Source organism: Triticum urartu, chromosome 6A, assembly GCF_056163025.1.
Source record: "Triticum urartu cultivar PI428250 chromosome 6A, HENAU_Tu73, whole genome shotgun sequence".
Classification (NCBI taxonomy): domain Eukaryota; kingdom Viridiplantae; phylum Streptophyta; class Magnoliopsida; order Poales; family Poaceae; genus Triticum; species Triticum urartu.
Genome location: NC_141878.1, coordinates 202,094,434 through 202,166,522, shown reverse-complemented (window position 1 = coordinate 202,166,522; position 72,089 = coordinate 202,094,434).

Here is a 72,089-nt window from a genome sequence, read left to right as displayed (position 1 = left end):
TGGTTACTCGCCCACGTATTTCATCCATATGATTGAGCTTTGTCATCTCTATTGGTGTTCTGCTACTGTTTAGATACTATCATAAGAAAGTTGTATTGTCCTTGAGAAGTGCTTCATCTGTGCTGTTTTAAATATTTCCTTTCCTTTTTTTGAGCAAACAGGGATGCTAGCATTTAGTTGTCCTCTTGTCTTTGCACAACAAGATCATCCTCCTTTGAAGAAGAATATGGAGTACGTGAAGTGACTAGTTCTGATTATGCCAGGATGAAGAAGCCATGTCTATCTTCTCATCAGAAGGAGCAGTTGAAGGATGGTTACATTACTCCCCACAACACCAAACTAACTTCAGCTCAGAAGGACTGATAGATCTCCATCTTTTTTGCTGTGATGCGCAAGTACAATGTTGTTCTAGGATTCTTTCTAGTGAGTTCCCGTTTTTTAAAGTGTGCTCTACATGGACCACATAGGTGCCTGTTTAAACTGTCAATTCATAGTATAGTTTGCTTTATACTAATCACTTATTTTGTATTTGTGCAAACAGGGGTGCTCAGCTTGATTTCAATGGGAACTGCACAAAATGTTCATGAATATAGCGAATCATTCATTTCCACCACAAGAAAGTAGGTGCCGATATGTTCAAGGCGTTGCAACATATAAAGGCGAAATCATACAAGCTACGCGTGAATTTGGTTGATTTTTGTGGAACTGCACAAAAAGAACAGCTAGTTTATTTAGCACGAGGTGCCATGTCAATGTACGAACTGATGGCAAACCCTGCCCATTCCACAAGCGTAGGCATTTGATATTTTGGAATGGGAAAACCTTGTCAAAGTTTCCTCATTGATGTATGCAAAATAACACGAATTTTACATTTTGGAATGGGACAACCTTCTCAAATTTTGCTCAATGATTTTAGCAAGAAGACATGCGTTTGATATTTTCAAATGGGACGCCCTTTGCTGTCAGCAGCATCAATTGATTTTTCTTTATTGTTTAGTTGTGAAGTAAATATTGGCTCTGACATGTGAATCATTGAGCCGCATAATCATCGATTGTTTTGAATGTTCTCTATGAATTGCCAGGCCTGTGTGTTTGATTGCAATGTACATGAACGCTAAAAAGCAGCTCAAACTCTTTGTACTCCCTTTATTCCTTTTTACTTTTTATATTAGATTTATTTCAAGTCAGTTGATTTTACATTGTGAATGTTCATACTTTTTTCTAAAATATTGGTCAAAGTAGAGATACTTTGACTGCAGACAAAACTTGTATGCAGACTAAAAAGGACCGGATGGAGTACATGTAAAACTGCTGCAAACAAGGTGATCACCTTGGGAATAATCCTAGTACGTATTATTTTGCATGTTCATCCAATGCCAGTGATACAAGAATTCAAACTAATCGAACTAAATTCATTCATACACGGTCGTATTTCATATAAACATGCCGGATTTCATTACATTTCATACATTCTTCACCTAAAAGGGGTGCACTGGAGGTATAATTAATTAACCAAATCTACCCACCTGTGTCCACTAAGCTGAATAGAAGCTTATTCTCCAGCGAATTGAGCTTCAGTGACTTAACTGCAGGTGCAGTTGCGTAGCTGACATGTGGCCCAAATGCATGTTGGGCCCACGTGTTAGTGACCCAACTGCACCAGCAGTTAAGTAATTGAAGCAGCGTCCTTCTCCAACATAGCTCTCCGACTCCACGTCGCCACCAAGAAGCTAATCGGCCGTCAATGGTCAACCCGCCTAGCTTGACTTCAACTGGAGGGTAGCAGCGGTGGCCTTACTTGGACTCGAGTGGTGGCGACCTACCATGTTCTACTCTTCCTCCTTTTCTGTGTGGCACGGCCTGTTGGCCGTGGGGCGGGGCCTCGACGGAGCCGGTAATGTCCTCTATCTCATTGCCGGTGGGGCGGCGCCTCGGCGGAGCGGGGGAAATCCTCCCCCTCGTTGCCGGAAAGGTGGGGCCTCGGCTGAGCCAGCGATGTCCTCTGCCTCAGTCTTGGCGGGGCGGGGCCTCGGCGGGGTAGGGCCTCGCTGAAGCCGGCGAGGTCCTCCGCCTCAGTGCTAGCGGAGCGGGGCCTCGGGAGAGCTGGCGGTGTCCTCTGCGTCGTTGTTGGCACCGTGGGGCCTCATCGACACCAGCGGAGCGGGGACTCGTCGGAACCGGCATTGTCCTCTGCCTCGTCCCCGGTCTCACCAAACAATGCCTCGCCCGCTTCATCACCCTCTTTGTAGGCAGCCGCAGCCTCTGCCACCCGCGTGTGGTACCGCCAGCACTCGAGCTGGCCGTCGTGAGTGGAGCGGTACGAGTCGAGCAACGCCTCCTGCTCCATCCACTCCGCGGTGATCTGGTCCTCCGCCTACAGGTGCTCCTGGAGGAGATGGTGGTTGTAGGCGGCATCGGCCTCCGCCTCCCGGAACTGCTCCTGACACTTCTGCCTCACTGTGTCCATGTATTGGGCACGGGCCTCACCGATGGTCACGATGCAATGCACCGATGAGGATGGCGCGGAGGAGAGGGTTGGCACCAGATCATCGACTACCATGTTATCCATTGGGACATCGTCGTCCTCCAGCTGCCTGCCGGCCAGCTAGTCGGCAGCAATGGCTGCCATCTCCTTGTGGTATGTCGTCCGCCCGTCCCGAAGAGCACTAGAGCGCGAGTAAGCCATGGTGGGCAGTAGTGGTGTGGACAGGAGAAAGGGTATGCAGGCGGATGATTGCGGCTATGGCCGGCGCAGCAGTTTATATAGCAATGGTGGACGGCGGAGGGACGGACGTGTGGCGCCAGAGTAGCCGCCTCGGCAACCGTGTATCATTAGTGTGGGCGGCAGACGGACGGACGGACGACACTTGTGTTTTTTGAAGGTGGAGCAATCGCCAGCACCGAGAAGCGGGGCGGGCGGCACTGACCATTTCAGGCGGAAAGCGTGCGCGGGCTAGGGTGGCTGGCTTGGGTGGCTGGAGCAAGAAGACCAAAGGTTGAAGAAGGACTACATCCATTGGATGGACATCGTACGGTCATTAGAGCTAGAATCGTGCATATTGACTAAGTTGACAAAGCTCTCCGCCCCCGTCAACTTAGTAGGCCCACAAGTCAACCTCCCACTATACTAGGTCCCAGCTAGCAGGGGGTATTCATTTTTTTTGTGCGTAATAAGGAGGCACTTCCTTGCATGCGAAGATATAGCTAGTGGGTCCGAGCTGTCAGCAGCAGTAACGTTTTTTCGCAAAATACAAAGGCCCTTTAGGTGGGTTCCAGATGTTAGGTGGAGGAATCATTATTTTGCGCGTAATAAGGAGGCATTTCCTTGCATGTGGCCGTGGACCCAACTGTTAGCCTCTCCATGTACAGTCCACTTCAGATGCATGTCGGTCGTTGACCACATTGACCAGGACGCCCCGAGAGCACAAGGGCGGTAGACGACGACGAGGCCTAGGAAGGGAACGACATGGAGCCAGGGAAGACTCGGCAGTTGTTTCACATGCGGAGGGGAGTACAACTATATGAGGGTTTACTGGTTCGTCTGTCATCGCCGGAGAATAACAGCAGGTGTGGGTGAGTAGAGGGATGGCTAGGCACGTGATGGGAGTACGGTGGGGCGGTGAGGCCTGCACGGAAGCACAGCCGGCCGCGGGGAGGAGAGAGCAGGCAGTCCCGCCGACGCTTGTTTGAGCGGCTGGAGCAGGAAGAGCAGAGATTGAAGAAGCACGATGGCCGTTGGATGGACATCCAACAGTCACTGCTTCTGCGTGAACCTTTTTTCAGGAAAGCCTCAAATCTATGGATGTCAGGACCCCGATTCCAAGTCACATCGATCTAGCCGGTAACACCTCATATCACATCGCGGCCTCATGCACGGTATCCCACGGGTGTCGCCTTACCATGGCCTGGAACCGTTTGCGCCTTTTGGCTCACGTATATGATAGTGTCGCTAGCATCCATATGACAGAGAACCCGGGCCGACATGGCTAGTCGTGAACCCAAAGCGGGACAGACCTATGGAGACAGGCATACGTGAATCACATCGAGCATGTCGGTCATCAGCGAGTGAATCCGGGCCGTAGCACTGGGCTAACAGGACTCCGGAGAACCCGGGCTGTAGCAGGCTAGGCAGGACTCCGGATGTCACCACGTGACATTTCCCCGTAGGGACAGACATAGGAACAAAGTGAAACACATGCCGGCCAGTCAAGTGTCCTGAGCAGTAGTGCTGGGCTAGCAGGACTCCGGTGAACTGGGCTGTAGCGGACTACTGTGGCTCGAGGAACACTAGACTACATTTCCCCATAAGAAAGGCTGCCAAGGATAAACAACTAGATTGTCGGATGCCACTCATACCAAGCATTTCAATCATACATACAATATGCCCGATATGAGTACATACAACATGGCATCACAACAAAACTCTACAACTCAAATACTTTATTTAAAGGCTCCAGAGAGCCATACATAACATGTTCATATAGGTAGGGGTCACATGACCCGACACTCAAGTCATACAAGCATACAAGCACAAGCGTAAGTAAATAGTCTGAGTACAGACACTAGAAAGCAAGAAGGCTTCCGAAGCCTGTCTATCGACATAGGGCCCTCCATGGCCAGGATCACCACCTGGGTGGCTAGTCACTCGTCGACATCAAGGTCTACATAAAACCCATCGGAGGGGGCGGTGTTGTCATCTGAAAACAATAAATAAGCAAACATGAGTACAAGGTACTCAGCAAGTCTTACATCAGAACCTAATATACATGCTCATTCTCAAGAAGGTGGTGGGGTTATTGTAGCAAGCTAGCTTTGACTCTTGGCTAGGCTATCCTACGGAACTCCACTAATAAAATAGTTTTCGCACACGAGTCCACTACTCACCAACACAATACTCCACCGGGGATCCTCCCTCGTCATCCTACGAGAGGGCCATCCTCGGTACTCACACTTATCTACAGTCTTTTAGTAGTAACCATTAACTTGTGTATGAACTGTATAGGCAACCAAGTAGTCCTTTACCACGGACGCGGCTATTCGAATAGATGATGTTAACCCTGCAGGGGTATACTTCTTCATACACGCTTTCACCACTTACCGCCGCTTACACGACATGTACTCGGCAACCTTAGAGCGGAAGCCCAACGAGGGTGTCAGCCACGTCCTACCTAAACACTTAAGTCCCTAGTCCAGGTTTATCGCCTATCCAGGTTCCATCCACAGGGAGTCCGGCCGAGGTTTCCCCATACGGCGCCGAACGATGTGAATAGGGTCCCGAGACGCCAAACGGGCGCCCGGCATACCCAGCCACGGTGTATCTACCGCAACATAGCCCACCCCTAGGGTCAGCGCTATGCACGGCCGCCAACACATAACCTACAAACACCAGAAACTATTTGCAACTCCTGGACAGAGTACTAGGGTGACTAAGAAGCCGAGAGGGTCCATTGGTTTCGGGCCCAACGTATGGTAGTAACTGCATCTTAAATCACACATATAGATCTCAGTTCTTATGGACGGCCTCAATGAAACAACCCACCATGTACTCCTACATGGCCTCTAATCGATACCTTTACCAAATCATGATCATCACATCCCTCACATTACCGATATAATCATTTCACTCTAGCCCATCACCCAAATGGACCAGACCTGACACAACTCTAAGCATAGCAGGCATAGCAAGGTAGGAAACACATACATGGCTCAATCAACTCCTACACATGCTAGTGGGTTTCATCTAGTTACTATGGCAATGACAGGTCATGCAGAGGAAAAGGGTTCAACTAGCGTAGCACACAGCAGTTTGAATCGCGTTGTCTTAATGCAGTAAACAAGAGCAGAAGTGAGAACATGGGTTTGTATCGGAATGATCAATGGTTGCTTGCCTGTTGTAGTGGTAGTAGGGTACTGCCCTTCAGACGGATACTTGGGGTTATCCTCGAAGGCAGAACCTACCACCAAAGATACACCGAACATAATCAACACATGACAATATGCAACAGTATGATGCATGCTATGACATGGCAAAATGAATGTGTCTTGGCCTAATGCAAGCTAAAACAGGATGGAATGAACTCATTTGAATCAAAGATTCAAATGTTAGCTCATTTAACATGGCCTTATTAGTGCATTTTTTATTCTGCTTAAACAGCAAGGTTAACTTGTTTTGTCATGCATGAAACCATTACAGATGGATAGATTGAATTTTTCTAATCATTTTTCATATATAACTTGTTTGATTTGGAGCTATGGTTGATTTTCTATGATTTTTAGAAGTTTTGGCTATTTTCTGGAATTTCCTATTAAAGAATAAATCCAGTAATTGAATTAATGCGTCAGCATGACATAGGTGTGACGTCAGCGGGTCAACTGGGTCGGTCAGGTCAAACCTGACTGGTGGGCCCTGTCTGTCAGTGTCACAACTAATTAACAGAATTAAATTAACACTAATTAGCTGTCAGTGGGGCCTGGGCCCACATGTCAGTGACTAAACTAATTAAATTTAGTAAAAACTAATCCTAAACTAATTAGCAGACCGGCCCCACCTATCATAGACTCAGGGGGTCAACCTGGGCCCACACAAGGGTCAAACAGAGTCAAACTCGCCGGCATCTAGCCGCCGGCGAGGCCAGACGCGGCGGAGCAGTGCGGGATTTGCACTCCGGCGACCAAATGGGCAGCGAAGACTATCTACGTGATGCGGGGAGGAAGCCGCGTCGAGTGGTGGTAGTGGGTGGAGCTGGGGAGGTCGGAAACGTCGCCGGCGACGAGTTTGGCGGCGGCCAAAGCTCGGGTGAGGTCGAGCTAGTCGCTAGGGGGCACGGCGAGGGGCGTGCGGGGGTGCTACGGGCTCCTGTGAGTGCGTGGAAGAAGAAGGCATGCTCGGTGGCGTCCCAACGTGGCTATGGCCACAACGGCGACGTGCGGTGGTGGCGGCGAACTTCGGCTTCGATGGCAGAAGTGGTTAGAGGACGCGGACAAGCGCGGGCAGAGGGGGAAACGGTGGCGGAGCTCACAGCGGTTGCAGGGGAGCGAACGGCGAGCTCGGGGAAGGGCTGGAGCGAGTAGGGCGGCGAAGAGGATCTCTGGTGGCCGGAGTTGAGAACGATCTCGGTGCAGCGTCTCCGGGGCGAGCGAGCGCTCGGGGCTCGGCCTACTTGATGTAGTCGACTACGGCGGTGCTTCTTGGCATGTCGGGGCAACGAATGGACGGCGGTGGCTACGGTGAAGCTTGTCGGCGGCGACGGCTGCGCTCGGCAGGAAGATGGGGAGAGAGACAGAGAGGGGGAGAGGTCACGGGGAGAGTGGGAAGAAAGAGAGGGAGACGTGGGGGTCGGCGTGGCACTCGTAGACGCCTCCAGGGCGTCGGCAGGAGCAGGAGGTGGCCGGCGTGTGGCGCAGGCGCCGGCCACGCGCTCCTCGTCCTCCTGGCGAGAGGAGGAGGACGACTAGCATAAGCCAGTGGACTGGGCCGAGCCGGGTGGGCTGGTGGGCTGCGCCAGGTAAGTCCCTGTTCTTTCTCTCCTTTTCTGTTTATTTATTTATTTATTATTTCTGTAACTTCAGGGCTTTATTAAAAATGCCAGGGCATTACCATAAATCATAAAATTAATCATGGCCACTGCTTAGAATATATCCAGCAGCAAACATTTTAGTTTATGATTATTTGAGCATTTAAAATATTTTATAGCATTTAAATGCCCAAATGCAAATACCATAAGGATTAATCCAATGACCTTAGATGTCCTAGAAAAAAATGTGCACCATTTTTTTCAAAGGTTTTAACCCAAAGCAAAAAGGGTGGGCTTTTTAGAAGGGTATTCCAGGTTCATTGAAAAAGTTTTTAGTAAACCCTAGTTGTTCCAGGAGGGGTGCTGGGGGTTCTGTCATCCCCATTTAAAATTTAAAAGGAATTTAAACATGATGCACACTCTAATGCTTGAACTAGTTAGCGTGTGACAACTCACCCCCACTCAAAAGAATCTCGTCCTGAGATTTAGGATCCTCCGGAAAGAAGGTGGGGTACTCGAGTCGAAGACGATCCTCCCTTTCCCAAGTGGCTTCTTTCTCAGAATGGTGTGACCATTGAACCTTGAGAAACTTGATATTATGACGTCGAGTGGTACGCTCGGCTTGATCAAGGATACGAACGGGATATTCCCGATATGAGAGGTTATCTTGTAGATCAAGCGTTTCGTGGTCCACTCCACGGATAGGATCCGCGAAGCAACGCCTGAGTTGAGAAACGTGGAAGAAATCATGAACTCTGGAAAGATGCGAAGGTAGTTCCAATTGGTAGGCAACTTCTCCTCGTTTAGCAAGAATGCGAAAGGCTCCGATGTAACGAGGAGCCAATTTGCCTTTGATACCGATACGATGGGTTCCCTTTAACGGAGTAACCCGAAGGTAAGCCTTCTCGCCGACTTCATAAGTCATAAGCTTATGTTTACGATCATATTGACTCTTTTGACGAGATTGGGCGGTTTTCAATTTCTCACGAATAACGCGAACCTGTTCTTCTGCTTCCTGAATCATATACGAGCCAAAGAGTTGTCTTTCCCCGGTTTCTGACCAGTTAAGAGGCGTTCGACATTTTCGTCCATAGAAAACTTTGAAAGGAGCCTTTCCCAAGCTAGCTTGATAACTATTGTTATAAGCAAACTCCGCGAATGGAAGGCAATTCTCCCAACCCATTCCGAACGAGATGACAGAAGCTCGGAGCATATCTTCCAGAATTTGATTGACTCTCTCTACTTGACCACTTGATTGAGGATGGAAGGCGGTGCTAAAAGAGAGACGAGTTCCCATAGAATTTTGGAAACGTTCCCAAAATCGAGAGGTGAAAAGATTCCCACAGTCTGAGTTAATTTCCAATGGAACACCATGAAGAGACACTATTCGGGAGATGTATAAGTCGGCTAGCTGGCTATCGGTGATACTCTCACGAACAGGTAGAAAGTGGGCTACTTTGGAAAGTCGGTCGATCACGACGAAGATGGCATTATTCCCTCTCTTGGTCCTGGGAAACCCAGTGATGAAATCCATACTGATTTTTATCCCATTTCCACTCAGGAATAGCCAAAGGTTGAAGGGTGCCAGCAGGCCGTTGATGCTCTGCCTTAACACGACGACAAACGTCACAATTAGCAATGTATTGAGCGATTTCTCTCTTCATCCTAGTCCACCAAAACCTCTGGCGTAGGTCTTGATACATTTTAGTACTACCAGGATGAATGGTGAGAGGGGATTCATGAGCTTCCTTAAGGATCAGCCGCCTCAGGTTTCGTGCCTTTGGAACCACTAGGCGATTTCCAAAGTATACGACACCTTGATCATCAATGGAGAAACAATTCGCGACTGCTTTCTTAATTCTTCTCTTAATACGGGAGGTTCCCGGATCTACCTTCTGTACCTTGATGATCTGATCCGTAAGGGTAGGTTTCGCCACCAGTGTGGATAGGAATCCTCGAGGAACAATGTGAAGATTGAGCTTAGGAAATTCCTCGTGGAGAAGTGGTTGACTTTGTTGTAACATCATGTTGTTACAATAGGATTTACGACTTAGTGCATCAGCCATGACATTGGCTTTGCCCGGGGTGTAAGTTATTCCTAAGTCGTAATCCGAGATCAACTCGACCCAACGTCTTTGCCTGAGATTCAAATCCGGTTGGGTGAAGATATATTTCAAACTTTGGTGATCGGTGAAGATCTCGCAACGATTACCAAGGAGGTAATGTCGCCAAGTTTTGAGTGCATGGACTACAGCTGCAAGCTCTAGATCATGTGTGGGATAGTTTTCCTCATGTGGGTGTAATTGCCATGAAGCATAGGCAATTACCTGACGATCCTGCATGAGTATGCAACCTAGTCCTTGTCGCGAGGCATCGCAATAGGTAATGAAGTCCTTGGAGAAATTTGGTGGTACCAGTACGGGAGCAGATGTCAGGCGTCTTTTCAGTTCCTAAAAGCTGAACTCGCACTGTGGAGTCCACCGAACCTTTTATCTTTCTTGAGGAGTTCAGTTAGAGGTTTAGCAACCTTGGAGAAATTCTCGACGAAGCGGCGGCAATAGCTCGCTAAGCCAAGGAAGCTCCGGACTTGCTTGACCGTCTCAGGTGGAGTCCAATCAAGGACAGCTTGAACTCGCTTGGGATTGATAGCAATACCCTTACCAGAGATTACATGGCCTAGATAGGTCACTTCTGGCAACCAAAATTCACACTTGGAGAATTTGGCATAAAGGCGATGCTCTCGAAGTTTCATCAATACCAGCCTTAGATGTTCGGCATGCTCCTCTTCATTCTTGGAGTAGATGAGTATGTCATCGAGATAAACTATGATGAATTTATCCAAATACTCCATGAAGACCGAGTTCATTAACCGGGAGAAGGTGGCTAGGGCATTGGTTAAACCGAAGGACATAACGGTGTACTCGTATTGGCCATAACGGGTAACAAAGGCCGTTTTGGGAATGTCCTCATTTCTGATTTTGATTTGATGGTAGCCCAACCTCAAATCCATCTTGGAAAAGACTGAGGATCTAGCGAGCTGATCATACAGATCGTTGATCCTGGGAAGCGGATACTTGTTCTTGATAGTGACCAAATTGACAGGTCGGTAATCTACAACAATTCGATCCGTTCCATCCTTCTTCTTGACGAAGAGGACGGGGCAAGCCCAAGGAGAGGAACTAGGACGGATGAAACCCTTTTTCAAGGACTCATCGAGTTGGTTCTTAAGTTCGGATAGTTCTAAGGGTGCCATCTTGTAGGGTCTCCTAGAAATTGGAACGGTTCCTGGAACAAGGTCTATCACAAACTCGACATCCCTATCAGGTGGAACACCTGGCAGTTCTTCTGGAAAGACATCCGGAAAGTCTCGGACTACTGGAACATCTTCAAGGTCTGGAAGGGGGTTGGCATTTAGGGAGTAAAGCTGGCGCTTGGCCACTCGAGTTAAGACATTGACTGTCTTGCCCGATGGGTGAGTAAGTTGAACGGTTCTAGTGGCACAATCAATCTTAGCATAATGAGCTGACATCCAGTCCATACCCAAAATGATGTTTATGTCCGAGGACTTGAGAGCTATTAAGGATGCAAGGAAGACAAGTCTATCAACAAGAATTTCGTTCCCATGGCTTACTCTAGAAGTCTGCCATCTAGAGCCAGGGGTTTGAATTTCCATGGTAGAGGCCATGTCACAGAATGTTGTGTTATGCAATCGAGCATAGTTCTCGGATATGAATGAATGAGATGCTCAAGTATCAAAAAGAACAGATGCCGGATGGCAATTAACAAGGAGCGTTCCAAGGACGACGTTAGGATCCTCATGAGCCTCCTCGGCTGAAACATAGTTGACATGGCCACGTGTAGTAGTGACTGGCTTGGTGTAGAATGACTTTCCCGCTGGCTTACCACGGCCAACGGACTTTCTAGTCTGATTGGGGTTGTTGTTTTGAGGACACTCTCAGCTATAGTGACCCGGCTCTCCACACTTGAAACAAGTCACAACATTGGGGCATGGAGCAGCATTAGCAGCGGGGCCGCCATAGGGCTTGGGCGGTGCAAACTGCTGGTTGGGACGAGGCGCCTCAAAGGGTGGCCTCGGAATGAACCTGGGTGGCAGTGCCGTGCTTGGGATCCACACCCGGCGCTTCTGAGCTCCAGAGCCGGATGAAGAGCCAAAATCACGGGAGTGCTTGCGTGAAGCGTCATAATCAGTCTAGCCTGTCTTAGCGCTGATGGCTTTATTGACCAACTTCTGAAAGGAGGTTCACTCGTGCAGACGAAGATCACGGCGAAGCTCAGGGCTAAGGCCCTTGCGGAACCTTGCCTGCTTCTTAGCGTCGGTGGATACCTCTTCAGGAGCATAACATGCCAGATTCCCAAATTCAGGACTATAAGCATCCACAGTCAGTCTTCCTTGGGTGAAATTGCAGAACTCCTCCCTCTTGCGATCTATGAGACCTTCCGGAATGTGATGCTCACGGAAAGCCTCACTGAATTCAGCCCAAGTAGTGATTTGGCCGACCGGGCGCATAGCTTCAAAATTTTCCCACCAAACGCTAGCAGGACTTTCGAGATGATAGGCAGCATAAGTAACCTTGTCGGCTTCGGCTATGTTGGCAGAACATAGCTTGTGGGTGATGCTGCGAAGCCAGTCATCCGCGTCGAGGGGCTCGACGGAATGGTTAAACTTTGGTGGGTACAGCTTGATAAAGTCATTGATTGACACCAAGTCATTTCGCGGATGGCGTGCAGTGTTCTGCTCAATCCGCTCCAGTAAGCGGTTAGTCTCATGCTTGTTTCTTTCCGCCTCCAGCATCACTTCGGCCAGAGAAGGTGGGTGAGGCAGATTTTCACCCCTAGCTGCACTGGCTCCCCCCTGCTCCGGGGCAGCAGGGTTGTTGCGGGTGTTGACCATCCTAGGAGAAAACAAGACAACGGTTGAGGTAAAGGATGGCTCAAACTTAGCAAGGAAGTGCAGAATGTAATGGGTAACACGGAATGGAGAGATGTTCATCCGTATGTCATGGTAATATAAAACTGCCATATATATACCAACGGTCATACACACCATACATAGTTTATTACAAGCCCAGGCTACAGTACAACTATGATGAAAGATGTTACATCTCATCGGAGGCATTCCAAGCTCCTATACATTATTTGTCTACACCTCCGGAATTGATTACACACAGTCATATTCCACAAGTCTCGTAGGACAGTGGAGATACAACTATTACAATACTAGTGATACTACTACTAACTCAGACAGCTCTGTAGTAGTCCTCATAGAAGTCACCTCCATAGCCTGGAAGTTCAACGTGATCATCCGGGAACAGACGGTCCTGAGGAGCTTGTGGACCAAAGGGGCTAGGATGAGGTCTTGGACCAACAAACGGTGGCCTGCGGGGACCATGGGGTGGGGTGATGCCTCCCACATCACGCCAATCCACCATGTCTGGCAGAGCAGATCTAACAGGATACAGATCCCTTGTATCCATACATCCAGCTTGCACTGCAGGTGCAAACCGAGTCAATGTGGCCCAATGATCAGCACGGGTGTTGAAAAGCTCCAGCCTCAAGGCCTGATTCTCTCGGTCTTTATCCTCGAGCATTTCGGCAGTGGTACGAGTTAGTGAGTCCTCCTGAGTGGAGTCAGCATAGATAGCCTGGAGATACCCTTGCGCTCTCGGAAGTGAAGCTGGCATGTAACGGAAGTCGGTGTTCCGAAGTAGGCCAGTCCGGACTCGCATGATGGTCATCATGGAATAGGAAGCATCCTGCACAGCCATCTCAACAGTAACCCCGAGTCCATAGGAACAATGGAGGGGCTCGGTAGATCCAGGATAAGAAGGAAATATCCTGACGGTGCAGAAATATTGGCTTTGGTTAAAGTCTCGGAATTGCTCTTCGACGGTGTATTCGGGATACCAACGGTAACCCGTCTCGATCATTACCCGGACTAACATAGCAGTATGACCGGGCACGTCGAGGTACCGGGTCAGGCGAACCACTTGGTTTTGAGCACGAGTGGCCATTTGAAAGTACAATCACAATGCAAAGACATTAGAATTTCTAGGGAAAATTGGACAACATAACGGCTGTAAATGCTCAGAAAAAGATTTGAGACATCCACAACAATTTGCAATACCACTCAACAACATCATATCAAGGTTCTGATTCAACTAACAACATACTAGAAATAGTAGAAACTGAACTGGGGCTGGTAACAACAATCCTATAAGCTACTACGGATTAGTAACACGTGAACCTGACAGAAGAAGAGAGCCTAGTCCTTAACCCACGTTGAATGAGAAGAGAATGACTCAGATCAGAGGGCATAAGGTAAAGGAGTAAAAGAGCCTTACGTTCCCTCCCACAATCAATTCCCCTACATATAACTAAAGCATTTCTAGACTCAACATCGACCAGTTTGGCTCAACGAACCTACAGGCAGTCCGGCTCTGATGCCAACGTTGTCAGGACCCCGATTCCAAGTCACATCGATCTAGCCGGTAACACCTAATATCACATTGCGGCCTCACGCACGGTATCCCACGGGTGTCGCCTTACCATGGCCCAGAACCGTTTGTGTCTTTTGGCTCACGTATATGACAGAGAACCCGGGCCGACATGGCTAGTTGTGAACCCAAAGCGGCACAGACCTATGGAGACAGGCATACGTGAATCACATTGAGCATGTCGGTCATCAACGAGTAAATCCGGGCTGTACCACTGGGCTAACAGGACTCCGGGGAACCCGGGCTATAGCAGGCTAGGCAGGACTCGTGACATTTCCCCGAAGGGACAGACATAGGAACGAAGTGAAACCCATGCCGGCCAGTCAAGTGTCCTGAGCAGTAGTGCTGGGCTAGCAGGACTCCGGTGAACCGGGCTGTAGCAGACTACTGTGGCTCGAGGAACACTAGACTACATTTCCCCATAAGAAAGGCTGCCAAGGATAAACAACTAGATTGTCGGATCCCACTCATACCAAGCATTTCAATCATACATACAATATGCCCGATATGAGTACATACAACATGGCATCACAACAAAACTCTACAACTCAAATACTTTATTTAAAGGCTCCAGAGAGCCATACATAACATGTTCATACAGGTAGGGGTCACATGACTCGACACTCAAGTCATACAAGCATACAAGCAAAAGCGGAAGTAAATAGTCTGAGTACAGACACTAGAAAGCAAGAAGGCTTCCGAAGCCTGTCTATCTACATAGGGCCCTCCATGGCCAGGATCACCACCTGGGTGGCTAGTCACTCGTCGACATCAAGGTCTACATAAAACCCATCGGAGGGGGCGGTGTTGTCATCTGAAAACAATAAATAAACAAACATGAGTACAAGGTACTCAGAAAGTCTTACATCAGAACCTAATATCCATGCTGTTGGAAATATGCCCTAGAGGCAATAATAAAAGCATTATTATTATATTTCCTTATTCATGATAATTGTCTTTATTCATGCTATAATTGTGTTATCCGGAAATTGTAATACATGTGTGAATAATAGACACTAACATGTCCCTAGTAAGCCTCTAGGTAACTAGCTCGTTGATCAACAAATGGTCATGGTTTCCTGACTATGGACATTGGATGTCATTGATAATGAGATCACATCATTAGGAGAATGATGTGATGAACAAGACCCAATCCTAAACATAGCATAAGATCGTATAGTTCGTTTGCTAGAGTTTTTCCAATGTCAAGTATCTTTTCCTTAGACCATGAGATCGTGTAACTCCCGGATACCGTAAGAGTGCTTTGGCTGTACCAAACGTCACAACGTAACTGGTTGACTATAAAGGTATACTACGGGTATCTCCGAAAGTGTCTGTTGGGTTGACACGGATCAAGACTGGGATTTTTCACTCCGTGTGACGGAGAGGTATCACTGGGCCCACTCGGTAATGCATCATCATAATGAGCTCAAATTGACCAAGTGTCTGGTCACGGGATCATGCATTACGGTATGAGTAAAGTGACTTGCCGGTAACGAGATTGAACGAGGTATTGGGATACCGATGATCGAATCTCGGGCAAGTAACATACCGATTGACGAAGGGTATTGTATACGGGGTTGCTTGAATCCTCAACATCGTGGTTCATCCGATGAGATCATCGAGGAGCATGTGGGAGCCAACATGGGTATCCAGATCCCGCTGTTGGTTATTGACCGGAGAGCGATCTCGGTCATGTCTACATGTCTCCCGAACCCGTAGGGTCTACACACTTAAGGTTCGGTGACGCTAGGGTTGTAGGGATATGTATATGCAGTAATCCGAATGTTGTTCAGATTCCCAGATGAGATCCCGGACGTCACGAGGAGTTCTAGAATGGTCCGGAGGTAAAGAATTATATATAGGAAGTACTATTTCGAACATCGGGACAAGTTTCGGGGTCACCGGTATTGTACCGGGACCACCGGAAGGGTCCCGGGGGTCCACCGGGTGGGGCCACCTGCCCCGGGGGGGCACATGGGCTGTAGGGGGTGCGCCTTGGCCTATATGGGCGAAGGGCACCAGCCCCAAGAGGCCCATGCGCCTAGGGTTCAAGAAGGGAAGAGTCCCAAAGGGGGAAGGCACCTCCTAGGTGCCTTGGGGAGGAGGGATTCCTCCCCTTGGCCGCACCCCCCTAGGAGATTGGATCTCCTAGGGCCGGCGCCCCCCCCCTTGGCCCTCCTATATATAGTGGGGAGATGGAGGACTTCTTACCCCACGCCTTTGGTGCCTCCCTCTCCCTCTCCAATACCTCCTCCTCCTCCATAGAGCTTGGCGAAGCCCTGCCGGAGTACTGCAGATCCACCACCACCACGCCATCGTGCTGCTGCTGGAGCCATCTTCCTCAACCTCTCCTTCCCCTTTCTGGATCAAGAAGGAGGAGACGTTACGCTGACCGTACGTGTGTTGAACGCGGAGGTGCCGTCCGTTCGGCGCTAGGATCTCTGGTGATTTGGATCACATCGAGTACGCCTTCCTCATCCCCGTTCTTTGAACTCTTCCGCGCATGATCTACAAAGGTATGTAGATGCAATCCAATCACTCGTTGCTAGATGAACTCCTAGATGGATCTTGGTGAAACCGTAGGAAATTTTTTGTTTTCTGCAACGTTCCCCTACAGTGGCATCATGAGCTAGGTCTATGCGTAGTTCTCTTGCACGAGTAGAACACAATTTGTTGTGGGCGTTGATGTTGTCAACTTTCTTGCCGCTACTAGTCTTATCTTGCTTCAACGGTATTGTGGGATGAAGCGGCCCGGACCAACCTTACACGTACGCTTACGTCAGACCGGTTCCACCGACTAACATGCACTAGTTGCATAAGGTGGCTGGCGGGTGTCTGTCTCTCCCACTTTAGTTGGAGCGGATTCGATGAAAAGGGTCCTCATGAAGGGTAAATAGAAGTTGACAAATCACGTTGTGGCTTTCACGTAGGTAAGAAAACGTTCTTGCTAGAACCCTATTTCAGCCACGTAAAACTTGCAACAACAATTAGAGGACGTCTAACTTGTTTTTGCAGCAAGTGCTTTGTGATATGATATGGCCAAAGTTGTGATGAATGATGAATGATCTATATGTGATGTATGAGATGTTCATGCTATTGTAACAGGAATCACGACTTGCATGTCGATGAGTATGACAACCGGCAGGAGCCATAGGAGTTGTCTTTATTTTTTGTATGACCTGTGTGTCATTGAGAAACGCCATGTAAATTACTTTACTTTATTGCTAAACGCGTTAGCCATAGTAGTAGAAGTAATAGTTGGCGAGCAACTTCATGGAGACACAATGATGGTGATCATGATGATGGAGATCATGGTGTCATACCGGTGACAAGATGATCATGGAGCCCCAAGATGGAGATCAAAGGAGCTATGTGATATTGGCCATATCATGTCACTATTATTATTTGATTGCATCTGATGTTTATCATGTTTTTACATCTTTTTTTCTTAGAACGACGGTAGTAAATAAGATGATCCCTCATAATAATTTCAAGAAAGTGTTCGCCCTAACTGTGCACCGTTGCGACAGTTCATTGTTTCGAAGCACCACGTGATGATCGGGTGTGATAGATTCTAATGTTCACATACAACGGGTGTAAGACAGATTTACACATGCAAACACTTAGGTTGACATGACAAGCCTAGCATGTACAGACATGGCCTCGGAACACAGAAGACCGAAAGTTCGAGCATGAGTCGTATGGTAGATACGATCAACATGAAGATGTTCACCGACGTTGGCTAGTCCGTCTCACGTCATGATCGGACACGGCCTAGTTAACTCGGATCATGTTATACTTAGATTACAGGAGGGATGTTTATCTAAGTGGGAGTTCATTGAATAATTTGATTAGATGAACTTAATTATCATGAACTTAGTCTAAAATTTTACAATATGTCTTGTAGATCAAATGGCCAATGTAGTCCTCAACTTCAACGCGTTCCTAGAGAAAACCAAGCTGAAAGACGATGGCAGCAACTACACGGACTGGGTCCGGAACCTGAGGATTATCCTCATAGCTGCCAAGAAAGATTATGTCCTACAAGCACTGCTAGGTGACGCACCTGTTCTCCCTGCAGAACAAGAAGTTATGAACGCTTGGCAGGCACGTACCGATGACTACTCCCTCGTTCAGTGCGGCATGCTTTACAGCTTAGAACCGGGGCTCCAAAAGCGTTTTGAGAGACACGGAGCATATGAGATGTTCGAAGAGCTGAAAATGGTTTTCCAAGCTCATGCCCGGGTCGAGAGATATGTAGTCTCCGACAAATTCTTCAGCTGTAAGATGGAGGAAAACAGTTCTGTCAGTGAGCACATACTCACTATGTCTGGGTTGCATAACCGCTTGACTCAGCTGGGAGATAATCTCCCAGATGACGCGGTCATTGACAGAATCCTTCAGTCGCTTCCACCGAGCTACAAGAGCTTTGTGATGAACTTCAATGTGCAAGGGATGGAAAAGATCATTCCTGAAGTATTTGCAATGCTGAAATCAGCAGAGGTAGAAGTCAAAAAGGAACATCAAGTGTTGATGGTGAATAAAACCACTAAGTTCAAGAAAGGCAAGGGTAAGAAAACCTTCGAGAAGGACGGCAAGGGAGTTGCCGCGCCTGGCAAGCAAGCTGCCAGGAAGAAGCCAAAGAATGGACCCAAGCCCGAGACTGAGTGCTTTTATTGCAAGGAGAGTGGTCACTGGAAGCGGAACTGCCCCAAATACTTAGCGGACAAGAAGGCCAGCAAAACAAAAGGTATATGTGATATACATGTAATTGATGTGTACCTTACCAGTACTCGTAGTAGCTCCTGGGTATTTGATACCGGTGCAGTTGCTCACATTTGTAACTCAAAGCAGGAGCTGCGGAATAAGCGGAGACTGGCGAAGGACGAGGTGACGATGCGCGTCGGGAATGGTTCCAAGGTCGATGTGATCACCGTCGGCATGCTACCTCTACATTTACCTACGGGATTAGTTTTGATCCTCAATAATTGTTATTTAGTGCCAAGTTTGAGCATGAACATTGTATCAGGATCTCGTTTAATACGAGATGGCTACTCATTTAAATCCGAGAATAATGGTTGTTCTATTTATATGAGAGATATGTTTTATGGTCATGCTCCGATGGTGAATGGTTTATTCTTAATGAATCTCGAGCATAATGCTACACATATTCATAGTGTGAATACCAAAAGATGTAAGATTGATAATGATAGTCCCACATACTTGTGGCACTGCCGCCTTGGTCACATAGGTGTCAAACGCATGAAGAAGCTCCATGCATATGGACTTTTAGAGTCTCTTGATTATGAATCATTTGACACGTGCGAACCATGCCTCATGGGTAAAATGACCAAGACTCCGTTCTCAGGAACAATGGAGCGAGCAACCAACTTATTGGAAATCATACATACTGATGTGTGCGGTCCAATGAGTGTTGAGGCTCGCGGTGGCTATCGTTATGTTCTCACCCTCATTGATGACTTGAGTAGATATGGGTATGTCTACTTAATGAAACACAAGTCTGAGACCTTTGAAAAGTTGAAGGAATTTCAGAGTGAGGTTGAGAATCAACGTGACAGGAAAATCAAGTTCCTGCGATCAGATCGTGGAGGAGAATACTTGAGCCACGAGTTTGGCACACACTTAAGAAAATGTGGAATATTTTCACAACTCACGCCGCCTGGAACACCTCAGCGTAATGGTGTGTCCGAACGTCGTAATCGCACTCTATTAGATATGGTGCGATCTATGATGTCTCTTGCCGATTTACCGCTATCTTTTTGGGGCTATGCTTTAGAGACTGCCGCATTCACTTTAAATAGGGCTCCGTCGAAATCCGTTGAGACGACACCGTATGAATTATGGTTTGGGAAGAAACCTAAGCTGTCGTTTCTAAAACTTTGGGGATGCGATGGTTATGTCAAGAAACTTCAACCTGAAAAGCTCGAACCCAAATCAGAAAAATGCGTCTTCATAGGATACCCTAAAGAAACTATTGGGTATACCTTCTACCTCAGATCCAAAGGCAAGATCTTTGTTGCCAAGAATGGGTCCTTTCTAGGGAAAGAGTTTCGCTCGAAAGAAGGAAGTGGGAGGAAAGTAGACCTTGATGAAGTATTACCTCTTGAACCAGAAAATGCCGCAACTCAAGAAAATGTTTCTGAGGTGCCTGCACCGACAAGAGAGGAAGTTAATGATGATGATCAAGATACTTCTGATCAAGCTCCTACTAAAATTCGAAGGTCCACGAGGACACGTTCCGCACCAGAGTGGTACGGCAACCCTGTCTTGGAAATCATGTTGTTAGACAACGGTGAACCTTCGAACTATGAACAAGCGATGGCGGGCCCGGATTCCAACAAATGGCTAGAAGCCATGAAATCCGAGATAGGATCCATGTATGAAAACGAAGTATGGACTTTGACTGACTTGCCTGTTGAGCGGCGAGCCATAGAAAATAAATGGATCTTTAAGAAGAAGACAGACGCGGATGGTAATGTGACCATCTATAAAGCTCGGCTTGTCGCTAAGGGTTATCGACAAGTTCAAGGGGTTGACTACGATGAGACTTTCTCACCGGTAGCGAAGCTAAAGTCCGTCCGAATCATGTTAGCAATTGCCGCATTCTATGATTATGAAATATGGCAAATGGATGCCAAAACGACATTCCTTAATGGTTTCCTTAAGGAAGAATTGTATATGATGCAGCCGGAAGGTTTTGTCGATCCTAAGAATGCTGACAAGGTGTGCAAGCTCCAACGCTCGATTTATGGGCTGGTGCAAGCATCTCGGAGTTGGAACATTTGCTTTGATGAGATGATCAAAGCGTTTGGGTTTACGCAGACTTATGGAGAAGCCTGCGTTTACAAGAAAGTGAGTGGGAGCTCTGTAGCATTTCTCATATTGTATGTAGATGACATACTTTTGATGGGAAATGATATAGAACTCTTGGACAACATTAAGGCCTACTTGAATAAAAGTTTTTCAATGAAGGACCTTGGAGAAGCTACTTATATATTAGGCATCAAGATCTACAGAGATAGATCAAGACGCCTCATAGGTCTTTCACAAAGCACATACCTTGATAAGATATTGAAGAAGTTCAATATGGATCAGTCTAAGAAGGGGTTCTTGCCTGTGTTGCAAGGTGTGAAATTGAGCTCAGCTCAATGTCCGACCACGGCAGAAGATATAGAAGAGATGAGTGTCATCCCCTATGCCTCAGCCATAGGTTCTATTATGTATGCCATGCTGTGTACCAGACCTGATGTAAACCTTGCCGTAAGTTTGGTAGGTAGGTACCAAAGTAATCCCGGCAAGGAACACTGGACAGTGGTCAAGAATATCCTGAAGTACCTGAAAAGGACTAAGGAAATGTTTCTCATTTATGGAGGTGACGAAGAGCTCGTCGTAAAAGGTTACGTCGACGCTAGCTTCGACATAGATCTGGATGACTCTAAGTCATAAACCGGATACGTGTATATTTTGAATGGTGGGGCAGTAAGCTGGTGCAGTTGCAAGCAGAGCGTCGTGGCGGGATCTACGTGTGAAGCGGAGTACATGGCAGCCTTGGAGGTAGCGCATGAAGAAATTTGGGTGAAGGAGTTCATCACCGACCTAGGAGTCATACCCAATGCGTCGGGGCCAATCAAACTCTTCTGTGACAACACTAGAGCTATTTATCTTGCCAAGGAGCCCAGGTTTCACAAGAAGACAAGGCACATCAAGCGTCGCTTCAACTCCATTCGTGAAAATGTTCAAGATGGAGACATAGATATTTGTAAAGTACATACGGACCTGAATGTAGCAGATCCGTTGACTAAACCTCTCCCTAGAGCAAAACATGATCAACACCAGAATTCCATGGGTGTTCGATTCATCACAATGTAACTAGATTATTGACTCTAGTGCAAGTGGGAGACTGTTGGAAATATGCCCTAGAGGCAATAATAAAAGCATTATTATTATATTTCCTTATTCATGATAATTGTCTTTATTCATGCTATAATTGTGTTATCCGGAAATCATAATACACGTGTGAATAATAGACACCAACATGTCCCTAGTAAGCCTCTAGGTAACTAGCTCGTTGATCAACAGATAGTCATGGTTTCCTGACTATGGACATTGGATGTCATTGATAACGAGATCACATCATTAGGAGAATGATGTGATGGACAAGACCCAATCCTAAACATAGCATAAGATCGTATAGTTCATTTGCTAGAGTTTTTCCAATGTCAAGTATCTTTTCCTTAAAACCTGAGATCATGTAACTCCCGGATACCGTAGGAGTGCTTTGGGTGTACCAAACGTCACAACGTGACTGGGTGACTATAAAGATATACTACGGGTATCTCCGAAAGTGTCTGTTGGGTTGACACGGATCAAGACTGGGATTTGTCACTCCGTGTGACGGAGAGGTATCACTGGGCCCACTCGGTAATGCATCATCATAATGAGCTTAAAGTGACCAAGTGTCTGGTCATGGGATCATGCATTACGGTACGAGTAAAGTGACTTGCCGGTAACGAGATTGAACGAGGTATTGGGATACCGACGATCGAATCTCGGGCAAGTAACATACCGATTGACGAAGGGAATTGTATACGGGATTGCTTGAATCCTCGACATCGTGGTTCATCCGATGAGATCATCGAGGAGCATGTGGGAGCCAACATGGGTATCCAGATCCCGCTGTTGGTTATTGACCGGAGAGCGATCTCGGTCATGTCTACATGTCTCCCGAACCCGTAGGGTCTACACACTTAAGGTTCGGTGACGCTAGGGTTGTAGGGATATGTATATGCAGTAACCCAAATGTTGTTCGGAGTCCCAGATGAGATCCCGGACGTCACGAGGACTTCCGGAATGGTCCGGAGGTAAAGAATTATATATAGGAAGTACTATTTCGGGCATCGGGACAAGTTTCGGGGTCACCGGTATTGTACCGGGACCACCGGAAGGGTCCCGGGGGTCCACCGGGTGGGGCCACCTGCCCCGGGGGGCCACATGGGCTGTAGGGGGTGCGCCTTGGCCTATATGGGCGAAGGGCACCAGCCCCAAGAGGCCCATGCGCCTAGGGTTCAAGAAGGGAAGAGTCCCAAAGGGGGAAGGCACCTCCTAGGTGCCTTGGGGAGGAGGGATTCCTCCCCTTGGCCGCACCCCCCTAGGAGATTGGATCTCCTAGGGCCGGCCCCCCCTGGCCCTCCTATATATAGTGGGGAGATGGAGGACTTCTTACCCCACGCCTTTGGTGCCTCCCTCTCCCTCTCCAACACCTCCTCCTCCTCCATAGAGCTTGGCGAAGCCCTGCCGGAGTACTGCAGCTCCACCACCACCACGCCGTCGTGCTGCTGCTGGAGCCATCTTCCTCAACCTCTCCTTCCCCTTGCTGGATCAAGAAGGAGGAGACGTTACGCTGACCGTACGTGTGTTGAACGCGGAGGTGCCGTCCGTTCGGCGCTAGGATCTCCGGTGATTTGGATCACGTCGAGTACGCCTTCCTCATCCCCGTTCTTTGAACGCTTCCGCGCGTGATCTACAAAGGTATGTAGATGCAATCCAATCACTCGTTGCTAGATGAACTCCTAGATGGGTCTTGGTGAAACCGTAGGAAATTTTTTGTTTTCTGGAACGTTCCCCAACACATGCTCATTCTTAAGAAGGTGGTGGGGTTATTGCAGCAAGCCAGCTTTGACTCTTGGCTAGGCTATCCTACGGAACTCCACTAATAAAATAGTTTTCGCACACGAGTCCACTACTCACCAACACAATACTCCACCGGGGATCCTCCCTCCTCATCCTACGAGAGGGCCATCCTCTGTACTCACACTTATCTTGAGTCTTTTAGTAGTAACCATTAACTTGTCTATGAACTGTATAGGCAACAAAGTAGTCCTTTACCGCGGACGCGGCTATTCGAATAGATGATGTTAACCCTGTAGGGGTATACTTCTTCATACACGCTTTCACCACTTACCGCCGCTTACACGACATGTACTCGGCAACCTTCAAGCGGAAGCCCAATGAGGGTGTCGGCCACGGCCTACCTAAACACTTAAGTGCCTAGTCCAGGTTTATCGCCTATCCAGGTTCCATCCACAGGGAGTCCAGCCGAGGTTTCCACATACGGCCCCGAACGATGTGAACAGGGTCCCGAGACGCCAAACGGGCGCCCGGCATACCCAGCCATGGTGTATCTACCGCAACATAGCCCACCCCTATGGTCAGCGCTACGCACGGCCGCCAACACATAACCTACAAACACCAGAAACTATTTGCAACTCCTGGACAGAGTACTAGCGTGATTAAGAAGCCGAGAGGGTCCATTGGTTTTGGGCCCAACATATGGTAGTAACTGCATCTTAAATCACACATACAGATCTCAGTTCTTATGGACGGCCTCAATGAAACAACCCACCATGTACTCCTACATGGCCTCTAATCGATACCTTTACCAAATCATGATCATCACATCCCTCACATTACCGATATAATCATTTCACTCTAGCCCATCACCCAAATGGACCAGACCTGACACAACTCTAAGCATAGCAGGCATAGCAAGGTAGGAAACACATACATGGCTCAATCAACTCCTACACATGCTAGTGGGTTTCATCTAGTTACTATGGCAATGACAGGTCATGCAGAGGAAAAGGGTTCAACTAGCGTAGCACACAGCAGTTTGAATCGCGTTGTCTTAATGCAGTAAACAAGAGCAGAAGCGAGAACATGGGTTTGTATCGGAATGATCAATGGTTGCTTGCCTGTTGTAGTGGTAGTAGGGTACTGCCCTTCAGAAGGATACTCGGGGTTATCCTCGGAGGCAGAACCTACCACGAAATATACACCGAACATAATCAACACATGACAATATGCAACAGTATGATGCATGCTATGACATGGCAAAATGAATGTGTCTTGGCCTAATGCAAGCTAAAACAGGATGGAATGAACTCATTTGAATCAACGATTCAAATGTTAGCTCATTTAACATGGCCTTATTAGTGCATTTTCTTATTCTTCTTAAACAGCAAGGTTAACTTGTTTTGTCATGCATGAAACCATTACAGATGGATAGATTGAATTTTTCTGATCATTTTTCATATGTAACTTTTTTGATTTGGAGCTATGGTTGATTTTCCATGATTTTTAGAAGTTTTGGCTATTTTCTGGAATTTCCTATTAAAGAATAAATCCAGTAATTGAATTAATGCGTCAGCATGACATAGGTGTGCGTCAGCGGGTCAACTGGGTTGGCCATGTCAAACCTGACTGGTGGGCCCTGTCTGTCAGTGTCACAACTAATTAACAGGATTAAATTAACACTAATTAGCTGTCAGTGGGGCCTGGGCCCACATGTCAGTGACTAAACTAATTTAATTTAGTTAAAACTAATCCTAAACTAATTAGCAGACCGGCCCCACCTGTCATAGACTCAGGGGGGTCAACCTGGGCCCACACAGGGGTCAAACAGAGTCAAACTCGCCGGCGTCTAGCCGCCGGCGAGGCCAGATGCGGCGGAGCAGTGCGGGATTTGCACTTCGGTGACCAAATGGGTGGCGGAGACTATCTACGTGATGCGGGGAGGAAGCCGCGTCGAGTGGTGGTAGTGGGCGAAGCTGGGGTGGTCGGAAACGTCGCCGGCGATGAGTTTGGCGGCTGCCGGAGCTCGGGTGAGGTAGAGCCAGTCGCTAGGGGGCACGGCGAGGGGCGTGCAGGGGTGCTACGGGCTCCTGTGAGTGCGTGGAAGATGAAGGCGTGCTCGGTGGCGTCCCAACGTGGCTATCGCCACGACGGCGACGTGCAGTGGTGGCGGCGAGCATCGGCTTCGATGGAAGAGGTGGTTAGAGGACGCGGACGAGCGCGGGGAGAGGGGGAAATGGTGGCGGATCTCACAGTGGTTGCAGGGGAGCGAACGGCGAGCTCGGGGAAGGGCTGGAGCGAGCGGGGCAGCGAAGAGGATCTCCGGTGGCCGGAGTTGAGAACAAGCTCGGTGCAGCGTCTCCGGGGAGAGCGAGCGCTCGGGGCTCGGCCTACTTGATGTAGTCGACGACGGTGGAGCTTCCTGGCATGTCGGGGCAACGAATGGACGGCGGTGGCTGCGGTGAAGCTTGTCGGCGGCGACAGCTGCGCTCGGCAGGAAGATGGGGAGAGAGCCAGAGAGGGGGAGAGGCCACGGGGAGAGTGGGAAGAAAGAGAGGGAGACGTGGGGGTTGTTGTGGCACTCGTAGACGCCTCCAGGGCGTCGGTAGAAGCAGGAGGTGGCTGGCGTGTGGCCGCGGGCGCCGGCCACGCGCTCCTCGTCCTCCCGGAGAGAGGAGGTGGACGACTGGCATAAACCAGTGGACTGGGCCGAGCCAGGTGGGCTAGTGGGCTGCGCCAGGTAAGTCCCTGTTCTTTCTCTCCTTTTCTGTTTTTTTATTTATTATTTCTGTAACTTCAGGGATTTATTAAAGATGCCAGGGCATTACCATAAATCATAAAATTAATCATGGCCACTGCTTAGAATATATCCAGCAGCAAACATTTTAGTTTATGATTATTTGAGCATTTAAAATATTTTATAGCATTTAAATGCCCAAATGCAAATACCATAAGGATTAATCTAGTGACCTTAGATGTCCTAGAAAAAAAATGTGCACCATTTTTGTGAAAGGTTTTAACCCAAAGCAAAAAGGGTGGGCTTTTTAGAAGGGCATTCCAGGTTCATTGAAAAAGTTTTTAGTAAACCCTAGTTGTTCCAGGGGGGTGCTGGGGGTTCTGTCATCCCCATTTAAAATTTAAAAGGAATTTAAACATGATGTACACTCTAATGCTTGAACTAGCTAGGGTGTGACAGTGGAAAATAGCAAATCCCATCTGCCATTATTTCTAATAATTTACAACCCATTTTCTAATTCTTAAGGTTTTTTTAGAGCCCATATTGTTTTTGTTAGCATTACAGTCCATATTGTGGCCACGGTTAAAAAATTATACGAAATTTTGCATATTTCGGTGCGGTCCAAACTGCTTTTAATCCCAAAATTTCAACTCACATTCAAACTGATTTTAAAAACAACTATATATAAATATAGAATCCAACAAATTGTCCATCCATAAAAATCAATGCCATTTAAAATCTCCAAATGAAAAAAGAAATTTGAAACTAATTGCCGGTTTTATGTGTTTTAAAAATGTACAACCTGTTTCTCATTACTGATAGGCCATTTTCTCGGCCAACCGAATGAAGCTCTCCTCGTCTTGAAAGATTTGCAGCCCAACATGCCTGACAAAGCGACTTACGTGGCAAATCACAAAAAAACTGGGTTGTGGCCGTGGACCCAGCTGCGGCCATGGACCAAGCTGTCAGCCTCTCCACGTACAGTACTCTTTCGATGGAAGTCGATCGTTGACCACATTGACCACGCCGCGCCGAGAGCACCAAGGCGGTGGACGACAGCGAGGCCTAGGAAGGGGACGACGCGGAGCCAGGGATGATGCGCTAGTGGATGCCCATGCGGAGAGGAGTACGAGGGTTCACTGGTTCGACTGCGGTGTGAGGCTGTTGTTGCCACAGGATAACATGGGGTGTGGGTGAGTAGAGGGATGGCCTGGCCAGCGGTGGGAGTAGTAGGTGGCGGTGAGGCCTCCGTGGCATCGCAGCCGGCCACGGGAGGCAGGAGCACGAGGCACGACCGGTGCTGGTTTCGGCGGCTGGAGCAAGAAGACCAGAGGTTGAAGAAGCACTACGGTCGTTGGATGGACATCGTGCGGTCACTAGAGCTAGAATCGTTCATATTGACTAAGTTGACAAAGCCCTCCGTCCCCGTCAACTTAGTTGGCCCACAAGTCAGCCTCCCACTATTGTGGGTCCCAGCTAGCAGGGGGTATTCATTTTTGTGTGCATAATAAGGACAAACTTCCTTGCGTGCGAAGATATAGCTGGTGGGTCCGACCTGTCAGCGGTGGGAACATTTTTTCATGAAATACAATGGCCCTTCCGGTGGGTCCCAACTGTCAGGTGGAGGAATCATTATTTTCCGCGTAATAAGGAGGCATTCCCTTGTGTGGGGCCGTGGACCCATATGTCGGCCTCTCCACGCACAGTCTACTTTCAATGGTGTCGTTCGTTGACCACTCCGCGCCGAGCGCATCCAAGGTGGTGGACGACGGCGACACCTAGGAAGGGGACGACGCGGAGCCGGGGAAGATGTGGAGCCGGGGAAGACGCGACAGTGGATTCCAACGCGGAGAGGACTACGAGGGTTCACTGGTTCGGCTGCGGTGTGAGGCTGCCGTCGCCGCAGGGCCTGGCTTGTGGTGGGAGTAGTAGAGGGCGGTGAGGTCTCAACGGCAGCACAGCCAGCCACTGGAGGCAGGAGCAGGAGGTCTCACCGGTGCTGGTTTGGGCGGCTGGTGCAAGAAGAGCAGCGATTGAAGAAGCAGCAGGACCGTTTGATTCAAATCCAATGGTTACTGCTGCTAGAATCGTTTGTTGACTTAGTTGACAAGCCCTGCGTACGCGTCAACTTAGTAGACCCACATGTCAACCTCCCAACCGGTTCGCCCCAGATGTCCGTGGGAGGAATCATTTTTTCGCGTAATAAGGAGGTAGTTGATTGCGCGCGGCCTGGCCAGCGGAGGGAGTAGGGTGGGCCGAGGAAGCCTACGTGGCATCACAACAGGCCACAAGAGGAGGGAGCAGGTAGTCCCACCGGCGCTCGTTTAGGCGGCTGGAGCAGGAAGATTAGAGATTGAAGAAGCACGTCGGGTGTTGGATGGACTTGCAACAGTCACTGGTGCTACAATCGTGTGTTGACTAACAAAGCCTTGCGTAAACAAGTCGGCCTCAAAATCTATGGCGTGTACAGCCCATTTTCTATTATTCTTATAATTTTTACTCATTTTCTAATTCATATGGAATTTATTGCAGCCCGTTTTCCATTTTTAAAATTGTGGCCCATTTTCTGGTTAGTACCAGGGTTAAAAAAATTAACTAAATATGTGGGAAATTTTGAAAATTCACAATTTTTTGTTGGGGAATAAAATATTCCAAAAATTAGCATCCATACTAAAACAAATTTAAAAATAAATTAGTACTATGTCATGTTAAATCCAATGAAATAGAGTATAAGATATCAGTGAAGAACAAAAACAAAAAAAGAAACTAATATCCCATTTGCTATAATTTTTTGGAATTTTTAACCACTTTTGATATTACTTTTAACAGGCACTGACCATACCCTTTGGCCAGGCCAGAATGCATCTTGCAGCCCAGTAAGTCGGAGAAAACAAATAGGCCTAGCTTGGGTATTCTTCAAAAAGAAATACTGGGCTACCTATTTTGCCAAGGAAAAAACTACTGGGCTGGTCATGTTGTTAGACGGGCCACACAGACCGCACAACCCAGTTTATTGCCTGCTCCTCCGAATTACTACTCAAAAAGAAGTTGCCCAATTCTGTCATTAATTGACTATACGTTGAAAATGATGTGGGTCCTAGATATCAGCAGGGTGGATTAGAGTAAAAAACGAGGGGTTCATCTGAGTAGTAAAAGAGGCGCTTTCTTGTGTTGGGGAGTGGAACTGGTGGGTCCGTACTGTCATACTCACAACTACAGTCCTCTCCCGATTCACTATGTTGACAGGGACCGTTTCAGAAAAAACTATGTTGACAGGGCCGGACGGCAGCGCCGCGGCGAGCACACCCAGGCGGAGGATAAAGTGTTGTCGTCAATGTGCTGGGCAGGGTTGGACACCCAGGCGGAGGATAAAATGGAACGGAAATATTTACGACGTTGACTACGATTTGCATGGGTTCGCTGGTTCCAGGAAGAAAATGCTGGGAGAAAAAAGATTGGTCGCTATCTTTGCCTAAGAATAATATCGACTGAATCTAACGACACTATCATAGGAAATAATATCCTCCTATTAAATCATGAATTTAAAGAACTGGTGCATGAGCATTTAGCTTTATTTATTTACTTACTTATTTATGTTTAGGGGACCATGAGCATGTACCTGGGTCGGATTCATTTGATAGCCTCCCTTCTAGTTAATTATGGGCTTCTCTATTGGGCCTTCATCAGTGGGTTACATGTTATCAACAAGCGGAAAATGTGTTCCGTACAAAAAATAGTATGCGCTATGTACCGTACGAGGCACTAAAGGATCGAACCATGAAACGACTTCCAAAACATTGTGTTCGCCGTTCTAACAACACATTTATTCAACCAACAGACGAAATATACTACTGATTGTACATTGAAAACAGCAGCAGCAGTAGCAACAAGGCTGGGGGTGCAACAGAAGCAGTAAGCGGGCTAGAAGAGTGAAGACGTAGATCTCTCTTCCAAACCAAACATCAGCCATCATTACAAAAGGGCTACAAAAAAGAACAAGTGTATGCATCAAACTAAATGAAGATCCTACTACACCAAGTGTATGCATCTAACTAACTGGCTCAGTTAGACGTTACTATGTATTAAGTTGTGGAGATTGGCTGATGGCTTGAACCAGATGGGTGCCTGACGGGGGAAACTCCAGCCAGCAGGTCGAAGTCTGATACTTGTGACCCTCTCTACTACTCTAGGCTGCAGAGCGTTGCGGCACATATCAGGGTATGGTGCATGCAGAGATGCATGATACAGTGTGTACACACAGTTTTGCCTAATGAACGAAACCGCGATGCGATCATGATCCTTGCTGTCGGTTATCTCTTCGTTAATCGGATAATTCAGTATGACAAACAGAGAGTGTGTACCAAGGCTACTTACCAACCTCCAGTCAAAAATTCCTGAAGGCCCAGAGAAGTTGGGATCCTTCTCAAAGACCTTGCAGTGATTGTGATTGTATTCCACAAAACAACACGTCCGGTATGTGCGAACGATCATCAATCCTTCACCGTCGTCTGATCGAGCCATGAACCACCTGCAACTGCCATGCCGCTTTTCTTTGAAAGGTTCTGGGATTAGGAAGGGTATGGACACCAAGCGGCCTACAACATCATATCAAGTTGGAGTCAAATAACCCTAAAAAAATTTGGAGTCAAATAAAAAAGGGCTCTTGATGTAGTCAATCTTAAGAATAGCATGTTATGAGCATGAATATTTTTTTAGTAAATATTAACAGTAATATATGCAAGCCATCATGATATCATAGGAAAGTAACATACTGGTGTAACAGCCGTTTGTAGCGATGACTAGAGTAGGCCAGCAATACGTCCAGCCATAGAAGGAGTCGACAACGTAAATGAAGCCCTTGTGTTCAATGGCATCAGAGAACCATGGAGGATGTATGATCCTGCGATGGACCGCAGTGACCTGTCAGATAGGCAAGACCGCGCTTGAAGAACGCAATTAGCCTGAAGTCTTTATAATTCGCAGATCTTGTGGGCACTTGGAAGATTACAACCTTGAGCAAATCAAAATTGGTATCATGTTGGCTACTGTAAGATTCCGAGTATTCTGGGCCATGGTGCCAAAGCAGTGCAATGTTAATCAAAGGAAGGGGGATCAATCACCGAGTGTAGACCTCCACGAGCATCCAGCTGCGCGATCGACGATGAGCACCATCCAATACGTGTTCATGATGACCCAGTACATACCGTTAATTTAGTTGAGGGTGATGGGGATCGGATCTTAGTCAAGGGGGTTGATGCTCGCCACCCTACAATCGTTATGCTGCATGACACGCCATTTCTGAAGATCAGGAAGCATCAGCAAGCAAGGAGCTGGCTTAAAAAGCTCCGGCCTGAGGGCTTTGAGTAAACGGTACAGCCCCGACGAGCACGCGGCGAGCGGCATGGTACTAAGACTGTCCACACGCGAAACAATGAGCTTAATTACCTCTGTGGGGAGCGAATTACAGCCACTCCTTCGATGGACGCTGCTCGGTTCTGCCATTGTTAGTGCTTGGGTTTCAGACAAGGGGGGAGGCGCCTTAGCGGGGATGGAATATTGGACGAGATTATGTGCGGACAAAGATGGAGAAGTGAATATGTGCTGCGGGAAGTGGACAGGTGATGATGACTACAGCCTGCCGCCTGACTTGCGAGACACATACCAGCAGCATAGGGTCATATCGATGCCAGACAACTTGCTTGGGTGATCACAGTACTGGTACTCCCTACAGTACCTACTACTATGCCCTAACTTGCTTGAGTAGAGTAGTAGTGGAGTAGGACTAGAGGAGTAGTATATTCTAATCTAAAAATAGTTACAAAGTTAAATGCCCGAGCGTGGAATGACTACGGACCGCCATCGGTGCTGACTCCAATCCCTAGCAAACGTTCGCTGGGAGACATGGCAGTTGCCAATGCCCGTGACGCAGTTACAGTACGTGTGTAAGGGTGGTGGTTTTGTCAAATACTATGGCTTAAAATCTGGCCACCGTCGGATGGAAATCTGACGGTTACGTGGGATTCCCCCAGATTGAGCTCGTGGCGAACAATCGCCAGATATCATTACTAAAAACAGGTTAAAACACCCGGGGCTATAACTTGCACCGGCTGACCACTAACAATGATACTAACATAGTTGTAAAATGGTCAAAGACCGTGTCTACGTGGTGTTTGGAATTATATCGAAAAAAATTAGCAAGATGCCCGTGCATTGCATGGAACATCAAGATGCATATTTTTTACAAAACACATGTTGTGATTGACCCATGCAGGAGTAATCGCATGTGTAAAAACTAATGATATCTCGATAATTTTATCGGAAAATGGTATGTCGACCATTTCATCGAAAAAATGATATCTCAAGAATGATGATAGAGGTGAGGAGGAGTGGGGCGTGGTGGTGACTGGTGGTCGGACTAGGCGGAGGCATGGGGATGGACGGCGCCGGCGGCGGCCAGCATGCCAGATTGTTCCAGAGACATCCTTTTTAATTGCTCAGCAACGAGGTTGTGGGAGATAAGGATGAACGAGGCAAGGCCTTATCTGTAAATGTGGAGAGAGGTGTGTGGGTATCTTTTGTAAAATTGTCATAGTTTGCTTTCTATCCATCAGATATAGATCGGACAGTCTATATTATAAGATGGCAGGCACACCATCATCACCAACTCGGTTTTTTCTCTACTACTACTCCTATAAAATACTCAGTTGGTGATGATGGTGTGTCTGCCATCCGCCATTTGTGACCATTAGATCTGCATCTAACGGTTGTGATGTAAGTTGTGGCCTTTTGCAACAATTCCCACTTCTCTGCTCCAGTTTACAAAAAACCCTTAGTATCTTGAAACCAACCACATTCCTCCCTTACTTCATCAAAACAGCCCAAAGAATATATTTGGAGTGAAACATAAGATATTTTTAGTGATATGTATATCAAAAGTAAACTGTTTTCTTTCAAATTTGTGAATATGTATTAATCTACTTTGGATCCATTGCAACGGATGGGCTCATTGTTATAAAGGTCTATCTCTTGCATTATCCCCAACCAACACCTAGTGTACTGGTTCGGGCCGGATGCTCGCAGCGCGATGACCTAAGTTCAAATTCTGTACTAAACTTTAGCTTTTTATATTCTTTTAATATATACTTCTTTCACTATTGTACTAGTAGTGGAACCCATAGAGTACTTAGAATACAAGATTAAGGATGTATTTGATTCTTTTTAACTTTCTGTACGAATCTGTAGCCAGCCTGCAAGTCATGTACAGAGGTTTAACAGAGGGGTTTGATGGAGGCGAGGAGGTCTGTTCAGCCGGGCGTGCAGCGGACGGCGCAGTACTATTCAATTTCACAGCTACAACTAGTATATTATAAAAAACAAAGAAGAGTAGTAGAGATAGAGATAAGAATAGAGACTAGGGAGGAGCACCATCTACTGCTTCCAGGGCTACTCCAGCGCTCCATTCGGCGGCCGCAACGTCCCCTATAGCCACTCCCTCCTACGCTCCATTCGGCGGGCACTGTTCAAATTTGGCGAGCGCACTCTCGCGACTTTTGGAAGCGAGGAGTTCACCGATGACGACTTCTTCCCTGATCTCGGCAACCTCTTCCTCAACGACATGGGCGACAACCTCAACGCCAACGGTGCTGCTCCCGTTGCACCGTATGTGTTGCTGTCCTTCCTATTCAAAATCGTGGTAGAATTCATGTTTCTAGTCTGTGTCCTAGATTCGATCTATTCATCTACTATGATAGTCCACATGATTAGTTTCATCTCTGTTATAGCTGTCACGATTTATTTTGTGCTTATTCGGACTAAATCTCGTAGTAACTTGCTCATATATTCAACTGGCGGAATGTCCCCTACAGCCACTCCCGTTTCATGGACGGCCTGGTCGATGCCTCCAAGGAGCCCTTCGTCCACTGTTGTGAGTGCTCGATGCCATTTTGGGGCTCGCCGGCGGACATCGTGCATCACCTCACGCAGGCGTGCGATGATCACTACTGGCCCTTGGCGGAGAACATCAAGTACAAGACGTGCTACCCGTTCACCGTGGTGGAGTCGCTGGAGGATCACCGCCGCCTGCTAGTCTGGAAGGAGGACGACAGCGTCTTCCTCTTGATCGTGGGCACCGACGAGGCCTGGGCAGGCCGCCGCCCCGTCTCTGTAGAGTGCATCACGGGCGACGCCGCTAACGCCGACACTGACACGAGGCCGATGTACGGGTGCGTGGTCACTATTACTTCCCCTCGGAGGTACGTGGGCGGCAACACTGGCTACGTCAAGCTGACTTGGACTCTGCCGAGCTGGGACCTTCCCCCCGATGTGGACATGGAAGACGCATGGTATGATTTGACCCCCAAGAATGTGCACGTGGAATCCAACGAGGTTCACCTGGACATCTGCATTACCAAGTTAAATGTTGATCATTAGTCTTTGCTCAATGTAATCCGCTGTCTAAGCATGTGGAGACTTCCATGCATGATCTTGCTCTATTGGTGTGTCGCGCATGAATAAAAGTGTATCCATTTATGGTTTAGCCTAGAATATTCAATGTATGAATTTTTACAACAGTACTGGTGAAAGACTTATGATGAACCATTTCGTACATCTCCTCTGCCCCCTTCCAAGTCATCCTGATTTAATCCCTCCGTCTAGGTGTATAAGGGCATGGTCAATACTTAAATAGTATAGCCAACTATTAACTATAATAAAGTGCCATGTCATCTATAGCCAACATGTATAACAATGGATACTCAAAAACTAATTCTTGAAGATCATTTCTTGCAAAGCACAATCAGTGTTATTTCTTCACAAGTTTTGGATGTAGGTTGAACAGTTGAACGCTTTTGTTTGAAAATGATACTTTTCTATCTATTTCACCTGGATGTTTGTGAGCTCTAGAGATGAAATAATATCCGAAGAAACCTATCGATACCCATTACACATGAGATGACCCCCACATCCTTTGTCAAAATAAACAACTCCCCGATCAATGCATTTCACTCTTCCGTGCAACGTACGGGCACCTTACTATAGATTAGTATAACCAAAAATTGAACTAACATTATATATAGTATGATAAATGCTGATGCATGTCACCTAAAATTATATCATTGAAAACTATGTTCAAACAAGAGTCCAACGATATTGTTTTTGTTGACATGCACTAACATTTTGTTAGTTAAATCTTCAGTCAAATTCAATGGGGGATAAACCACGACCGATGTAGTCCTAGTGTAGAGGGCAGCACTGCACAGGAGTCTCACCCCGCTCGTGGCGCGGCAGTAAAGCCGTCATATCACAAACCCAACCACTCCCAGTAATAAGTGGCCTGGTAAAATAAACAGACAAGCAACCATCACATCCCTCCGTCTTTTTTGCATTTCATCTCTTTGCATTTACTTTCTCCAGTTCATCTCGCACACTCGATCCCTAGCTACTAATCCTAGTGTCCCTAGCTACTACTCCTAGGGCCAGTTCTTTTGGCGGCTTAAAAAATAAGCCGTATCATCCCTAGCTTTTCCCATAAGACTAGTCACGGTGGAGAGTAACAATAAGGCGCCTCACTCATTTATTTGGGCTTCACAACTTGTTAGGCTAAAAATTTGATATAGGGTGTAGGAAGCGGTTTGGGAATTTGCATGCCTTTCCGACCAGTGAGATACTCCGTACAAAGTACGACAGACAAATCCACATAGAAGGAAGCTAAAGGTAAACAATCAAACGAGCATTTTTGCATTGAATCGTTTCACAAGCTTGAGTAGTGACGTTTTTCAACTTTTACAAAAACCGCATCGTAATGTTACAACATGCATTTGCACGCACATAAGTAATACAAGTACTCCCTCCGTCTAGGTGTATAAAGTCTGCCCTCCTTCTTGGTCACGGTGCACAACCAAAGATGACTTATTCACCTGGACGGAGGGAGTAGCACAGTCTGCAAGCATATATAGAGAGAGACGTCTAGTGCGATAGTATATAGTAAAGTTTGTGCTATATGCACCTACTTACAAAATGCGTACGGATACACAAGGTTTCCAAACTTTCCCTCTTACATACTTAATTAAGGATGCTAATAATTCTCGAACATTCGGCATTTATCATTTGCGTCCCAAAACTAATGAGATCACCTTACGAAACTAAATTATACTCCTACTAAAAGCCACGGCTCTCGCAGGAGCACCTACGGCGCGACACGAGTGCCCTGGTGCGTGGCCGTTTCCCAGCGCCGACACAACGCCTCTTCCTCAGCCTCGCAACTCGCAAGGTGCTGATTGCCGCCTTGCTGGTGGGCGAGCGCGATCTCACCGATGTGGTGATCCGGCGCCAATAGGTACTCCTCCTCGCTGGAACAGTGCACCCGGTCCACGTACCGCCAAGCATAGATGAGGCGCTTGGGCCCGACTGCACTCAGGGCTTTGGCACGGGCGTCCTCCGCCACCCTCATGGCCCTTGCATGAGCCTTCTGCCAAAGAGCCAATTGCCTGACTCTCTCAGATGCGACATAGACCTGCGAGGTAGCTTGCCCCGCGGCGCGCTTCTCTTCCTAGGCATTCTTCTCCGCCTCTATTTTGGCTTTCTCTGTCGGCGGCAAAGCCTCCCACATGGTGACATCCATTTCTTTCCAAAGCTCCCCAAGGCAGGGGGCTCGGCACGCGGCGCGGCGTTCTCCCTATAGCGGGGAGCCGATGCGAACTCCGACGCGCGTGTTGGCGAGAAGGGGAACGCCGACGCGTCGCGGCGAGGAGTGGAACACCGACGTGTCCTCCTCGACTAGTGGCAGCGAGGAATGGAACATCGACGTGTGACCGTCTAGGCGGTGCAGCGAGGGGCACCTAGGGCTTGGGAGGGGCGATGCCATGGTGGTCGATGTGAGAGGGAGGGGGAGGAGATAGCGATGAACGTGAGCGTTCTTACGAATGCCGTGGGAGGCGCAGTATTTATAGCGAGCAATGGCACATCTATGTAAGATATGGACAGAGCTGCATTGACTTAACTGCAGGTCCAGTTGCGCCACTGACATGTGGGCCAGACCCCTGTTGGGCCCATATGTCAGTGACCCAATGCACCCGCAGTTAAGTAACTAAAGCAGCGTCCCGGAAGATTTTTTGCATGATTAACATAACAGCTACTCCCATCACGTGCTCAGATTTCAAGGTGCATTAATTCATTGCATGCAAGGATTATGAGAAACTTGACCAATGCATGTACTTCATGCATGCATGCATTCAATTAATGCATTGGTAAACACAATTCTTTGAGAAAAATGAGCGCATTAATTGAGTGCTTTTACAAACAATGAAATTTATTCCACTACTCATCATCTACCTTGGTTGGTGAGATTTTTGAATTGAGCCCTATAAACTAGAAAGGAGGTAGTACGTTGGCATATTTGTTGGAGTAAATTACAGGGGAGGTAGGGGGTGGAAATATTGCTGGCACAATGGATTGGACGAGCGCCGGGGGAGGAGAGTCATGCATGCATATGTTTTCCACATGGGGTGGAGTGGTTGGACCGTCGAAGGGAGAAGTAGAGTCTAGCAGGCATATTGTTTTCACACATGTGGCGGAAAAGATTTGGAGACAAACGGGCTTCCTGCAGGTATGGGGAACGGTGCATAATAAGTCTCATCTTGCATGCCGGGCTAGGTATAGTCTCAAGTCATTGAAAACAAACACGCCCCACACATGTTCATATTTCAAGGTGCACTAAATTATTGCATGCGATGATTAAGGCTGGCCATAATGGTGGTATCTTAGCTGGTATCATGCACACGGGAATAGCAAACATGCTGATGTGGCAAAGAATTAAAGAAGAGAGGGGGGTTAGAGTAACTAGTGTTCATGCATGCATTGGTAAACACATTTTTTGTGAAGAACGACAGCATTAGTTGAGTACTTTTGTAGACTACAAAAACTATTCCACCGCCTCTATCTTGCTAAGAGTAGGTGACGTATTTGAATCGAGCCCTTTAAACTAGAAGGGAGGTAGTAGTACTCTAATAGCTCTTGTTGTGATGACAAGATAGGACATGGACGCACCTGGATGGAGGAACTAGTAGTCTGCATTGTGCATTTAAGTTTTGTCTGAAGTCAATGTACCTCTACTTTGACCAAAATTATTGAAAAACGTATCAACATTCATAATGTAAAATCAATATTTTTATACTCATTACAAAACGTAGTTCTTATACTCATTATAATCAGTATTGTAGATATTGATATTTTTAGTATAAATTTGGTTAAACACTTTGCAAACAGTTGACGGAAGTAAAAAAGGACCAGAGGGAGTATCATGCATAGCCGGTCGAAGTCTCAAAGGTTGCGACGGCGCGAGGGAGGCGAAGGTCGTGGGAGGTGCGACGGTTGACGGAATTCAGTGAAGTTACCCACGCGTCGGCATGATGTGCGAACAGGCAGAAGCTATACCGTCAGGCCTACGATATGGGTCTAGTAGACATGACATCTAGTGGGTCCCGCATAGTTCTCGAGAACTCATTGGGGGCTTGCAACCGTTTATCCACCGGGCAAGCCAGCAACCCCAAGCTGTTCGCACGCCCTACTCGTCCCCGTCTTCTACAAGTACAGTACCTTACAACAGTTCGCTCCCAGTCGTCCCGTCCTTTCACATTACACCAGTTCAACTTCTCCTAACCCTCCTCCAAAATCCATGGCCTCCCAAATCTCCATGGTCGCCGCTGAGTACCGGGTTAGAGCCATCATCGGCGATGAGTTCATCGTCATCTACACACGTGGATCCGCGACAATGAAAGCATGCCTTGCTCGCCTCCTATGCATGTTCAATAGTTCAACGGATGACTGGGTCGCTGGGCTAGACGTTGAGTACACCACAGTCCTGCAAAGAGAGAAGATTCTAAAGGAGGCAGAGAAGAAGAAGCCCGCCGTGATCCAGGTTTGCGTAAATAACGTGTGCTTGGTGTACCACATATGCCATGCCGATGTTGAGTGCCAGGATTTTAAGAACTTCCTCACGGACGAAAGAGTGAAACTCGTTACTTTAGACTATACGAACGACTGGGATGTCCTGGGTCGGATAGGCCTCGTTGTAGGCCAGCCCATCGATCTCTAGAAGGCAAGCCTAGTGTCCTCCTCTCTACCTTCAATGTTGACCCTGGAAGCAGCCATGATTGATCCTTCATACGCTATATTGAACAAACCTCACCACGAGTTTCATCATGCATGGGAGTCGAAGACATTAGATGAAGATCACATCCTGTACGCAGCAATGGATGCCTACCTTTTTAAAATATCTACAAGGGTTGGATGAAGAAGCAGAGCCTAGTGTCCGGTTCAAGCAAAGAAGCGTCGGCGAAGAGGAAGAGGAAGAGGGACAAGGACGAAGTCGAGGACGTGGACTCGGACTCCGAGTAGGTGGCAGTGCCGTCGCTCATGCTGGTTCTACTACAGTGTCAAGCGGACTATTTGCTTAGTTTATTTTCAAGGATGTGTTGTGCTGAGGCCCCAGCATAACTATGTTTATGTTATTTCTCATTATTTGAACTCTTTAGTATGTACAGTAGTACTAGTACTATGTCTCCCTCTGTTCCTATATGTAGTGCGTATAAGTTTTTTTAGAAAAATTCCGATTTATAGTGCACATTGGCAGCCATCCTGTACTTTGGACCCAAATAGCCTTGCACAGCAGCGCACATGCAGCCTCCTCGCTTGTGGCTTCTGCCGAACTACAACAGCACATGGCCTGGGTGGGGGTATTCTGCGTCCAAGCTGCAACCTCCAGCTCACGTGTTGGTATGTGTGCCTATAACTATGTGCACTATATATTGGAATGGAGGGAGTACTACTGTTCTTCTTGCAGTTGGTACTACTGCTCGTATCTTCATGTTCCTACTGTACTTAATACGTTCGTACTAGTAGTATAATTTGGGTCAGTCTCTTTGTGAAAGAAGTTCGACGGAGCGAAGGAAGAAGACCGCAGAGAAGCTACCCCAGTATCTATATTAGGGTGGCAGGGTGCCCATGATCTATCTTATGAGTGTTGGGTGTGGAATGCAGTTCTATCGGATCACGGGTTCTGGCAAACCCTTGAGGTTCGAACTCTGGGGTGCACGTGAAGTTCTTTCCCTCCTTCCGATCGACGCCCTAGCTTGCTAAGGTCTCGCGGACAAACTCGACGCACTCGCAACACAAAGACATAAGGTTTATACTGGTTCGGGCCACCGATGTGGTGTAATACCCTACTCCAGTGTGGTGGTGGTGGTGGATTGTCTTTTGGGCTGATGATGAACAGTACAAGGGGGGGAATAGCCTCCTGAGGTTGAGGTGTTCTTGTGTGTGGTGAATTTGTGTGGGTGAGATGATCTTGGATCCGCTCAGGTCCGTCCTCTAATCTCTCCAGGTCTCTCTCACTCTGATCCCCTCCTTGGTGATGGCTAGTCCTACTTATATAGGCCATGGTCCTCTCCCCAAATATTGAGTGGGAAGGGAGCCAACAACGGCGGCCAATTTGAAAGGGGACAGCTAGTACAAGCTATCCTGACAAAAAGGTGATCTTCGCCTGCCAAAGGTTCTGGTGGTGACGCCGTCCTGGGCTCCATGGTGACATCTGTCCTGCCATCCTTCTGGTCTTGGTCTTGTTGCATCGATATGGAAACCTTTGCTTGATGCCTCGGTACTCTCCGCCTGCGCTTGCCTCCTTAGCACCAAAGAGGAAACATGGACGCTGCGCACACTGGCACCCGCCTGGCGCCCGCCTGTTGTCGATCGTCATGGCTCACGTCACAAGGGCCTCATGAGGTTCGCCCCGCCTTGATATCTCCGCTCCTCGCGATGCAGCCTTGTGAGGCCGCTCCTGAGGAGGTCTTGCGTCGTCCGCCTCGTGAGGATTGGCCCCTCACGAGGGTCTCGAATGCCTTGTTGGCGATGATGGGCCGTACAGACCTGCTAGCACAGCCACGCCATAGGCCGCATGTAGGCAAGTCTGGGGACCCCCGTTCCCAGAACGCCGACAGTAGCCCCCGGGCCCAAGGCGCGCTCGGGCTTGGCTTCGAGGCAAAGCCAAAGGATCAAGCGTGGAGCGCCGCGGGCCCCAAAAGCCTGCAGCCTCGGTCGACGCGTGGCGGTTGATTGGTCGCGGGCGTCTCCGCTTCCCCACACCGCCTCGGCAACTGCCCGACTTGACAAGTCCCTGCGACATGCAAGGAAAATCATCATTACCTGTGATCATGGGAGGTGATTGTTGGCCTTCTTCCGCTTTAAATGGGGAGGGGGGGATCCCCCGTCGCCCATCTCTTCTTGGTTCATCTGCTTCTTCCTCCTTGCTCCACCGCTTGCAGCAATGGCGCCCATCCGAAGGTTTTCCACCAAAGAGAAAGGGAAGGCCCCCCGCGATGATCCACATCTTCTTCCGCCGAAGAAGAGGTCGGTCCACCGTCGCCATGAAGCGGCGATGCAGGTGGTGAAGAGGCCCTGGTGCAGGTGGCCTCCTCCAGCGTATCTGCTACCCTTGTATGCCCGAGCCAAGGGATCAGGAGGGCGGAGCAACGAGCGGTGCCTCCCGCACCGTGCTCATGGTCACCGTGCCATGGCGATGCATGTTGTCGCCCCAGGGATCCATGTCATGGACTCGTCGCGTGAGTTCATGCTGTGGGTGGCGATGCCTCCAAGCACCTGGATACGCTTCCCACCATTCTTTGCCGCCGAGGTGCCACTGAGGGGTGTTCGTGAACTGTGGCTAAAGCATGCTGACTGCAACGCCCCAGCAACCGGAGCAAAGGTCGGAACCGTCACCTCCGGGAAGATCTTCATGACTCGAGGCTGGGGTGAAATTGCTCGGGTCTACCATGCGGAGGGCGCCCTTGCAATCCACTTCGAGTACGACAGCGCCTCCGTGCTGTTCTTCAAGGTCTTCGACGAGGAAGGCCGCCGCCTGCAGTGTTGCCCTGAAGGAGGTCACCAAGATGACGTTGCGGCGGGTGTGGGGCCCTCCAATGTTCTTGCCTACAGCTCCTTCAGTGACAGCGGCAACTCGTGGTGGTCTAGCGATTCTCCTGAGCCCTTCACGCCTCCGGAGACGAGGGACGACAACTACATGCTGCCAAGCTCCCACCGAGCCCGGAGTAGGGCCGCGGCGTCCAGCCGCCACCGTCGCTGATCTGGATGGGGTCGGTGCTGGCCTCCCATGGCCCATTGTTGATGATGGCGTCCGCCACGGGAGGGTGTAGATATGATTCCTCTTAGTTCTTGTTCTGGTTCCCTGCGAGGAATCATGAAGTACCTGGTGGGGGTGTGTAAAGGGTTTGTAATGTCTTTTATGTATATATGGTCCTTGTTATGGAATTGGGTGGGCGCGTATCCTGCCGAGGCTCGACCTCCCCATTCCAATCCTACGGTGGCTCGGTGTTCTACGCTGACAGGTCCCGTTCCCCAGGCAGGCTACAGCCGTCGCTGGTATGCCAGATCGCGATGCCGTGGTCAAGGCCAGGAGGTGAGCGGCCCGAGGTCCAGTAAGAGCTGCTGAGGCGCGATGCTCAGGAGGTCCCCTTTAGCGCTCAAGCGGCTGCCTTAGAATGGGAAAGGAAGAGAGTATTGCCACAGCAGGGCAGCGGAAGGAGTAAGGCCCGCTTCGGCTCAGTCTCCCCTTTCTATCCTCGTGACGGCTTGACGCTCTATGCTGACAGGTACCAGTCCCCAGGCAGGCTGCAGCCGTCGCTGGTATGCCAGGTCGCGATGCCGTGGTCAAGGCCAGGAGGTGAGCGGCCCGAGGTCCAATAAGAGCTACTGAGGCGCGATGCTCAGGAGGTCCCCTTTAGTGCCCATGCAACCGTGAAGAGGCAAGAAAGGGAGGCAACATTGCCGCAACGGAGCTGCTGCGAAGGTCTCGTGTCGTGGCGATAGGCGGGTTCCGTGTGTGAACTTATCTGGTCTGTCTGGAGTGTACTCCTCGTGGCACGCCCGGGCTCGTGCGTTGGCCGCTGTAGCGTAGCCATGCCAGGCCCATGGGGGTTTCCCCCTCCCCTCCATGCTCTTCTTGGTGCTCTACGTCCTCAGGTCCCGGTCCTCGAGCGAGCTCAGCCGCCGCTGGTATGCCAGGTCGCGATGCCGTGGTCAAGGCCAGGGGGTGAGGGCTGGAGAGCCAGTAAGAGCTCCTGAGACGCGATGCTCAGGAGCCCCCCTTTTAACGAGCAAGCGAATCACATGAGAGAAGAAGGAGAGTCCGTGGTACCGCCCGCCATGATCCTCAGGGAGCCCCTGCAAGTTAACACAAAGAAGGGCGCCGGACCACTAGTTTGCTTCTGTAGCGGGCAAGGGGAGTCTCTGCTGCGGAGAGCCCCCAGGGCGTGTACAGCCCCACCCTGACAGGTGGCTGGCACGGTAGGGTTTAGCGAGGTGTACCTGGGAACTCGTGAGCCTGCATGGGACTCACGAGGTCCTACCTCAAGGCGGGTTGCACCTAGTCTCGGCCCTTGTTTATTGTCTTGGTCCTGTGAGATGGTCAGACAACGCAAAAGGGGCCCTGAAGAAGGGTGCCGGCGCACGGCCCCCGTAGTGAGCAACAATCAAGCAAGTGATAGCCATAGGTAGGTTAAGCATGGAAAGCAAATCAGCTTGGGTAAATGCAGAAAGATACATGCCACCGGGTCAGGCCCGAGTGGCATGGGGATGATGCAGCCCGAGGGGCGCCCCCAACAGGGTAAACTAAAGGCATAAGCAAAAGAGATACATGCCACAGGGACGGACCCATGCGGCCTAGGAATAATGCAACCCGAGGGGCGCTACCAGCTAAACGAACTTGGAAAATGTCACCTGGTTCTATCGACGAAGGAGACTTGGTGCAGTTGAAGGCACGCGGCGAAGGAATGGCTCTTCATGAGCCACCGGGGCCCTGAGCCTCGGGAGACTCTAGGAGCTTAGGTGGTTCCCTGAGGACCGTCTCCACCTCTGCCAGGACGGCGTGGTGGCTGGCCTCCTGAGCCGCCAGGACACACTTCAGGTCGCGCTGATAGACTGACGACACGCTTGGAAACCGAAGGGCATGCGTACGTAGCTGTGTGGTGGACCCTCGCAACTGCTCACACGCGAAGGCGAAAAAAGCTCCTGAGACGCGCCCCTGTTGAGCCCTGGTACGTCGACGCAGACGTGCAGCCCAACATCCTCGCCTGGATTGGGAGCTGCGCCTCGTGAGCGGCGGTCGCCGCACATGGCCCTTGCGTCTTGCAGTTCCTGAGTGGTCTTGGTGATGAACTCCTGAGCAGTGGGCGCTCCTTGCCATGCGTCCTCCTGAGGGAAACGCGCCACGAAGCACGCCTCCATGTGGTGCCCGAGCGCCTCCCTCGTGATGTTGGCAAGGTCTGAGGCCCTCCAGGAGGGAGCCCCCGAGCCCTGCCCAAGGAGGGCGCTGGGCGCGCCTTCCGATGCGACGGAGGGAGGCGCCCCTGGAGCGGGCGCTCATCCTGACGAGGTTCCAGCCGCGACGCCACCCTCCTGAGGTCCGGCACGGTCCAGCTGCTTCTTCTTCTTGGGGATGGCCTCGGGAGGATCCTCGCTCTTGCTGTCGGGGTCGTCGATTGCGGGAGCTTGAAAGGCGCTTGAGGGAGCACACCGCATCCCTCTCTTCGCACGGGACCGTGATGATTCCACCGCTTACTGGCATCTTCAGGACGTTGTAACTGTGGTGTGTCACCGCCATGAACTTGGCCAGGGCCGGGTACTCGAGAATGGTGTTGTATGGCAGGCGGATGTGCGTGACGTCAAAGTTGATGAGCTCGGTGCGGTAGTTCTTGCATTCCCCAAAGGTGAGAAGGAGGCGGACCTGCCCTATAGGTGTGGTGGAACCGTCGGTCACTCCCGAGAAAGGCTTGGTAGGCTGAAGCTGCTCATATGGCATGTGGAGGTTGTCGAACGTGTCGACAGACAGGACGTTGAGCCCTGCACCACCGTCGTGAGGGTCTTGGTAACTTGCACATTGCTGATGACTTTTGAACAAAGAAACGGGAGGGCGCCAGAGGTGGCTGCGCACTTGAGCTGATCTACCGAGCTGAAGGTGATGGCACACTGGGACCACCTGAGCAGGCGCGTGGCCTCGAGCTTGGGGAGGACTTCATTCACCTCACGAGCGACCTGTTTGAAGCTATGCTGCAAGGCTGGGGCCTATGCACCACCCAAGATGCAGGCGACTGCGCGCGGCTCCTGGAAGCCCCCAGCCCCCTCGTCTTGATGCTGGTCGTCATTCCTTCTTGCTGGTGGCGGCAGCGAGGGAAGACCGGCGTTACCCTGAGGGCAATCCTCACGAGGCTGGTCCCTCCAATCGCCCTCGCGAGGATGATCCGGCCAGCGGCCCTCATGAGGCCTGTCGCTCCACTCCTGGCGTGGACCCGGTCATCCCAGCGTCCGCCTCCACGTCCTCCTCCTCGACCGTAGCCCCGGTCGCTGCGCTCAGGGCGTCGACCGAAGCGTCCTTCGCGAATGGCTTTGAGTTCTTTGACAGTCACTAGTGTTGTGGGTGTTCAGGTTGTGGAAGGCGCAGAATGCTCAGCTGTTCTTGGACGACTCAGGCTGCTCTCTGCCTCGCTTGGTGTCCGGCTCCGCTGTGAGCACGGCTGCTTCCTTGCGCTTCACGTCCTTGGCCTTGGCCTTCTTCTCCTCTACGCCCACAGCTGGCAGCTCGAGGACGGAAAGGCGCCCCTCCTCAGCCCTTGTGCACCTGGTTGCCAGGTTGAACAGCTCCTCAGATGTGCTCAGCTCCTCGTGGATAGCGAGCTCCTCTTTCATCTTGATGTCGCGGACGCCGTCAGAGAACGCGGAGATGATGGCCTCGTCCGTAATCTTGCGGATATTGAGGCGAGTGTTGTTGAAGTGCTGGATGTACTTCTGGAGGGTCTCTCCCAGTTGTTGCTTGATGCGGCGCAGTTCACCCACGGTCGGCAGGCGGTTGCGAGTGCCCTGGAACTTGGCGACGAAGCGATCACGCATCTCGTCCCAGGAGGAGATTGAGCCATGTGGCAGGTTCAGGAGCCAGGAGTGGGCACCATCCTTGAGAGCCATAGGAAACAAGTTCGCCATGAATTTCTCGTCGTCGTTGGCCGCTACGATGCTCAGCTCGTAGAGCTGCAGGAACTCCGTGGGTCGGGGGTGCCGTCGTAGCGAGGAGGCAGATCTGGCTTGAACTTGCCCGGCGAGGCGACGCTACGCACTCGGGAGTGAAGGCGTGTGTCGGTGTCAAAACCGGCGGATCTCGGGTAGGGGGTCCCGAATTGTGCGTCTAGGCTGGATGCTAACAGGAGGCAAGGGACACGAAGTTTTACCCAGGTTTGGGCCCTCTCGATGGAGGTAAAACCCTACGTCCTGCTTGATTAATCTTGATGATATGGGTACTACAAGAGTAGATCTACCACGAGATCGGAGAGGCTAAACCCTAGAAGCTAGCCTATGGTACGATTGTTGATGTGTATGTTGTCCTACGGACTAAAACCCTCCGGTTTATATAGACATCGGAGAGGGTTAGGGTTACACAAAGTCGGTTACAATGGTAGGAGATCTTCATATCCGTATCGCCAAGCTTGCCCTCCACGCCAAGGAAAGTCCCTTCCGGACACGGGACGGAGCCTTAATCTTATATCTTCATAGTCCAGGAGTCCGGCTGATGGTTTAGTCAGGCTATCCGAACACCCCCTAATCCAGGACTCCCTTAGTAGCTCCTGAACCAGGCTTCAATGACGACGAGTCCGGCGCGCAGATTGTCTTCGGCATTGCAAGGAGGGTTCCTCCTCCAAGTACTTCATAGAAGATTTTGAACACAAAGATAGTGTCCGGATCTGCAAAATAAGTTTCCACATATTGCCATAGAGAGAATAATATTTACACCAATCTAATCTGCTGAAGTATTCCGTAGCGTGTCATACCACGGCCAAGCCTTTATCCGAGTCGTTACATTATCCCACCTCAGCGCGTCATGCGAGGCGGTTTCCTTGGCACGTCTTGTTAAAGCAGAGATCGTGTCCCCTTATCCTAGGATTCTCGTCAATACGGGCATGGGTAACCCAACCGCTTCTAGGACTCCTAGATTATAGGCAAGTCCAAACGGACATGGAGGGACAAGGCTTTTATTTTCCCCTCCCGTGCTCAATCGAATCCTTCCCCCACCTCAAGCTCAAACGCCCGAAGTTCAGGTCAGGCGCTCCGAACCTTCAGTCATGTCCGGATCTAGCCTTCAAGGCCGATGGATGCCTTCCTCCGTCACGGAAGAAGATATCAAGAAGTTGAGGGAGGCCAGATATCTGACAGCCGAGATTTTGCATCGGCTGCCTCCTCGAGGGCAGGCCGTCCCCACCCCCGAACCCAACGAGAACGTCGTGTTCGTTTCCCACTTCCTCCGAGGTCTAGGCCTTGCCCTGGATCCTTTCTTCAGGGGTTTGATGTTTTACTATGGGCTAGATTTTCATGATCTAGCTCCGAACTCCTTTCTTCATATCACGACATTTATTGTCGTGTGTGAGGCCTTTCTCCCGGTTACCCCTCACATTGGCCTATGGCTCAAGACCTTTGAAGTGAAGCCGAAGATGGTCGAGGGGCAACATGCAGCATGTGGAGGTGCCTCAATACGCAAGATGACGGGAGCTCCGTGGCCCAAAGGCTCCATCCCAGAGGTGTCTGAATTGTGGCAACAGGAGTGGTTCTACATCACGGCTCCTAGAAGTGCCAAGTGGGCGGCCCCCCTGTTTTCCGCTCGGGCCCTCCACCACAGCTGATGTCATGGATCAGCAGAGGTCTGAGCTGGGGTCCAGTCAAGGACGTGCCTATACTGCAAGGACGCATTCGAGATCTCTTCAATGGAGATTTCAGTTTGGTCATGGTAATACCGGTTATGCTGGTTCATAAAGTCCAGCCTTGCAAACGCCGGCCTCTTCGCCTGTGGGAGTTCAATCCCGAGGGACCGCGTGCCATTCAAAATTTTCTCGGCCTGACGCACGAGGAGATGTACAAGTCATTCTTCGGACCTCAGGTGGATTGTCCGGAAATCACCGAGGACGTTGGCCTGAGTAGGCACCGCCGAACAGGTAAGGCATCTTCTGGCCAAACATGCTATCTCTACTTTGTTACGAAGTTATTTCTGAGAGTTCGCTTTTTGACCAGGACTAGCTAACAAAGGCGAAGTTGATTCGGTGTTCGGCCCCCCTCCCTGAGGGTTTGGAAAATCTGGTATTGGAAAAGATGCTCCAGACCGCACCTTGCCCGGAGCCCTTGAAGGAAGATACTGTGGAGGATAATGCGGGCGGACGCGGGCCCCCAATGCTGCCCATTCTAGCCGAGGGACCGAGCGTCTCCATGAGGGAAGGCGACGAGAAGAGGAAAAGGACTACGCCCGGGGATTCGGATGCCGAAGCTTCCAAACGGGAGAAGAAGTCTCCCACAGAGGGTCCTACCTTGGGGCGCGCTGTTGCCACACAAAGTCCGCAGGGGGGTCAATTCTCCCACGAGTCGTAAGTGACCCGAAATACTTTTAATAGCACAGATATGCCATCTTATTCTTCTGAGAAAATAACCAGCGCATATATTTTTGCAGTTCGGGCCTTAGCCCCTGTCAAATGAGCTCATCTTCGGGGGATCTTCTTCCAGAGATGATGGAGAGCGAAACACCTCCTCCGGACTCCTCCGCTCCAGAAGCGGGTGACCCTGAAGTGTCGTCGCGGAGGGCCTCTCCGAGTCCGGTGAGGCCAGAAGATAATCCCATTGACCCCTGAAGCTCCCAGTGTCCGGCTCCCGAAGAGAGCAGACAAAAGAGTCCGGCCCCGTCTAGTGTGCGATCGGATGTTCTGAGGGAGTTGGTGGGGCGAGCGGCCATCTCAGATGAACACCGTGTGATGATGAATACGGTGATGGAGAGAATATCATCCGCCGAAAGCAGATTGCATGAAGCTTTTATGAGTCTACTGACAGGCTTTGAGGTACGTAAAATAATGTATGATAATCCTGCATATGCTAGGTGTGCCCTGTGTAGATAGTAGCCCCTGAGACTCTGGTTGTCGTCGGAAACGACGACGAACAGAGGATCATATTCCTAGGAAATAACCATACTGCCTTTATGTGCAGGTGATGGAAGCTCTGGTGGCTAGCCGGACTAGCGAGTTTGCCCGTTTAGAGCGGCAGTTGGATGCAGCAGACGCCGACATCGAGCTTGTTAACGAAAGGCTTTACAAGGCACAGGGTAAGTGTCAATATCTGGTAAACACCACATAGGAAGAGCAGCATGATGCCAGTATCTTTAATATGTTGTGACTGCAGATGGAGCTGCCACCGTTGAAGCCTTGCGGGCAGAACTTGCCCGAGCCAAGGAACAAGCGAGGTTAGGTAATGCGGCTGCTGTGAAGGCGGCCAAAGAGTTGCAAGCCGAGAAGACCGCGCATGGCGAGACCCAAGACAAGATGGCCAAGATGGCTATAGAATTAAAAGCCGCCGCCGACCGTTGCCGGGTTCTTGAAAAGGAAAACCAAGCGAAGGCATCGGACCTTGAGAAGGCTGCTGCGACGAAAAAGGACCTCCGCTCTGCTATGAGGGCAAAGAAGGAGGAGCTGCGGGAAGCCGGGGATATTGTAGCTGGGAAATCATTTATGTTGCGAAGGAAATTCGGAGATCCACGGTATGCCCCTCTGGATCGGCTGTGGAGTTCGGAGGATGTGTATATGGATTTGGCGGGGAGCGCTGCCGATGTGGCCAAGTACTTCAAGTGTCAGACGGACCGTGGAGTAGACCAGCTGTTTTGGAGACAATTCCATTCTCCCGTGCGTCCACTTTCATTGACTGACCAATTAGCCGAATGTGCCGAACTAAATAGGTTGTCCGGACTCTCTATGAGGTCTGTTGTGGATCAGCTATGGTCGGGATGGTCCAAACCGAACAGCTATTTCAGCTTGGTGCTGTAGGTCCTTGACGTGGTGTCGCGCATTAATGCGATGCGGAGGTCGGCGTGCATAGAGGGCGCACGGATGGCCTTTGCCCGTGTTAAGTCATATTGGGCGGATATGGATGCTACCAATGTTGCAGCACGGGATTCGGCTATAGGTCGAAATGCTGCCGAGCACTACTTTGAAGAAGTTCTTGAGGGTGCCCGTTTGATAGAGACCCAGTGCTCAAAAAATATTATGTTTGAGTTATATGTAATCTCATAGTAAGAGAAATGCTTTTATAAATTTTATAAGGCTTTTTTATACTTTTGCCTGAAAGTAATATGATGCCTCCTGGGCGGCCGTTTATGTATACATGTGTATAACCTGAAAGATTGTAGCCGTCGGCTTCAACCCGCACGCATATAATGCGGAGGTGCTCGCAAAAACATGCATTCACACTTAACCCAACATCTTGGTCCTATTAAGGAGGTGATAGAGGAGCGAGCGAGGCAACCGGACTATAATGCTTTAGCACTTTCACTTAGCCATAGGAGTTTGATAGTGGGGCTACTAGATAGCCCCTGGTGGCTCCGCACTCTCCCGATCTCGGGGTGCGTACATGCCTGGCCGGGAAACAGCCCTTCGTTAAGGCGGAGGAATTCTAACATTCCCACAGGTCATCGAGTGGTTGACCAGTCTCACGCTATATCATGACAGTCAGTTTTCGGCTTTCTCTACTGAGGTGCTCGTCCGGATGAACCAGGGCACAATCGCAGTAGTTCTCCTGGTGCTACCTTAGCCGGCAAGGCGGAACGTAAGGCACCAAAACACAGGAGCCGGGCAAACCCAACTTTTGACCAAAGACAATGATTCGGAGCTGATGCATATAGGGCCAAACTCGCGACGCCGAACACTCCCTAAGGTATTCGGTCTTTGTGGTATAAACCGGGCCTAAATAGTGGCCTTTGTAAGAAGCCCCGTGTGTCCAGGTACATGCATTGTTCTGGTGTGGCCACATGCCAAGACGTCAGCATCCTTCTCAACGGTGGATATGTATCAACAAGAGACAGTAAAAAAGGTTTACGCAGGGTCTTAATCTAAAAAGAATCCTTGGAGCGGGTCCCTGCTGCACGTCTGCACCTGTGTCTCCGTTGTTCCGTATCCTGGACGGGTGTAGCACGATGATCGTCTGTAAAAGAGAGGAAGTTAAGTGAAAAAGTTGTCGTGCAAAAGGATAGTTTTTTAAGAAACCATGTATAATTCAAGATGATAAGAAATTGCCACTTGTCTGTGCGCGTTGAGCCCCTTGTATTGACAAATAGGGGTGTGACCACTTATTTCCGTATAAATAGCGGCGCCGGACTCGATTAGTTGTATTTGAGGTCTTGACGACCTATTGGATGCTTTCGCTTGTCCGGGCGCCTTTAGTGTGTGGCGGCCGAGGCAGCCTCACTCTCTTCGGCGCGCAGAGATCGGTTGATATTTCTATGCACTATAATGATGCCACGTGAACCGGGCATATTGAGTGTGAGGGAGGCGTAGTGTGGTATTGCATTAAAGCGAGCGAAAGCTTCACGTCCGAGCAGTGCTTGATAGCCACTTTGAAACGGAGCGATGTGGAAAGTTAGATGCTCACGACGGAAGTTATCGGGGGAGCCGAATGTAACTTGTAGTAGGAGGGAGCCCGTACAACGAGCCCCTAGGCCTGGCGTTACTCCTTTAAAGGTAGTATTGCTATGGCAAATTTGTGTTGGGTCTAACCCCATCCCGCGGATTGTATCCTGATATATTAGGTTTAGGCTACTACCGCCGTCCATCAAGACCCTTGTGAAGTGATATCCGCCAATTACTGGGTCTAATACCAGGGCAGCCCATCCTGCGTGTCGGATACTTGCTGAGTAATCGCGATGGTGGAAAGTGATCGGTTGAGATGACCAGTGGCAGGACTTCATGGTGACAGGCACTTGGGTATACTTTCCTGGGAGTGCCGCATTGTTTTTCCCTTGATTACGTGTAACATGTTTACTATTTTAACTTCTGGTGGAAATTGCTTTTGTTCCCCCGTGTCTTTCTTGGGGGGCTCGTCCTCGTCTTCACTTGGTGTATCCTCCCCCTTGTGTACGGTGTTGAGCTTGCCGGACTGCTTGAAGACCCAACATTCTCTGTGGGTATGATTAGCAGGTTTACCAGGGGTACTATGAATCTGACATACTTGGTCCAGAATTTTGTTGAGGCTGGACAATTAATCCCTGGTGCCTTTAGGGGGCGGCTTTTGTCCTGGCCGAGAGCTTTTGAATCCGGCATTTACTGTCGTGCCCTTCGTGCTGTCTTCTTTATTCCGGCGTTTGTTATTGCTGTTGCGCCGTGATTTCCCATTTCCACCTCTAACTTCAGATGTACTGGGGTCGCTGGTGCTGCATCTGGCTAGCCAGCTGTCCTCTCCTGCGCAAAAGTGGGTCATGAGGTTTGTTAATGCGGCCATCGTTCTTGGCTTATTTTGGCCGAGGTGTCTGGCAAGCCATTCGTCACGGATGCTATGCTTGAAAGCTGCTAAGGCTTCGGCATCCGGACAGTCAACAATCTGGTTCTTTTTAGTAAGATACCTGTTCCAAAGCTTTCGGGTTGACTCTTCGGGCTGTTGAGTTATATGACTCAAATCATCCGCATCCGGAGGTCAGACATAAGTCCGTTGAAAATTTGCCTGAAAGGCGTCTTCGAGCTCTTCCTAACTTCCAATGGAGCTTTCGGGGAGGCCTTTGAGCCAGTGACGAGCTGGCCCTTTGAGCTTGAGGGGTAGGTACTTGATGGCGTGGACATCATCTCCTCGAGCCATATGGATATGAAGGATGTAGTCCTGAATCCAGACCCCAGGGTCTATTGTTCCGTCGTATGCCTCTATGTTTACGGGCTTGAATCCCTCTAGAAATTCGTGGTCCAGCACCTCATCGATGAAACAGAGGGGGTGTGCGGCACCCCTGTAACTGGGTGTACCGCGTTGTTCGGATGTTTGTTGTGTTGCATTGTATGCTGGGGCGCGCTTGCGTGGTCCATAGATGGATCTAGTTGCATCGTTCTTTGGGTGTGAGCCCTCGCATTGGTTGCATGTTGTATGGTGAGCGGCGTCGTATGCCGCTTTGTGTTGGTAGAGGGGTCGTCCATCCGACCAGGTGGCTACTTTGACATTTGGTTGTGGGGGGTCTAAGGCCTCCTCATCGAATTCGGGTAGCAGCTTCCGCTTTGGGTAGCTCTTGTAGGGACGATTGTCGCTGTACCTTGCTGCCGTGTTGAGTATTTTACTCCATCTGATTTGGACTGTGTCTTGCGCGGCCTTGAGCCTTTGCTTCTGCTTTTTCAGACTCCTCGTGGTGGCAACAACCTTTTACGGGCAGTCTGCTGCTCCGGGTGCCTGTCCGGCATTATGTCGTCCGGATCATGATCCTTGATAGGATTTGTTTGTTCGGTTTGATTATCCAGATTGCCGTTGTCCGGTAGCGGTTTGCCCTGCTCCAGCGCTGGGTCTGTGTGATCGCTATTTCTGTCAAGGCGGGATTTGGGGCGGCTCTTGCGTCGCCGCTTTGACTGCTTTTCGAGGGAACAAGCCTTCGGTGCGTCCTTCCGTTCCTCGTCGTCATCTTTTGGTGCGTCCACCATGTATACGTCATATGACGAGGTGGCGTTCCAGGGCCCAATTGGCGCTGGTTCTTCATCGTCTCCTTCATCGACGTCCATACTGTCGATGTCTTCGGAGTCGAGGTCGAGCATGTCGGTTAAATCGTTGACGGTGGCTACAAAGTGGGTGGTGGGTGGGCTTTGAATTTCTTCAACGTCCGTATCCCAATCTCGCTGACCGTAGTCTGGCCAGGGCTCTCCTGATAAAGAGAGAGACTTTAGTGATTTCATAATATCGCCGAAGGGCGAGTGCTGAAAGATGTCTGCGGCAGTAAACTCCATGATCGGCGCAAATGGTTCGGAGTCCGGCTCCTTGGAATCATGAGTTTGGCAGAGTGCGGGGCTGGTGTTCGGCTCAATCACTTTTAAGATCGCAGCCCCCGAGGCGCCGTCCAACCATCCGTCCTTGATCGGTGCGGTTGGTTCCGAATTAAGGGTCGGAGCCGATGCGGGTGCGGCCTCCAGGGCACTGTTCGACGGCAGAGCTAGATCATGCTCGTCGTGACAGTGCGGCGCGCTCAGCAGTGGCTCGAATCCGTCGAAGATCAAGTCCCCGCGGATGTCAGCCGTGTAGTTTAAACTTCCAAATCTGACCTGAGGCCTAGGGGCGTAGCTTTGGATCTGCTTTAGACGGCCAAGCGAATTGGCCCGCAGTGCGAAGCCGCCGAAGACGAAGATCTGTCCGGGGAGGAAGGTCTCACCCTGGACTGCATCGCTATTGATGATCGTAGGAGCCATCGAGCCTGACGGCGACGACACAGAGGAACTCTCAATGAAAGCACCAATGTCGGTGTCAAAACCGGCAGATCTCGGGTAGGGGGTCCCGAACTATGCGTCTAGGTTGGATGGTAACAGGAGGCAAGGGACACGAAGTTTTACCCAGGTTCGGGCCCTCTCGATGGAGGTAAAATCCTACGTCCTGCTTGACTAATATTGATGATATGGGTAGTACAAGAGTAGATCTACCACGAGATCGGAAAGGGTAAACCCTAGAAGCTAGCCTATGGTATGATTGTTGATGTGTACGTTGTCCTACGGACTAAAACCCTCCGGTTTATATAGACACCGGAGAGGGTTAGGGTTACACAAAGTCGGTTACAATGGTAGGAGATCTTCATATCCGTATCGCCAAGCTTGCCTTCCACGCCAAGGAAAGTCCCTTCCGGACACGGGACAGAGTCTTTAATCTTATATCTTCATAGTCCAGGAGTCCGGCTGATGGTTTAGTCCGGCTATCCGAACACCCCCTAATCCAGGACTCCCTCAGCGTGGCAGTCGCCCGTGGTCGCCGGGGCCCGTCTCGGAGGTGGATCTTGGACTTGATGAGGCCCGCGCGCCACCACGTGGGTAGCGCGCGGGCTTGTTGAGGTGACGCGGGGAGCGCAGGTCCAGCTTTCCGTGGCTGAGGAATCTCTTGGCAGCTTCTCTCTTCGCGCGTGGTCACCGGGCGTGGTGGATCGTGCCGTGGGGCCACGCGCCTTGGCACCAAGGCACCGTCTTGGGGCAGAGGTGGTGGAGGCACTCCACGAGCCACGTTGCCTATGGCTGGAGGAGGGCGAGGCAGAGAGGGGGATGGCGCTAGGGATCCCCCTGCGGCGTGGACGAGCTCGGTGACACGGTCGAGCCAGTCCATGTAGAGGTCGTCGATTGGGCGGTAGCGCAGGAGCTCCTTCGCCATGAGGAGCGCAGCCTGCGCGTCCACGGGAGAGCGACGTGCATGGGACGAGGAACCGATCGGGGTCAATGCTGGGGTGGCGGTGGGGCCATCCTGCCGCACCGACGGGTTCAGCGAGGATGCTTGCTGCTCGTTCCCTGCCGGGCCACTTGCGGCATTGGTGGCAGGCGACGGGGAACGACGAGGAGGCCCGCTGACGGGAGCCGTCTGGGCAACACGGGCAGTGAGGGAAGTCCGGCGCTCAGCTCGAGTGCGGCGAGCGTCCGCCATAGCGACGACAGAGCGACGAAGCACCGGTCGACAGAAGGGAAGCTTCGACACACGCCTACCTAGCGCGCCAAATGTCGGATCACGGGTGCCGGTGTCAAAACCGGCGGATCTCGGGTAGGGGGTCCCGAACTGTGCGTAAGGCGGATGGTAACAGGAGGCAGGGGACACGATGTTTTACCCAGGTTCGCGCCCTCTTGATGGAGGTAAAACCCAACATCCTGCTTGATTTATTCTTGATGATATGAGTATTACAAGAGTTGATCTACCACGAGATCGGAGAGGCTAAACCCTAGAAGCTAGCCTATGGTATGATTGTTGTTATTGTGTACTACGGACTAAACCCTCCGGTTTATATAGACACCGGAGGGGGGCTAGGGTTACACAGAGTCGGTTACAAGGAAGGAGATCTACATATCCGTATTGCCAAGCTTGCCTTCCATGCCAAGGAGAGTCCCATCCGGACACGGGACGAAGTCTTCAATCTTGTATCTTCATAGTCCAACAGTCCGGCCAAAGGTTATAGTCCGGCTATCCGGATACCCCCTAATCCAGGACTCCCTCAGTAGCCCCCGAACCAGGCTTCAATGACGATGAGTCCAGCGCGCAGATTGTCTTCGGCATTGCAAGGCGGGTTCTTCTCCAAATCCCGAATACCTGTTAAATAGCGTCCGGCTTCTTGTAAATGCTGCGCTCCTTGGCTTCTACGCCCAATAATGGCCACCTTCCACGTGTCAAGCGAATGTGAAGAGCCAGGGTGTTTTTACATTTACCCCCTAGCTATGCAAATGAGTTGTCTATTAAAGAGACGGGATTCAGATCCAAACCACACCATCCTCCCTTAGCGAGCATTCATCAGACCGCACCCGAAAGAAATCCATTCCATCATGGCCGATCGACGCAGCTCCTCCTCTCGTTCCCCTAGCCCCAAGCCTGGAGATTGGGAGAGGTGTTCCGTCCCGCACAACAAACTAGTGAAGCTTCAGACCTAGGGATTTCTCCCCCCAGCGTATATGGTCCCGGTTCGAGCCGGGATCGCCACCTACAATGGCGAAGAGCAAGAGGAGAGCTTTCCCAATCCCTCTAAGGGAGAGCAGGTATGCCTTGTCCCGTATTCGATAAGAGGACTCGGATTTCCAATTCATCCGTTTCTCCGGGGGCTCCTAGAGTTCTACGGCCTCCAGTTGCACAGCCTTACCCCTGCATCCATACTACATATCGTGGGCTACGTAGCCCTTTGCGAGCTGTTTTTGGGTTGCGAGGCTCATTTCGCACTGTGGAAGAAGTTGCTTTGCCTTGTGCCCCGTTCTCAGAGGGGGTCAATATATCAAGTGGGCGGAGCCGAAGTATGGCGCATCGCCGAGACCGGGTATCTATCCGAAACCCCGAAGAAGGCATTCGAAGACTGGCCTTCAGAGTGGTTTTATATAGAAGATGTTCCCCTTCCGAATCCTATTCAGGTCGGCCTTCCTGAGTTCGATAATGCTCCTTTGAAGAAATGCCTGAGATGGCGCCCACGGAGCCCCCAGGAAGAAGATGATGGAGACTTCCTTTACCTGATGAGCCGGATAAAGTTGTTGGCTCAATCCAGACTGACCATGATCGAAGTCATGGCAATGTGCATTATGCGGGGGGTGCAGCCGCTTCAATATAGAGGCCACCCCATGTGGGATTTCAATGGGGAGGATGACGCCACCCGCTGCGACCACAAGGGGCCGTACTCGACGGCTACTCTAGCAAAAATCTTGTTTGATTTGTATAAGGGAGAAGAGGAGGAATTCCTCTGCGTCAATACACAGGGTGGATTTTCTATGTATAATCCTCCGAGCTGGGTAAGTCAACACCTTTCATGTCCATCCGTTCCCATATTCCCATAGTTAAGTATTTTACCTTGCGATTTCAACGCAGGAGCTGCGTAAGGCTGTAAGGGAGATCAACAATGTGCCTCCACAACTAGAGGATCCGGAGTGATCCCTCGACCCGGCCTCCCAAGAGGATCCGGACATATCTGTGGAACTAATTGATAGGGTGTTTTACCAATTAAGCAGCGACGAGGCCTTGGTGGCCATTACGGCCGACTACCCTGGGCTGCTCCCAGCTTCGCAGGTAACTGAGACCAAAGTCCCAACATTTTGAAAAGGATTCATCCTTGTGCACTTTTCTTACCGTATACCAATGGTGTTTTACAGGGGAGGCCCTCGGGACGTCATGCCGAGCCCGCGATGACTAGCCAGCAAGGGGCTGCGAGGCCGGGCAGGCCGAAAAGAAATGCAGTCCGGACTGAGACACCGGCGCAGCAGTATGGCACGCCACCTCACTCCATGGTATCATTTTTAAAGGCATATTAACACTCGTGCTTTCTTAGGAAGAAGAACGCTCGCCAGACTATATCCGGAGAGGTCGCCAATCATGCCTCCACCAGTCAGGCTCCAAGGCCGGACCCGGAAGTGGGAGCGAATATGAGGCGCACGCCGGATGCTCCTTCGACAGAGGATGCGGACAGAATGTCCGCCACAAATTCCGAGGTGGAGAGCGCCATGAACCATAGGCGTAGCCGAGGCATTCTCCGTGACGCTTGATTCTCCCAAGAGGCATTTGACGCCTTCAACTCGGGAGACGCATACCTCCGTGCTGCTCAGAATGGTCTAGCCAGAGCCACGGACCAATATGTAAAGGATATACGAGTGAGAGAATTTGATGATTATATATAGTAGTAGCCCCTGAGACTTGAAACTGTTAGACTAACTGATTTAAGGATAATTTGTTATGCAGGTTCTTATAGAAAAGAATACCAAATTGTCCCATGAGCTTGAAGAGTGTAAGGCCAAACTTCAGGCCACACTGGCCGCCGAAGAGAAGTCCAAGAAGACCCCCTCTAGTAACACATATTTAAAATGATAGATACCATGTAGAGTGCGACATATGAGCACATCTGACAACAAATATAACATATGACGCTGGAGGAAATCCGGATGAGCAACATCTTTTATGCCGGCTAAAGGCCAGCGAGATCATGCTTACGAGGGTTAGATAGGAGAAAAATAATCTCCAGGATGCCAACACCCAGCTGGGCATGGAACTGAAGGACGTTCGTGCCCAACTGTCGGACTCTGTGAAGGAGAATCAGCGGCTTCGACGCGGCATTTTCAGTAATTGCTTGAACGAACTTGTTAAAAAGAGTTCGGCGAAGAAGCCTGCTAATAGAGTTATGTCTGTAGGTATGCTGACGGGTCGTCCCGCGGATGAGATGCCCGGGTCTGCGGGTGATCTTCTACCAGAGCTGTCGCAACTGCAAAAACAAGTTCGGCAGGTGATGTGAGGTGTTACCCAGGCCTTATGGCCATCCGACTCCCTGCCTGAAGGTCTTGGAGAGCTTGTGGAGAAGCTTAAGGAAGCGCGGCGGTGCTTCCGATTATGGAAGATATCGGCCTTCCGTCAAGGTGCCAGGGCAGCCTGGGCCATGGTGAAGACACGGTATACCAAGGCTGACCCAAATCACATGGCCGAGGTCGGACCTGTGGGGCCCGATGGGAAAGAGATCCCCGTGAGCTTAGTGTACGGGCAAGTAGAATTGGCCGCAAAGTATTCCCAACGGGACTATAGACTAGACAGCTTGTTGGATGGTATAGAAGAGGAATTTAACCAGTCAAATTGACTATGTAATTAAATTGACATGTATAATGCCTTCTAGCTGGATCGTAGATCATTTGTCATGGTGGACCTTTCCGCTTCAACCTCGGGACCCGATAGTCCAGAGTGTATCCGAATACCCTCTCGGTTATGTAAGAACCGGGGCATGCATGGAAACCAGGCATAGGGGTCATTAGTGCTTGAACAGACAAGTGCCCAACTAGTTATGTTATATTACATGGTTAGTAAGAAACATCTTCCAGGGAGAATAGTTCCGTTAGGGGTTCCTTTCCCTGGGTTCGCATGCCCTAAAGTGCATGTCCGGACTGCGAAAGGAGACGCAGAAAAAGAGCATGTGGGGCACATATATAAATAAGTAAAAAATCATATTTTCTTCACCGAACGAATATGCCCTTAAGAACGCTAGCTTTCGGCTTCACCCAGTCTGAGGTACACATCCGGCTGACCCGGCAGTAACAATCGCAGAGGTGCTCCCCTTATGCCCTAGCCGAATTAACAGGAACATAGTGCATAATTACAAGAGCCAGGCAACCCAGCTTGGCCAAAACATAAGTCATATTGATGCATATAATGGTGAATAAAAGGTACATGCGGAAGAATGAGTGTGCTGGGGATGAAGCTCGTATAGACAAATAAGCTTCTGTGAGAGAAGCCCCCAGGTATAATGAGCGTGGATAGCGCGTCCGTTGTGCGCAAATAAGGCACAAATTGGCCCTTAAAGGCTATGAGAGAAAGGAAGGGGAGAAGGAGAGAAATAAAAGACAGATAGTAAAAAGTGGACAGAGGAAGGAGACGAACACAGAGTCCGGCGCTAGGCGTAAAATCTTCCGAGTTTGGCTGCGTTCCATGGGTTCGGCTCGAGTCGATTATCCGATGCATCCCGCAGACAGTACGCTCCACCAGTCATAACTTGGTCAATAATGAAGGGACCCTCCTATTTGGGCTTGAGTTTGTCATTTTTCTTCTCTGGCAAGCGTTGAACTAACTCGCCAATGTTATAGGTTTTGGCCCTTACTTCTCTACCTTGGTATCTTCGAGCCTGCTGTTGATAGAATGCGGAACAGGCTTTTGCCACGTCACGCTCCTCCTCCAGGGTGTCCAAATTGTCCTACCAATCGAGCTCGGCCTCTCTTTCTTCGTACATGCACACTCGAGGTGAGTCATGAATTATGTCGCAGGGCAGAACCACCTCTGCGCCGTATACCATAAAAAATTGTGTGTATCCGGTAGTGCGATTCGGCGTGGGCCGCAGCCCCCAGAGTACGGTGTCGAGCTCCTCTACCCAGTGCGTGTTAGATTCCTTTAGGGACCGCACTAGTCTAGGTTCGATGCCGCTCATGATAAGACCATTTGCTCACTCGACTTGACCATTAGTTTGTGGGTGATAGACGGAATCATAATCGAGCTTGATGCCCATGTTTTTGCACCAGAGTTTTACCTCATCGACCGTGAAGTTCGTGCCGTTATCTATGATGATGCTGTGGGGGACGCCATAACGGTGTACAACCCCGGATATAAAGTCTATCACTGGTCCGGATTCGGCCGTTTTAACAGGTTTGGCTTCTATCCATTTGGTGAATTTATCCAGCATGACCAGCAAGTATTTCCTCTTGTGGGTTCCCCCTTTAAGGGGTCCAACCATGTCGAGCCCCCAGACTGCGAAGGGCCAGGTAATGGGGATTGTTTGGAGGGCGGTGGATGGCATATGGTTTTGGTTTGCAAAAAGCTGGCAACCAACGCAGCGTTGGACTAAGTCCTGAGCGTCTGCCCGGGCCGTCGGCCAATAAAAACCTATACAGAAGGCCTTGCTTACAAGGGCCCGGGCTGCAGCGTGGTGGCCTCCGAGTCCGGCATGAATTTCAGCCAGAAGCTTCCGCCCTTCCTCTTCGGAGATGCACCTTTGAAGGACTCCGGTGGTGCTTTTCTTATAAAGTTCTCCCTCATGGACCTTATAGGCTTTAGATCGCCGCACTATGCAGCGTGCCTCATTTTGGTCCTTGGGGAGTTCCTGCCTAGTTAGGTTGGCCAGGAATGGTTCTGTCCACGGGGCGATGACGACCATTATAACGTTGGCTGAAGATGTTATTTCGGTGGCAGAGCCTCCGATTATGTCAGAGTGTTCGGTATCGGGCATCGCGGTTGGGTCCCCTTCCCATACCACGGATGGCTTGAACAGCCTCTCTAAAAATATGTTGGGGGGGGACTGCATCACGTTTTGCACCGATGCGTGCAAGGACATCTGCCGCCTGATTGTTTTCCCGGGCTACATGGTGAAATTCGAGCCCCTCGAACCGAGCTATCATTTTTAGGACAGTGTTGCGATAGGCCGACATTTTCGGATCCTTGGCATCAAAGTCTCCATTTATTTGGGATATTGCGAGGTTCGAATCCCCCTACACCTCTAGGCATTGAATGCGCATGGATACTGCCATCCGGAGACCATGTAAAAGGGCCTCATATTCGGTTGCGTTGTTGGAGCCCGTATACATTATCTGGAGTACGTATTGAACTGTATATCCGGTTGGGGACGTCAAAACGACGCCAGCCCCCAGACTAGCCAACATTTTGGAGCCGTCGAAGTGCATGATCCAGTTGGAATACGCGCCGTACTCTTTAGGGATTTCGGCTTCCGTCCATTCAGCGACAAAGTCGGCCAGTACTTGCGACTTAATGGCTCGCCGCGGCTTGTAAGTTATGTCGAACGAGAGGAGCTAAATGGCCCATTTGGCAATCCGGCCCATGGCATCGCGGTTGTTTATAATATCATTAAGTGGCACTTCCGAGGCTACTGTTATCGTACACACTTGAAAGTAGTGTCGCAGTTTTCGGGATGCCATGAATACCGCGTATGCTATCTTTTGATAATGCGGGTACCGTGACTTGCATGGAGTAAGGACAGTGGATACATAGTAGACCGGCTTTTGAAGGGGGAATTTATGTCCGTCCGTTTCTCATTTGACGACGAGCACTGCGCTCACAACTTGATGGGTTGCCGCAATGTATAACAGCATTGGTTCGCCAATGTTTGGCGCGGCCAGGACTGGGTTAATTGCTAATATGGCTTTTATTTCTTCCAATCTGGCTGTGGCGGCATCCGTCCACTCGAAGTGTTCGGTGCGCCGTAGGAGGCGATAAACGGGTAATGCCTTTTCTCCCAGGCGGGAGATAAAGCGGCTTAGAGCCGCCACGCATCCGGTTAATTTTTGGATTTGTTTGAGGTCTGTTGGGATATCCAACTGTGACAGAGCTCGGATCTTGGCCGGATTTGCTTCAATTCATCTGCTGGATACAATGAAGCCCAGGAGCTTTCTGGTAGGCACGCCGAAAACGCATTTTTCGGGTTGAGCTTGATGTCATATGTTCGGAGGTTATCGAATGTGAGTCTCAAGTCATCTACTAGAGAGTCTACATGCTTGGTTTTGACGACCACATCATCTACGTATGCCTCCACTGTTTTGCCGATCTGGTTTGCCAAACATGTCTGAATCATGCGCTGATATGTTACGCCGGCGTTTTTGAGCCCGAAGGGCATTGTGTTGAAGCAGAAGGGGCCGTATGGTGTGATGAATGCCGTTGCGGCTTGGTCGGGCTCCGCCATCTTAATTTGGTGGTAGCCGGAGTATGCGTCGAGGAAACACAATGAGTCGTGTCCTGCGGTAGCATCGATAATTTGATCGATGCGCGGGAGGGGGAAGGGATCCTTTGGGCAGGCCTTGTTGAGGACCTTGATTTGGTACCATCACCAGGTTTGCTAGCCAGCCCGGGTGTTTTATTTCTCTAATGAATCTGGCCTCCAATAACTTGGCTAGTTCCTCTCCCATAGCTTGTCTCTTAGGTTCAGAGAAACGCCGAAGAGCCTGCTTGATCGGCTTGAATCCTTTTAGGATGTTGAGGCTGTGCTCGGCCAGCCTGCGTGGGATTCCTGGCATATCTGAGGGATGCCAGGCGAATATGTCCCAATTCTTGCGCAGGAAATCTCGTAGTGCGGTGTCCACGGCGGGGCTTAACCGTGCCACGATAGTGGCTGTTTTTGTAGGGTCCGTTGGATGGACTTGGATTTTGACTGTTGCATCCGCTGGTTTAAACGAGGTAGACTTGGATCTCTTATCAAGTATCACGTCATCCCTATCCACCATGGAGCGTAGTGCAGTCAGTTCCTCGGCCGCGAGGGCTTCGGATAATGCCTCGAGGGCCAATGCGACTGTCTTGTTTTTGGTGCGGAGTGCTGTGTCCGGATCGCTAGCGAGAGTGATGATTCCATTGGGCCCGGGCATTTTGAGCTTCATGTACCAGTAATGGGGTATGGCTTGGAAGATTGTGAACTCCTCCCGCCCTAGAAGGGTGTGGTATCCGCTATTGAACGCGGCCACTTGGAACGTAATATCTTCGGACCTGTAATTCTCCGGCGTGCCGAACACCACATCTAGTGTGATTTTGCCTGTACAGCATGCTTCTCGACTGGGGATTATTCCTCTAAAGGTTGTGCTGCTTCGCTCGATGCGGTTCCAGTCTATTTCCATTTTTTGAAGGGTTTCCTCATAGATGAGGTTTAATCCGCTGCCGCTGTCCATGAGCACCTTGGTGAGTCGAAAGCCGTCCACGATTGGACTGAGGACCCATGCAGCTGGTGCTCGGGTTGTTCGGAACTTAGGTTCATCACTGGCATTGAAGGTAATAGCCGTGTCACTCCATGGATTTATTGTTGCCACATGGTAGATTTCGGCAAGGCTGTGGAGCGTTCTCTTTCGCCTGCTATTTGATGCGAAGGTCTCAAAGACTGATAATACCGTATTGTTATCCCTGGGATGGTGCTCTATGGCCTCTGGGATGAGAAGATCCTCGCCACTTTTGGCTACCTGCCGGAGTATCCAACATGCTCTAAGGCTATGTGTTGGTGTGGCGCCTTCTATACTATGAATTTTGCATGGTCCGTTGAGCCATCCCTCCAGTACGGTTCCATGCCTTGTAGAGGGTTTTTGCTTTTTGGTAGTTGACCCGGGTGTATTGTGATAATGCACCCTTTTATTTCGGACTGGGTTTGTATTCAGTGCCGGATTATCCCAAAAGTTTGTTTCGGTTTTCCAGGCACTTTCCATCACACAGTACTTTCGTACTATGGACGGCAAGTCAGCGAAGCATGTTATCTCACGGCGATCTATGGCGTTAAGGATTCCCTTGTCCATGCCATTATTGCAGAAAAATAGGATTGCGTCTTCCTCGCGACAGTCCTTAACCTTGTTCATCGCAAGGAGGAATCTGGGCCAATAGTGATGTACTGTTTCCTAGGGCTCTTGCCTGATGTGGGAAAGATCACTTATGTTTGGGTGGGTGGGTGGAATTGAATCCGAACCCTTACCCGATCTGGGATCTAGGGGCCGAGAAGTTTCCAATTTTGGATGTTCCGGTTCCGGGGTGTTACCCAATAATCTTGGCCCGCTGCCTGACTCTAAGTTCAAGGATTGGATGTTGTCCTCCTGCGAACGAGCATCCGGCTCGGAGAGCTCGGGAATTCGGACATAGTTGGTCCTCAAGATAGAGCAAAGGTCGCCGCATTGTTCCTCCACCATTGCAATATGATGGGTGACCGGTGGAGAGTTAATCTCCCTTTGATCGGGTTTAAGCCCAATCCGATCATAGTCCGTAGCGACTCCCAGGGCGGCGATGCGATCCAAGAGCTCGTTTAAGGAAGCGAGCTCCATTGGATCCATCTGTTCAGCGAGTGCCGATTTGACATGGAGGTTGTTTTCGATGACCCGAGAAGTCATCGTCGGCGCGGCGGCCGAACAGGCGGTCATGATGAAACCGCCTAGCCGAAGAGTTTGGCCGACAGCCAAAGCTCCCCCAACAGTAGTACCATCTTTAAAGACGAGATGAGACATCCTTCCTTCTGGCGACGGCACAGTGGAACTCTCAATGAAAGCACCAATGTCGGTGTCAAAACCAGCGGATCTCGGGTAGGGGGTCCCGAACTATGCGTCTAAGGCGGATGGTAACAGGAGGCAGGGGACACGATGTTTTACCAAGGTTCGGGCCCTCTTGATGGAGGTAAAACCCTACGTCCTGCTTGATTTATTCTTGATGATATGAGTATTACAAGAGTTGATCTACCACGAGACAGGAGAGGCTAAACCCTAGAAGCCGGCCTATGGTATGATTGTTGTTATTGTGTCCTACGGACTAAACCCTCCAGTTTATATACACACTAGAGGGGGCTAGGGTTACACAAAGTCGGTTACAAGGAAGGAGATCTACATATCCATATTGCCAAGCTTGCCTTCCATGCCAAGGAGAGTCCCATCCAGACACGGGACGAAGTCTTCAATCTTGTATCTTCATAGTCCAACAGTTCGGCCAAAGGTTATAGTCCGGCTGTCCGGATACCCCCTAATCCAGGACTCCCTCATCGGGTTCCGGCAAACCCTTGAGGTTCGAACTCTGGGGTGCGTGCAAAGTTCTTTCCCTCCTTCCGATCGACGCCCTAGCTCGCTAAGGTCTCGCGGACGAACTCGACGCAGCCGAAACGCAAAGACACAAGGTTTATACTGGTTCGGGCCACCGATGTGGTGTAATACCCTACTCCAGTGTGGTGGTGGTGGATTGCCTCTTGGGCTGATGATGAACAGTACAAGGGGGAAGAACAGCCTCATGAGGTTGAGGTGTTCTTGTGCATGGTGAACTTGTGTGGGTGAGATGATCTTGGATCCGCTCAGGTCCGTCCTCTAATCTCTCCAGGTCTATCTCTCTCCGATCCCCTCATAGGTGATGGCTAGTCCTACTTATATAGGCCCTGGTCCTCTCCCCAAATATAGAGCGGGAAGGGAGCCAACAACGGCGGCCATTTTGAAAGGGTATAGCTAGTACAAGCTATCCTGACAAAAAGGTGGTCTTCACCTGCCAAAGGTTCTGGTGGTGACGCCGTCCTGGGCTCCATGGTGACCTCCGTCGTGCCGTCCTTCTGGTCTGGATCTTGTTGCACCGATATGCAAACCTTTGCCTGATGCCTCGGTACTCCGCACCTGCGCTTGCCTCCTTAGCACCAAAGAGGAAACAAGGACGCTGCACGCGCTGGCGCCCGCCTGGTGTCGATTGTCATGGCTCACGTCACGAGGGCTTCGCGAGGTTCACCCCGCCTTGATATCTCCGCTCCTCGCGAGGCAGCCTGGTGAGGCCGCTCATGAGGAGGTCTTGCATCGTCTGCCTCACGAGGCTTGGACCCTCACAAGGGTCTAGAATGCCTTGTTGGTGATGATGGGTCATACAGACCTGCCAGCACAGCCACGCCATGGGCCGCAAGCACGCAAGTCTGGGGACCCCCGTTCCTTGAACGCCGACAAGTTCGCCGGAAAAAATGGATTGTGTCTGGGGTTAAACGGATGCCGGGGGTGGGGGAGCATGGCAGTGGCAGACGGTTTAGGGGAGGGCGCGGCGGCGGCGGAAGGCGGTTAGGCATGTGGCGGGCTGAGAAGATCAACCGTGTGTCAATTTCCGAGGTTGAAGAAGCCCTTCTAGCCATCCATGTTGCATCAAATGGCTCACAAGAGTCGACTGACCCAAATTGCTCCTTCAGATTGGAGGATCCACGTGGCATTCAAGGTCTCGAAGGTAGATTCCTCGTCCGCACCCGGTTTGCGGGCTCGACGCGCGCGCGACCGTCTTCCGCCGTGATAGCCACCATGGGTGCCTCTTCCACGCGGGCGGAGACGACAATGACACGCTAGTTCCTCCTCGCTGGCGTGCTGGAGCATGCGCTCGTCCTCCTCTTTGTACGCTGCATGCATAGACGCGGCTCCACCAGCTGCTTGCATGCTTGGCAGCGCGGCGGCATCGCGAGGAGGTACTGCAGACGATGTGACCGGGCGAGCCTTCGGCTTCATGGCACAGGGATGGCGGCGACACGGCGGTGATGGGTGAGAAATTGTTGGCCATAGCAGGCAGGCGCCGGCATGCGCAACGGCAACGGCATCATATTGATGAGTGCGCGTATGGGACCTTAGTTTAGTTTTATATAGGGTTGGTCAAACTTAAAAGAAAACTGTACTAGTACACGTAAACATTAGACTTAGGCAGCGCTTTTATTAGTTACCGCAGCCACGATACGGAATCATGTGCATCACCGTGTCGCGCTACATCCACCGAACCTTTTTGTGTGTGTGAAAACAATCGCCGAATATTACTCAACTTTTTTTCCTCGAAAAGTTCTTGATGCTACAATATTTCCATATATTTGAATTTAGCTCCAGTTCGTGTTTATTTGGATTTGGACGTTTTAGGCGCGCCCTAGTTTTTTAATACTGATCTTGTGTGTGTGACTGAGAGAGAATGTGTGTATGTGTCCATACGTGTGTTGTGGCGGAAGGGCAATGTGGAGAAGGTGTGCGTGTGATAGAGACATTGAGAGGTGTGAATGTACAAATGATCATGCATGAGTGAGATAGAGACAGATGTCGATATGTTGTGTATACATGACAGAATGGTCTTCTATTTTACTTGTGTGTGTGTGTGAGAGAGAGAGAGGAGCATCCGTAACACAACAACCATCTCTCTCGATTCGTCCGTCCCTCGCACGATCGCATGTAACACATGCATCAACGCGCACATGTTGCCACCCTCACCCGGCCCCTGCCGACATCAAGGCCCACACATTGCTCTCTATCTCTCACACAAAATCTCTACGTGAATACCTTGTTTAGCATGTAGCTTTCCGTCACATACACACACATTTCTCTCCTTAGGTTTGTTTTCTCCCAATATCTGACACACACACACAGCACACACCCCCTCCCCCGAGCACACAATTCATCCCCATCCAAGGTTATATGGCGACCACTCTCGCTTGTGCTTCTCTACACCCCAGCATGCACAACACCTCAATCTTCAAAGAGGGCATCGAGGAGATCGAAGACGGCGACCACACTGTGCTAGAGAATGCGGGCCATTTGGAAGCAGGATGATGTGACGACGGCTAACTGACTCCTCCCCCACCCTCTCCCTCACGCACAAAATTACCAATCCCTCTCTCCCCTGCACAAATTTATCAATCCCTCAACCCACGAGATCCTTCCCCTCTCGTCCATGTTTTTCCAGCTCTCTCATCAAACCTGTTGTCTCTTCTCCTTCCACGTGTATAGAATCCGGATGCACATGCATCTCACGTATATTACATGTCTCAATCTTTCTCACGGACCTAACTTCTTCCTCTCTCTTTCTCTCTTTATCTCTCTCTCTGTTTCGTTAGGTTTGTCTCCTACTCTCTTGTCCACATACATACAATCTTTCCCGCCCTATCTGCTCCATCTTCGCAAGCTCTCTCTGCACGTTTCATTCACACATTGGGATATGTTCAAAATTTTGCTTTTATAATGCCTGATGTAGAGTTATTGTTGGTTTTGTTGCATCCTACAAAGTAATAACTATGAAATGCATTTTGATTGTCATTTGACTGGGATTATGTGAGATTGAGCATGTTGTGAAGTACTATAGACCTCGTATACATCTTGGAATTCGACAATGATTGTAACTACTGAATTGTATAGACCATTACATTCAAAGTCAGTAGCCTAATATATTTATTTCACAATTTCAACAAATGATTAATTAAATACATACTAAGAAAACAAAAATGTACACCCTCCGTTTTTATTTAAGTCCGCGTATTAGCATTGGTCAAAGTCAAGTTTTGTAAACTCTCAGGAAGTTTATAACAAAAAATATTAACATATACAATAACAAATAAATACCATTAGATTCATTATTTGTAACACCCACAAATGTGGCTATATCTCCCACGTGTCGGGGCATGACTTAGAGGCATAGCCGCATGGTAGTTTTTTCGCAAGAGGGGTAATCTTCACACAATCCCATGTACTGAATAAGGATAGGATAAAGAGTTGGCTTACAATCGCAACTTCACACAATACATAAATATAACTTACATCATCCAGAATACAATCAAGGTCCGACTACGGAACCAAAATAAAAGAAGAAAACCCCAAATTCTAGATCCCCGATCATCCCAACTGGGCTCCACTAGTGATCAACTGGAAACGAAACAACATAATGAACAAGATCTTCATCGAGCTCCCACTTTAGCTCAGTTGCGTCCTCTGCACTGGTATCATCGGCACCTGCAACTATTTGGAAGTATCTGTGAGCCATGAGGACTCATCAATCTCACACCCGCGAGATGAAGACTATTTAAGCTTATGGGTAGGAAAAGGTTATGAGGTGGAGCTGTAGCAAGCACTAGCATATATGGTGGCTAATGTACGCAAATAAGAGCGAGAAGAGAAGCAAAGCACGGTTGAGAAGCTATAATGATCAAGAAGTGATCCTGAAACTACTTACGTTCAAGCATAACACAAGAACCATGCTCACTTCCCGAACTCCTCCGAGAAGGGACCATCACGGCTACACACGCGGTTGATGTATCTTAATTAAGTTAAGTTTCAAGTTCTCTACAACCAGACATTAACAAATTCCCATCTACCAATAACCGCGGGCACGGCTTTCGAGATTTCAAAACCCTGCAGGGGTGTCCCAACTTAGCCCATCACAAGCTCTCACGGTCAATGAAGGATATTCCTTCTCCCAGGAAGACCCGATCAGACTCAGAATCCCGGTTACAAGACATTTCGACAATGGTAAAACAAGACCAGCAAGACCGCCCGATTCGCCAACATCCCGATAGGAGCTGCACATATCTCGTTCTCAGGGCAACACCGGATGAGACATCCAACAAGTAAAACCAAACCTCAAGTTTCCCCGAGGTGGCCCCGCAGTCTACTCGGTTCGGACCAACACTTAGACAAGCACTGGCCCGGAGGGGCTTAAAATAAAGATGACCCTCGGGCTGGCCGACTCGACGAAAGGGTAGGTGTTGGTGAGGCAAATGGTAAAACCAAGGTTGGGCCTTGCTAGAGGAGTTTTATTCAAAGCGAACTATCAAGGGGTCCCCATAACACCCAACCATGTAAGGAACGCAAAATCAAGGAACATAACACCGGTATGACGGAAAACTAGGGCAGCAAGAGTAGAACAAAACACCAGGCATAAGGCCAAGCCTTCCACCCTTTACCAAGTATATAGGTGCATTAAAGTAAACAATATATAATAATGATATCCCAACAATAACCATGTTCCAACAAGGAACAAACTCCATCTTCACCTGCAACTAGCAACTCTATAAGACGGGCTGAGCAAAGCGGTAACATAGCCAAACAACGGTTTGTTAGGACAAGGTGGGTTAGAGGCTTGACAAGGCAATATGGTAGGCATGATAAAGCAAGTGGTAGGTATTGCGGCATAGCAATAGAGCGAGCAACTAGCAAGCAAAGATAGGAGTGATTTCGAGGGTATGGTCATCTTGCCTGAGATCCCGCAAGGAAGAAGAACGAGTCCATGAAGAAGACAAGTGGACGAAGTCGAGCGAATCCTCACAAACGCGACGTTATCGGAACCAACCTGAAGAAGAAACACCGGAAAGAAGCACACACCATAGTAAACAACTATCACATAAGCATGGCATGATGCACAACCAAGTATGATGCATGTCCGGTTTAATGAGGCATGGCATGGCAAAGTGCACAAACAATACTACAAGTTAAGTGGAGCTCAATATGCAACGAGTTGCATATTGCCGGGCACCACATTTGATTATTTAGTTCAATCTCGTTTATGTACCCAACAATATTAAATGTTCTTAAACATGGCAAGGGTTGGAGCAAATGAAAACTACCTATCTAGGCAAGTTTAAATGAGGCCGGAACAACAAACAACAAGCCCGGAAAATCCTCATAAGCATATTTTTGGATTAGGTACTGTTCTTTCCTAAACCATATTTTAGAGTTGTTAAACATGCAAATTAAGGTCACCATGTTAAACTAGGCATTTTTCTACCCCATTTACATATAAAGTTTATTAAATTTGGAGCTATGGTTATTTAGTTATGAAATAAATCATTTTAACAAGTCATTTAAGCAAATTTAAACAAACAGCATTTAAAAAAAATTAAATATGGATGAAAATGACATATTATGAAACTAGACAAAATTCTAAGCAACTTTCATGTTAAGTTTGTTTAATTTCGATGCACGGTTGTGGAGTAATTAAAGGCAAGAAGAACAGGGGCTTTTCTGCAAAACTATTTTACACTGGATGTTAGACAAATTTGTTCAGGGAAAAAAACAACATGGGCTGTAACTGACTGGGCCCATAGTGCACAGGAGAGGGCTGGGGCTGCTTACCCATGGGCTTGGCCCGTTCGGTGGTGCGGTTAGGTTCTAGCAGTGGCTAGGCTAGGCCTTGCTCATGCGACCCACGATGACGCTGGAGGCTGGCCTTGCTGCCGATGCGCTGGAGGCGCGGTCAATGCTCGGGGCGAGTGCTCGCATGCACGCGCGCGTGTAGGCAGGTGCATCCATGGCGCAGGGCTCCGGTGAGCTTGGCTTGACGTGGGAAGCGAAGACGACGCTGGAACGGGTAGCACCAGAGGAGCTCGTCCAGATCCGGCAGGGAATGGTAGAGGCAGGCGCCGGCGAGGGTTGCCTG